This window comes from Miscanthus floridulus, chromosome 2 (genome assembly GCF_019320115.1).
Source record: "Miscanthus floridulus cultivar M001 chromosome 2, ASM1932011v1, whole genome shotgun sequence".
Classification (NCBI taxonomy): domain Eukaryota; kingdom Viridiplantae; phylum Streptophyta; class Magnoliopsida; order Poales; family Poaceae; genus Miscanthus; species Miscanthus floridulus.
The window spans coordinates 121,498,837-121,570,925 of NC_089581.1; the positions used below are offsets into that span (position 1 = coordinate 121,498,837).

The following is a 72,089-nucleotide window of genomic DNA, read 5'->3' on the forward strand; positions in this document are numbered from 1 at the left end:
CAAGCAAACAAACATAAATAACTAAGCACAGTACACCAATCATAATAGAAAGGGTTCTAAAGAGATGGCTCATTGCTACGATCACGGGAATGCAAGAAACGCTGAAAACGAAACTACCGTTAGAAAGAAACGTTTACCGGAATTTCATATATTATAAAAGAGAATCCTACATGCTTGATTCATTTTAATTGAGCAAAATCATATGGAGCATATAAATCACATTTATTTTAAAAGCCAAGTTAAACTAATCAGATTTTAATTATGAACATGCATATATTATTTAATCCATTTAAACTTTATAACAGTATAAAAGAGAAAACATGTGATCATCTTTGTATATGAAACAAGTTTAAACTAACCAAGTTATAATAATTAGAAACATACAAGTTATCATGAATCAAATTAGTGTTTATTTGCAAAAGATCAATGTTTACTGTGTTGCTTTTAATTATAAAACTAGCTGCATACATATTAACCAAATTAACATTTAATCACAAACGTATAAATATGTAGAAAGATAAATGTCGAAAAACTAACACGTAGATTATATTGACAAGAGCGTATCATACAAATTCTGAGCTAAAACGAACAAATGATGAAGGATTGTTTTTGACAGAATTAGCTTTAGATATCGGGTTATCAAGGAGAGTAGACGATTCGAAGAAAAGTATAACATACTATGCTTGGACATGTCAGTTGTTCCTTTGGCCGGTCACGTGCTTGCAGGGAAGTGCCATTTGCTTAGCTGATAGCCAGTTTGGCCTTTGATTGCTGCTGGTGATGGCAAACAGGACAGCTCGCAGAACAGGTAGGAGGCAGCTGCTTGCTTTGCATGAACATGGCTGAAGACGAACGAACAGGCACAGATGACAGCATGCTCGCCTCAGACGATGAGAAGAGCCAGCGGTGAGAGCCTCGCCTGGTCGTGCCCCTCCATCAGCGGTCCCACGGCAGCCGGTAGGGCCTGTAGACGTTCTGCACGTATTCACGATCTTCATGGCCCTGGTCTGCTGGCCACCAATGGGCAGCGTCAGGCACAACAGCTCCAGTTGATGAACTTGTAGGTGATGCCAGACAAACAATTGAGAGGATGAGTAGCTTCATACCATGGTTCGAGGCTCGTGGCAGTAGTCAGCTGCAGACGGCGTTGACAGATTCATCACCTCGATTCGAACCTCGGCAGCGGTGTAGCGAACGGCGATGAAGTAGCTGGTGGTGCCAGTGCCGGCGGCGGCGTGTCTTCATGGACAAAGAGCTCAAGCGATGAGTAGAAGAATACAGCTCGATGGGGCGGCAACGGGCAGCGCGGCGACGACGGCGACGGTGAGAGAAGGAGGAGAAAAATCAAATTTACTACACGAGGGATTTCCCAAACTAGGGGCTCTCCTTACGGTGGTTTAGGTGTGCTTTGCCCAAGGAGTTGGTATAGATTTATAGGAAGAAAAACTTCCCATATCTACATCAACTAGCAATATGGTACTAATTGATGTTGCACCCTCCACATTTACTAATGGGCCTAAATAATCATTAAAGCCTATTAGTAAATAAATACATGGGCCTTTAGGATTTATTAGGATTATTGCACATGGGCTTTGAGCGTTGGAAAAAATGAGAGATTTATTATTTTTGGAATTAATTAATTTCGTGGATAAAATAATTCCAGAAAAGTCTAGAATTATTATTTAAGCCACGAAAAGTACTCTGAAAGCTCTAAAAATTCGGGAAAATTTTCCAGAGACATTATGTAATATGAGGAACCCAAATAAAGTATTTGGAGATCATAAAAGGATTGTTGGGAACTTGGAACATAAAGATTAAGGTGAAGGAGGTAGGAATTAAATTCCAGAAAGAAGCTAGAAAATTCCTAGAGATAGATATTCGTCTCCTAAACATATAAAAAACACACATTTTGCACATAGAAACACGAGATGCGACCGGCATGAATGCAACAAACACGTTTCTACCTTATGATAAATTTTAAATTAATGAAAATTTTTATTTTCCTATGTTTTCATGAGCACATAAATTCTCAATTAATTCATTTTAGCTCTATTTCTAAAAATTCAAATTTTAGGGTGTTACAATTCTACCCCCTTAAGATGAATCTCGTCCTCGAGATTCGGACGACGTCGACTTGGAGAGAGGGATACTCCATCTTTAGACTATTCTTTACTTCCTCGTGTAGTTCCATCGTCTTGATAAGGATCCTACTTTACTTTGCATACCAGTTGACCTTACTCCAAGTATCTTTCTAAACTGATTTCAAGGTTCTGATAGATACTCCAAACAATACTCAGGTAACTCCTTTCACTATGCCACCTTTCCTTTAATACCAATTCTCTTTCCTAAAATATTTATCTTCCAACAAAGCCTAACGAATCTCTTAGTCAGAAGGAGAATCTACCACTAATTCTTTAAAACATTAATGATTTCGGTCAAGTTGCTCGAACTTGAAATATCATTCTTGATTCTTGGTGTCACCTGAACCTTCTTAGCACAACTCTCCGTTGCTAAGGGCATCGGCCATGACTTTACTTCTCCAAGTGATAGCACTTTTCCAAGTCATAATCAATTTCATTCGAACGAGGATATCATAAGCTCAAGACCAACTTAGTGAAGATGTCATGTAGATTCTTGTGATCCTCCTATATGTCACGTTTACTTCCAAAAGACAATACTTCCATGCTCCATAATGGATAACTCCAGATGCATGTTGGGTAGTTCAACTCACACTTCCTTAGTTGACTTAATGAACAAGGTACAACATTTTTGTTCTTGCATAAGGACACATCCCATACCTTGACAAGGTGCATCCTTGTAGATATGAAGCTCTCGTCTAGATCTAGCAAAGTTAATACTTAGGTTTTACTTTAACCTCTTCTTGGACTCCTTCAAACACTTAGCTGAAGTTTCTTTATCCACACAAACTTGAAAACTTCTCCAGTAGCTCTATCAAAATCTTGATGATCTTGGTTAAATCTCCCATGAACCTTTAATCAAACCTTATTGAGACTCTGAAATTCTTTCACATCATTGGGTACCACCACGCTTCCACTGCGCAAACTAGAACGTAGGGCACTTCATCTTGTAAATTCTTCAACTTGACTACCCCCTTAAGGAAAGATAAACTAGGGGACATAAGAAGGGTAGCTTGCTCCTTCTTCCACATGATCCAACTAGTATCATGAGGTCCTGACATCCCAATGAGACTCTTGAGTATGGGCAAGAACAAGAAACCTGAAATTCATCGCGAGATGAAAACAGCAGCGCAGTAAAATAGCTATAACTCTCATTCTATTAATCCAATGAAGTGGTTGCTTATATAGTTGGAAAGCTTATAAAATTCTCCACAACTTCCTTATAGAACACTTTCCCAAATTCTGCAGTTAACTTAGTCGAAAATAGTGCACAACAGAAACTACTCTAGATTCCAAACAGCACAGATGCATCGTCTTGTGATTTTCGTATCTCCATAACCAAAATAGCTATCCAGGTGATTCTTGCGCTCAGAGAAAGATATTGAAGTCTACTATTGTCCAGAATTTTCTTATGATTTTTTGTATTTCAAAAACAGAGATATAAGCCGAAGAGTACAGACTGCTCCAAAAAGATAGGATAGGGTGAACAGAAGAAAACCATAACCCAACTATTTATTTCATTAATCCTTATACCTTAGGCCTATAAACTAAATGAAATTATGGAAACACCCAACAAGATCATTGCAATCATTACAAATATTCAAACAATCATAAGCATAATGACAATTCATCAAGCAATAAAGATGCATAACTCAATCATTGACTCAACTTGCGATACTATCGTCCTCATTGTACTAGGGGTAATAATCCTAAGACTTATCTTTAGATTACGTAAGAAGGTGATGAGGAACAGTTCTAAAAGCATATCAAATTAAGGAGTGAAGGTAAGAACAAAGACTTTAAAATAAGCACCAAGGAGGAGATAAAATATCAAGGATAGATATATAGTAGAGAAGAAAATATAAAGGTTCATAGATCAAGGGTTTTATAGCAATTTCAAAACCTTAAGACGGCCAATTTCTAACTAGGCTTGAATCCTACAGTCAGCATTGCTCTGATATCACTTTGTAGCACCCGGTTTTAAGAACAAAACCAGATACACACCATATATGAGCCTAGAAAGTCAAATCTCACATATAGCCACAAATAAGGGTAATATCAATAAACAATGCTCAATATATAACATACTTAATATATAGAACATAACCTTAGATAGCAAACAGCGGAAAAGACAACTCCGATCTTCAGGCGAAGACTACAAATCCACAGGGACAACTAACTAGTTGATCACAAGCTTAATTCCTCCAAACTCTAGCAATCTGGTACCCATCCAGGATTTTCCAAAGATTTAAAAAGTAAAGCAAGCGTAAGTACATGTCGTACTCAACAAATATAACATGGGGTTCATGAGGCTCAAAAGGCTGACACTGGTTCAACCGTGATTAGCTTTTAATTGTCACAATTTAGCATTTGAGTAGCAACAAGTTTATCACAAGCGCATATAAACACATGATCAGGTAAACATGAATAATGAACAATATAAACAATTAACCATTAGTGAGCATCTTCATCATCCATATCATTAGTGTTCATCATCTATTCCGTAAGGGTTCCAAGGTCGCTCGTGACCGTGAGCATGGCTGATATACTAGTTTTACACTCTGCAGAGGTTGTACACTTTCACTATGAGTCATGATTTACCCTTTCGCCCGAGGTGATCAGCCTCTTGACCCACTACCAAGGAAGGTCGGTAGGGTTCACTATGAAACATTTCAAAGGTTCGTCTAACAAGTTAGGGCCATTAGATTTACTCGGCAAACAGATATAGGAACCCCCTTCCCGATGGCACAATGACACGTAGCCTATACACAAGGGGATAGAGGCTGTCTTATACCCGATTCGGCAAGTCATTCTTATGCCAATAAAGGTAACCTCTAACAAACTCGAAAAGATCCTCATACTGAGCTAAAGCTAGAGCCATATAGCCCTCATAGTTGTACTGTAAGTCCCGGATGATCACTTATAGATAAGTCCTTAGGGAGAGGAATCTAGAGCACCCTAAAATAGCCCAATGCTCTAGCCCCCTGGTTTCATGTTGCTAAAAAGCATCTTTTAATGTTTATTGCATATACCATTAGTCAAGTTACAAGATCATGGCTTTAGTTGAGCACTAGCATCATACTACCCAATGCAATAACCCATAGATATTAAGGAACAAGGTACAAGGTACTAGGAAATCCTTAGTAGTAAATGATTAAAGGTGAATAGGTAACAAGGATGATCACATGTTATACTTGCCTTGAACTTGCTTTACACCCAAAGCAACTTGCTTAGAGAAGCCTCAACTTTATCTTTCATTCCACAGCTTCTGGTTTCCAGCGCTTACGTACGGTTCTCTTCTACTCGTAGCAAACACCAAGCACACAGAAACATACAAGCAAACAAACATAAATAACTAAGCACAGTACACCAATCATAATAGAAAGGGTTCTAAAGAGATGGCTCATTGCTACGATCACGGGAACGCAAGAAACGCCGAAAACGAAACTACCATTAGAAAGAAACGTTTACCGGAATTCCATATATTATAAAAGAGAAGCCTACATGCTTGATTCATTTTAATTGAGCAAAATCATATGGAGCATATAAATCACATTTATTTTAAAAGCCAAGTTAAACTAATCATATATTAATTATGAACATGCATATATTATTTAATCCATTTAAACTTTATAACAGTATAAAAGAGAAAACATGTGATCATCTTTGTATATGAAACAAGTTTAAACTAACCAAGTTATAATAATTAGAAACATACAAGTTATCATGAATCAAATTAGTGTTTATTTGCAAAAGATCAATGTTTACTGTGTTGCTTTTAATTATAAAACTAGCTGCATACATATTAACCAAATGAACATTTAATCATAAACGTATAAATATGTAGAAAGATAAATGTCGAAAACTAACACGTAGATTATATTGACAAGAGCGTATCATACAAATTCTGAGCTAAAACGAACAAACGATGAAGGATTGTTTTTGACGGAATTAGCTTTAGATATCAGGTTATCAAGGAGAGTAGACGATTCGAAGAAAAGTATAACATACTATGCTTGGACATATCAGTTGTTCCTTTGGCTGGTCACGTGCTTGCAGAGAAGTGCCATTTGCTTAGCTGATAGCCTGTTTGGCCTTTGATTGCTGCTGGTGATGGCAAACAGGACAGCTCGCAGAACAGGCAGGAGGCAGCTGCTTGCTTTGCATGAACATGGCTGAAGACGAACGAACAGGCACAGATGACAGCATGCTCGCCTCAGACGATGGGAAGAGCCAGCGGTGAGAGCTTCGCCTGGTCGTGCCCCTCCATCAGCGGTCCCGCGGTAGCCGGTAGGGCCTGTTGACGTTCTGCACGTATTCACGATCTTCATGGCCCTGGTCCGCTGGCCACCAATGGGCAGCGTCGGGCACAACAGCTCTAGTTGATGAACTTGTAGATGACACCAGACAAACAATTGAGAGGATGAGTAGCTTCATACCATGGTTCGAGGCTCGCGGCAGTAGTCAGCTGCAGACGGCGTTGACAGATTCATCACCTCAATTCGAACCTCGGCAGCGGTGTAGCGAACGGCGATGAAGTTGCTGGTGGTGTCAACGGCGGCGATGGCGTGTCTTCATGGACAAAGAGCTCCAGGGATGAGTAGAAGAACGATGACGTATAGCTCGATGGGGCAGCAACGGGCAGCGCGGCGGCGACGGCGACGGCGAGAGAAGGAGAAAAATCAAATTTTCTACACGAGGGATTTTCCCAAACTAGGGGTCCCCTTATAGTAGTTTTGGTGTGCTTTGTCCAAGAGGTTGGTATAGATTTATAGGAAGAAAAACTCCCCACATCTACATCAACTAGCAATATAGTACTAATTGATGTTGCACCCTCCACATTTACTAATGGGCCTAAATAATCATTAAAGTCCATTAGTAAATAAATACATGGGCCTTTAGAATTTATTAGAATTGTTGCACATGGGCTTTTGAGCGTTAGAAAAAATAAGAGATTTATTATTTTCAAAATTAATTAATTTCGTGGATAAAATTATTCTAGAAAAGTCTAGAATTATTATTTAAGCTACGAAAAGTACTCCGGAAGCTCTAAAAATTCGGGGAAATTTTTCAGAGACATTATGGAATATGAGGAACCCAAATAAAGTATTTGGAGCTCATGAAAGGATTGTTGGGAACTTGGAACATAAAGATTAAGCTAAAGGAGGTAGGAATTAAATTCTAAAAAGAAGCTGGAAAATTCCTAGAGATAGATATTCGTCTCCTAAACGTATAAAAACACACATTTTGCACATAGAAACACGAGGTGCGACCGGCATGAATGCAACAAACACGTTTCTACCTTATGATAAATTTTAAATTAATGAAAATTTTTATTTTCCTATGTTTTCATGAGCACATAAATTCTCAATTAATTTATTTTAGCTCTATTTCCAAAAATTCAAATTTTAGGGTGTTACAATATTTTGTGTATAAGCATATGACAACAAATGGGTGTTTGGTAGGGCTCCTTCTAAGAGGCTTCTCCGGAGGAACCAGGGCCGTTTTGGAGGAGCCACAAAACCGGTTCCTCTGTTTTTCACTGGAAAACGGCTCCTCCAGTAAAACATTTGGTAGGGCTCCTCTGGAGCAATGGGAGCCAAAGCCACGGATGAGCCCTACCAAATAGGCTCTAAATCAATTAGAACTCTTAACTCAAATTCATCATGTATTACTACTTTCACTAAAATCAGAAAGGACTCTATGTGCTCACAGGGATGGAGCAACAAACGGCCCGGGAGAAAGTGTGCCAGATCAAAATCTGTAAGAATAAGTATATATACTCCCTCTACTTTTGCATGTCATATTAATTTTGTCCTAAGTTAAACATTTTTATCTTTGATATTAATTTTAAAAAACCTTGACCGTACCAAATTCCTAGAAGGTTCAGAATTTTTGGACCTCCCAGAACTAAAAATTCTAGTTAGGGTAACTTGAAATCACAAATGGATAAAGATTACATTTATATAATCAATTTTACTTGTTATCGAGGCTTGCTAGACATGTAGTGAATTGATTTCTCCCAAAACCTATAACAAAAGGCACAAGAATAAGTAGATCGAGGCGAATCCCGCAAAAGTAAATCTTGAACAAAAAATATAAGAACAAAAAAGAAGGCACTGATTTGTTTATCAAAGTCTAGATTCACCTCCGTGAATCTTATGTTTCCATTGAGGAGCTTCCAAGGGAGTGTGTCTCTTTCAACCACTTTTGTTGCTTCATTATCTAGATCTCTTTCCTTGCGGGAGCGAGATTGGGACCTTCACAAACTTCCCGTGGCTTACCACAAGCACATGATGCTCACCGGGCAACTCCTTGCCATCTGGAGGCTCACCTCCAAGAGTAATGAACACTTCATCAAATGCTTAACAAAGTCCACTAGTGCTCAAACCAACTCTCTAGATTTCTCACAAATTGCACAAGCCTGGCAAATAGAAAAAGGGGAGAGCTTCTTTAACATCTCAAAGGTGTTATTTTCATGGTGGAGAAGCAACTCAAGATTAAAGACAAAACATATCTCAAGCTCTTGAGCTTGCATGAATATTCATATGCCATTTCTATTAATATACTCCCTCTGTCCCAATATTATTGTCGTTCTAGGATTTGTAGCGGATACAAGAACAAAGTAAAATGACCCTGTATACCCCTACAAGCCCTGCAAGAAACATGCTGCTCAGATGTCCCATCGTTGATACAAAGAGGAACACCACCAGCGGATACAACAACTTTTCACCACGCCAATTGCTCAAATGTCTTGTCAATGGTATAGTGAAAGCATAGTACAATTGCTTTACTAGGATGCATGACCTATATGCTCCTCAAATGACATTCTTTTTGGGACTAATGTTGAAAGCTAAAACGACATCAATAATGGGACAAAGTGAGTATTTTAATATAGGTTGCGACCATCTTTGTGTCATTCTTCTTGAGCAAATCCACCTATAAGCATGTGACCTAAACCATTTCAAAACATGTGAGTTTAATTCATGGTTTCAAGTCACTTCCACTTATGATACAATAAAGACTTGATCCTCCACACAATATGACTCATCATAGCTCGATTGGTACATTGACTCAATGCAAGTACTCTCTTTTTCATCTTAGTCGTGGTCCATCGGCGCCCAAGTCATGGCTTGCCCTTCACCTTTGCTTATTCCATCAAAGCTCTTTCCTTGATATGTCCACCCTATCGAGACATCCTCAAGTCATATCATATATTGAAACAACATTAAGCATCCATTTGAAGTCCCATATCAACATTATCCTTATCCAAAGTCATTCCAAATATTGTACATCACAACCATATGACTTGGCTCATCTTCATTTGATTATATATCTTGACATATATAAATCCCCATCAATAAGGTCAAGCCAATTCATGATTTCTTATATCCTCTTCATTTTGTCTTGACACTCTTAACATTAATTTCAACATCTATCTTCACAATAGTATTACTCTTGATAATTTTCTTCTTCATTCTTACAACTTGATAAATACCAATGCAAGGTGTTTTTCAAGTCTTTATTCATACAAGCAAACCAATATTGAGGCCATCTTATATCCATTATATATTGTCCCATATGTCATTGACCTTTGCTTGATATTCTTCACCTATGCATTCTTGACTCATTCTTAAAAAATAGCCAATATCAATCTCTTCTTGTTCATGCGAAGCCACTATTGACACCAAGCCATATTCATTTCTCTTTGTCTCATTTTTCCTTATCAAATATGCTTGCTTCTTATTCTTTTGAGCAATATCTTAAGTTTGACATGGTCATTTCTAATGAAACTTATTCAAAGACTCATCAAACTTATTGGTTCTTTAATTATTTTATCATTCAACCACCAAAACCCACTAGGAGGCCTAGATGCACTTTTAAAGTCAATTCCCATGAATTTATACTTCTTTACATGGATTGGTGGTGTAGGGTCGAAATGGTGGACTAGAGGGGGGGTGAATAGTCCTTTCTAAAATTAATCGCGCCGGCTAACCGAAACAAATGCGGAATTAAGACTATTGGTCTAGCCAAAACTACACCCCTCTATCTAAGTTCACAAGCACCTTACAAAGATTCTAATTAGGCAACAAAGGTGCTAGGCTATCTAGAGCTCACCTATCCAATTCTAGCTTCCAAGGTCACACAAACCTATTCAACTAGTACTTCAAGCAAACCAGGGAGCACCTACACAGTCTAGTAAGCAAAAGCATAAAGTCACCTAAGCTCACTAGCAATGCTCAATAATAAGGCCACACAAGCCAAATTAGAGAGCACAAATTACTTAGCTACACAAATTAAACAATGTGACTAACAAGGTTACTAAAACCAAATTAGCCACACAAGGGAGCTACTTCTATGCTACACAAGCAAGAAGGCAACTAGCAAGCTACTAAACCTAAACTAGTCACAAGAGCAACTATATAAGCACAATGTATGAAAAGTAAATACAAGTTTGTGTTGCACTGAATGCAAACCACTGAGAAGATGATGAAGACAATGTTGACACGATGATTTTCTCCTGAGGTTCACTTGGTTGCCACCAAGCTACATCCCCATTGTGTCGACCGCTCACTTGGTGGTTCGGCGGCTAATTGGCATCACCCGTCAAGCCCGCACGTCGGGCACCACAAGAACCTACCCCAAAAGTGAGGATAGCTCAATGACACGCTCTACTAGAGTTGCTCTTCACAATTCCCGCGGGGTGAGCACAATCCCCCTCACAGATCTTCCTCTAGAGCACCGCACAATCTTCTCGTGTGCTTCAACAGAGTCACAAGCCACCAAGCCATCTAGGAGGTGGCAACATCCAAGAGTAACAAGCACCGTCAGCTTGCAACTCGATCACCTAGTGCCGCTCGATGCAACCTCATGATGCAATCGCACTAAAATCACGCACTCACTTAATCAGATGAACACTATCAAGCAAAAGTGAGTTACAGGGCTCCCAAGCACCATCACACAAGCCACCAAGGCTCTAGTGTGCTCAGCAACCGGCCCAAGGCCAGCCACCACTTCTATTTATAGCCTCAAGGGGTAAACTAGCCATTACCCCTTCATTGGGCATTTTTCGGGCTGACCGGACACCCCGGCCCAGCATCTGGTCATGCTACGCCATCCACGTGTCGCTTTGCATTCAACCGGAGCTACTCGATCTCAACGGTAACTTCACACGCCAATGATCAAACACAACTGGACGCGCCAAGCCCACGACCTGACACACCCGAGCCACATCAGATCGCTTCCACACGTGCGCACCTAACCGGACGTGCCTCTTCTCCATGACCTGATGCGCTACTGCCTAAGTTCGATCATTTCCAGAGAGCTCCCCGAGCCTCTATTTTCTGACCGAACGCATTAGGTGAGTCACGATCGGACGCAGCACCTAAGTCTCGTCCTTCACCGCCTGCCACATGTCAACGCTAAGCCCGCGCCACTGTGTCAGCGAACGTCAGATATGACCGGACGTGACCCCTGCATGTCAGGTCACTCTTCGCGCCAACATCCAGTCATAAGACCGAGATCACGCGCTCTCAGCTGCCACTTGATCGGACACGTAGGTCCTCCCAAGGCAAGCGTCCAATCACTCACAGTGACACTTTCTCGCCTCCGTTTCTTCACCGAGTTGATCCACAACAACTCCTAGCACTTCTCCTTTGTAAATGTGCTAACACCACCAAGTGATCACCACCTTGTGCACGTGTGTTAGCTTTTCACAAATATTTTTCTAAAGGATTAGCACTCTTTTCTCAATGCCACTCGATCCTAACACGTATGCAAAGTTAGATCGCTCAAGTGGCACTAGATGACCGATATGCAAAAAAGTTTGCTTCTCTTAATAGTATGGCCATCTATCCTAAATCCGGTCATCAACTTCTCTACACATCTATGGCCGGTGAAATGAAATACCCTAGGTTATACCTTTGCCTTGCGCATTCCATTTCATCTCCTTCGATATCGATGCAACACATGCACCAACCAATCACCAAATGATATAATCCACTCCACATTATCATGTGATCATATTGGTTCATCGATCTTGACTTCACTTGCTCTTCACCATTGCTTTGGTCCATCGGCGCCAAGTCATCACTCAACTTGCCCTCCACACTTGCAACCGGTCCATCGAGCCAAGCCTTGTCTTGATCTTCTCCACCTTGATCACATGACTCAATGTCATGTCTCATGTACAATGAGCTCCTTCATCACATGTGTGAGCTTTGCAACATCTTCGAGCCATTTTCACCTTTATGGCATATGTTGCCCACACACATATACCTGTGAACTAATCACCTGTGTATCTCACATTAAACACAATTAGTCCACCTAGGTTGTTACTCAATTACCAAAACCAAACAAGGACCTTTCAATCTCCCCCTTTTTGGTAATTGATGACAACTCTACAAAGATATGAAAATTAAGCTCTTTTGGATTCATGTTGCTTGTCCAAGCAATTTTACCATGTGTAAATGATCTTGGACAAGTGCCACAAACCCGAATTGGTAGTATTAGCTCCCCCTACATATGTGCTAGAGTATTTGGTTTAAAGCTCACACATATGCATAGATTGGAATTGTGGGAGAGTAATGACTACCAATGATGCTAAGGTGTATAGAATAAACCTTTGAAGCGTGATACCAATTGGAGTGCACATTTTAACACTATCCTCAGCACCATGAGTAGCTAGACATCAAAAATACTAGAAACCCCGTGAGATCAACAATATAAGCAAGGTTCTAGTACCACATGTAGAAATACAAGTCTAGCTACCATCCTATGCATGCTAGTTATCATATCATCAATCAAATTCTACAACTCGCATACACCACACAAGCATACATATTAAATTTAAAAATTTATGCAATGAAAGCAAGCACATGACTATGCATATATCAAATGCAAACAAACAAGTTCATGAGCTTGCTCCCCCTACTTATATGCTCTTCTTGTCCAAGAATTTTGATCCTTCTCAATTCTTCAATGTCACTCCCTCTTTGTCCATGTCCATATCCAAACTTTACTTCTTTGTCTCAATCTCTCCCAAAACTTTCATATCTTTGTACAATCTCTCCCCATTTGTCGTCAATTTTCATAAAAGGTGTGTTTCTTATTGATGCAAAGGCTTGCATTGGGGTAGATGGTTGAGGCTTGAATCTTATATTTTTTATGAACATCACTTGTATAGCTCTTTAGACACCATGTGTAGGATCTTTGACCTTGATACCAAATGTAGTGGGGCTCCTCCCCCTATGTCCAAGCATGGGTCATTCACTTGATAATCTTGAGCTTTTCTAGATGAGGAAAGCATTCTTCATTTTATGATCACTTAGAGTTGAGGATCACTTGTGGAACCACCTTCTTGTATGGTTGATACCATGTGTAGAGATGTGATATCACGTGTATAATTGATTTGTCATTAAAAACCATTTCATGAACAGTTGCTATCTTCATGAGTAGCACTTGTAGGATATCACTTGTAAGTTGATCTTGACACTAATGAATTCTTGATGAAATACTTAAGTCTAGATACCACTTGAAACAAACAAACTAGATGTCCATTTGTATTGTTGTCTTGTTCTTGTACTCTTATCACTATCATGAGCTTTTAGCCTAAGCTTCCAAGTCCGGTTTGAACCAATGACAAGCTTCTTCACATCTTTTATAAGGGTTATCTTGCTAATGTTGTACTTGTCACTTGTTAGAAATCTAAATTAAATCAAGTACTTGGGTTCACTAGCTCATGAACAAACTCATACACTACCACTAGATTCAACTAATCATTCAAGCAATAGTGGTAGGCTATGAATTTTAAAATTTCATTTGTTATGCATGACCCTAGTTGACATGTACTATATGCACTAACCGCATACTAGTAAGGGATAAAAATGATCATGCACATCACAATGATACATTTGCTATGTTGAAGTAGAGGATAGTCACATAAATTCCAATTCATTACTGCAATAACAATGTGAACTCCAATTTATAGCTTGGTGAAGACCAATCATCATAGATAGAGTCCATTCTTTACCCATATGATTTAAGAACCACTAATGATCAAGTACACTTTCTTATTGTGGTTGGCTTGCTTCTTCATTTTATCTTTGCTTGCATGAGAGCATCAATGTGAGAATACCACTTGAAATATCATGACTAGCTCTCTTTTGGGTGTTGCTTGCTTTTCTTGATCAACCCTTTTGATTGCTTCAGCTAAGCATCTTAAATGTTCCTCGGATCACCACTTCTATATTAGCATTCCAAGTACCACATTTGGTTTACCTACACAAAGGCGGTAAGCCCCTACACTTGGGAGAAGTGACATCTCTTTAAGAACCATTCTTGACACTCACTTGAAATGAATTTGTTCATTGATCTAAGTGATGGACTTAATTGGATGAGTAACCATGAATCATTTTTAAGTCCTTTTCTTTCTACTTATTTAAGTCATTTTCTTTCTACCAAATGATTTCCAATAGCTACTAGAACTTAAACTTAATCTTCATCTTGAGCTTGGTCTTAATCTTCAATTTGAGTACCAAATATGTGCCAAGTAACTCCACAATCAAATGGCCTTGTACTCTTTGCTTGTCATGCTTGTATCTCATTTCAAAATCAAACTTAGGTACTTCAATCACTTATAAATATGTTTCCAACTTGAGGACCTTTCAATCAAAGTGACTCTTGATCAATCCAATAATTGTTACTTTTTTGGCAGATTCTATACCCTTCAAAGAAAAATTCATATCTCCTAATGTATAGGTCCAAATGCCATGAATTTTGGTGGAGATGTGCTTCACTAAGTCATCTAGCAGCTGCAAAAATTTGGACTTCATATGACTTCTAGATTGCTATCAGATTTTAATTCTTCCACCACTGCTACATGCTGAAAACTGTTGCACTATAGCTGACAAGATCTACTCCAAAACCAAAGCATATCTTATCCAATTCTCATGAAATTTGTACAATATCTTATACCATAAGTCTAAAGCATGCATACCAAATTTCAAGCCAATCCAAATAGATTTGATCACTCAAACATGGCAAAGATCTCAGCTAGCTCAGATTCTCAATTATAGGACAATTTCAACCAATTGAACTAAACTTCTTCAAATTGAATCAAACTTGAAACTAACTTGTTTGAAAACTTTCATAAGACATATTGAGATCGCGTGTTAGGTCACCCTTCGCACCAGCGTTCGATCACAAGACCGAGACCGCGTGCTCTCAGCTACCACTTGATCGGACGTGCAGGTCCTCTCGAGGCCAGCGTCCGGTAACTCACAGTGACACTTTCTCGCCTCTGTTTCTTCGCCGAGTTGATCCACAACAACTCCTAGCACTTCTCCTTTGTAAATGTGCTAACACTACTAAGTGATCACCACCTTTGGCACGTGTGTTAGCTTTTCACAAATATTTTTCTAAAGGATTAGCACTCTTTTCTCAATACCACTCGATCCTAACACGTATGCAAAGTTAGATCGCTCAAGTGGCACTAGATGACCGATATGCAAACAAGTTTACTCCTCTTAATAGTATGGCCATCTATCCTAAACCTAGTCATCGACTTCTCTACATGTCTATGGCTGATGAAATGAAATACCCTAGGTTATACCTTTGCCTTGCGCATTCCATTTCATCTCCTTTGATGTCGATGCAACATATGCACCAACCAATCACCAAATCATATAATCCACTCCATATCATCACGTGATCATATTGGTTCATCGATCTTGACTTCACTTGCTCTTCACCATTGATTTGGTCCATCGGTGCCAAGTCATCACTCAACTTGCCCTCCACACTTGCAACCGGTCCGTCGAGCCAAGCCTTGTCTTGATCTTCTCCATCTTGATCACATGACTTAATGTCATGTCTCATGTGCAATGAGCTCCTTCATCACATGTGTGAGGTTTGCGACATCTCTGAGCCATTTTCACCTCTGTGGCACATGTTGCTCACACACATGTACCTGTTGACTTATCACCTGTGTATCTCACATTAAACACAATTAGTCCACCTAGGTTGTTACTCAATTACCAAAACCAAATAAGGACCTTTCAATCTCCCCCTTTTTGGTAATTGATGACAACTCTACAAAGATATGGAAAATAAGCTCTTTCAGATTCATGCTGCTTGTCCAAGCAATTTTACCATGTGTAAATGATCTTGGACAAGTGCCACAAACCCGAATTGGTAGTATTAGCTCCCCCTACATATGTGCTAGAGTGTTTGGTTTGAAGCTCACACATATGCATAGATTGGAATTGTGGGAGAGTAATGACTACCAATGATGCTAAGGTGTATAGAATAAACCTTTGAAGCGTGATACCAATCGGAGTGCACATTTTAACACTATCCTCATCACCACGAGTAGCTAGACATAAAAAATACTAGAAACTATGTGAGATCAACAATATAAGCAAGGTTCTAGTACCACATGTAGAAATACAAGTCTAGCTACCATCCTATGCATGCTAGTTATCATATCATCAATCAAATTCTACAGCTAGCATACACCACACAAGCATACATATTAAATTTAAAAACTTATGCAATTAAAGCAAGCATATGACTATGCATATATCAAATGCAAACAAACAAGTTCATGAGCTTGCTCCCCCTACTTGTATGTTCTTCTTGTCCAAGAATTTTGATCCTTCTCAATTCTTCAATGTCGCTCCCTCTTTGTCCATGTCCATATCCAAACTTTACTTCTTTGTCTCAATCTCTCCCAAAGCTTTCATATCTTTGTACAATCTCTCCTCCTTTGTCGTCAATTTTCATAAAAGGTGTGTTTCTTATTGATGCAAAGGCTTGCATTGGTGTAGATGGTTGAGACTTGAATCTTGCATTTTTTATGAACACCGCTTGTATAGCTCTTTAGACACCATGTGTAGGATCTTTGACCTTGATACCAAATGTAGTGGGGCTCCTCCCCCTATGTCTAAGCATGGGTCATTCACTTGATAATCTTGAGTTTTTCTAGATGTGGAAAGCATTCTTCATTTTATGATGTAACACCCCAAAATTTGCCTCTTTTGAAAATAGGTTTAAAATGATTTATTTATGAATTTTTGTGCTCGTAAAATATAGGAAAATAAAAATTTTCATTAAATTAAAATTTATCATTAGGTTTAGCAAATTGTTTGTGCATACATGCCCTTGCATTTGATGTATTTGATTGAGTTGTTTAAATTACTTTTGTAAAAGCGATTAAAATGGTTTTGAAGTAAAAGAAAAGAAAATTTGAAAATAAAATAATTTAAAAAGTTGTAAAAATAATTTTTTGGAAGACTTACTAAAATTCCTCATTTTTACTTGGGTTGAAAAAGTATATTTGAAACCTCATTTGAATTTAACTTTGGTCATGTTTGAATTTGGCTTTGAAATCAAAATAAGAGAAAGATTTGGAAAAAATGAAAAGAAAACTCTATCCTTCCTTTTCTCTCTTTTGGCCTAGCCCGGCTCTCTCCCTGTTTCCGTCTCCCTCTCATCTGCGTGGGCTAGTAGCCCAGCAACCGGCCACTCCTGCTCCCGCTTTCGAGGCCCATCCCTCCCCGCCTTGGCTTCAGCCCACGTCAGCGCATCTGGCCCAGAAGTCGCGCGGCCCGTTTCCCGCCTCCACTCGCGAAGGCCAGCAAGCCATGCCAGCGCCTAATTCCCCGCCTTGTTTTGCTGACAGCCTGGGTCTACCCGTCAGCTCCATCTCCCACCTCCACCCATGAGCAACCCGGACTCCGCCGTTGTCGTGTGTCCGTGTCCGCCCTGTCCTCCGTCATTGCCTTGCGCACCATGCCTTCGCCCGTCTTAAATAGCTGATGCCCGAGCTCTCCGCTTCTAATCCCTAGCTCAAGAGCCACAGCCATCGCATCTCTCAAGCGCCCACAGCCGCGTCGCAGGAGATCCGCCGCCGACTAGTTCACCGCTACGCCGTCTCGTCGACTCACCGAGCACCCTACCTGGCTTTGCGTAAAGGTGAGGAAGCAGTGAGTACCACCCGTGCCCTCTCCCTCCTCCTCTGTTGCCGGAGATAGCTCACCGTATGTTCCCCCATGAACTGAGCCGCCATGTCAAGCCCCGTATCCATCCTGTACCATAGTGGTCCCCTTCGATCCCTCCATCACATTTGCCTCCTTCTATTCTTGCTCCCCGAGATTTCCCTAAGACAAACGGTGGTCGAAACGCTGAGATTGAAGCACGCCGGTGACCTCCCTTGTTTTCTCCAGCGAGCACGCTGCTGGGGCTCGATGCCAGCCACGTTGTCCTCTCTCATCTAATCTGTGCCACTCAAACCTGATCCAACGGCTCAGATGAGCCCGTACCTCTTCGACTGCTGTTTTTGCATAAGAACCCCTGTGTTTTCTAATATCAAATCCACAGTACGTAGCACTTTTTTAGAATCCGTTTTCTTTGGAAAACATAGTTTCTTCGGTTTAGATCCAAAATACGTTTTCACTTATTTACAGATTTGCCACTGATTTTGTTTCAGCCATAACTTCTCCGTTTAACTCCGATTTGACCCGTTCAACTTGCATTAGGTTCGTAATTTTATAATCTACATGTTTATACTACTGTTAGATGTGTTTTCAACTTTTAAAATTCAGGGTTAGATTTAATCTATTATTTTATTAAAGGAAATCTTGTTTAATTCGTATCTTCTACGTTTTAACTTCGTTTTAGTTCATTCAAGTTGCGTTAGATTCATAGCGACGAGATCTACGCATTAGAAACAATGGTTACCATGTCACTACTTCTAGAATTTCATGATTTAAACTCTAATTTGAATAATAATTATGCAACTAGATTTTATAGATAAAATATGATTTGTTTACTTTAGTTTTAGAATTCGAATCTAAATCTGATTTAATTCAATTTATATAAGCTTTTATATAGTTAAAATAAATGAAGCCTATAGTTTTCTTTTCCGTGCATAAAGCAGATCTATCGGTAGATGTATCCTTTTCATCGAAGCTTCGATTAGCGTGTTTTTTGCGTCTGTGTGTTCATAGCGAGACGTAGATTCATTTTACAATATTTTCATCTTGATTTTATGTTTGGTGTACTATTCTAATTTAGATCTATTATTTGCTTCATGTATGATTGTATAGATGTTTGTGTGGTGCTTTATGATTACGTCCAGTTGGTTAGATATGTGTGGTGATCAAGAAAGAAGAAGTATGTTGAAGATTAAAGATTACCGAAGGATCGGTGTTTAAGGCAAGTATAGCATGTGATCTTCCTTGTTGTCCTATACACCTTTAATCATTTAATTCATACTGCATATATCTACCTTGCCTGCCACTAAGGATTTCTAGTACTTTGTTACCCTGTACCTTGATACCTTTGGGTTATTGCATTGGGTAGTATGATGCTAGTGCTCAACTACAACCATGATCCTGTAACTTGACTAATGTAATATGCAATAAACATTAAAAGATGCTTTTTAGCAACATGGGATAAGGGGGCTAGAGCATTGGATTGTTTTATGGTGCTCTAGATTTCTCTCCCTAAGGACTTATCTATAAGTGATCATTCGAGACTTACAGTACAGCTGTGAGGGCTATATGACTCTAGCTTTAGCTCAGTATGAGGACCTTTTCTAGCTTGTTAGTGGTTACCTTTATTGGCATAAGAATGGCTTGTCGAATCGGGTATAGTGCGGCCTCTGTCCCCTTGTGTATAGGCTGCGTGTCATTGTGCCATCAGGAAGGGGGGCTCTATATCTATTTGCTGAGTGAATCTAATGGCCCTAACTTGTTAGGCGAACCTTTGAAAGGCTTCATAGTGAACTCTGCTGACCTTCCTTAGAAGTGGGTCAAGAGATTAGCTACGTCGGGCGAAAGGGTAAATCACGACTCACAGTGAAAGTGTACAACCTCTACAGAGTGTAAAACTAGTATATAAGCCATGCTCATGGTCACGAGCGGCCTTGGAACTTTTACGGAATAGATGATCACTAATGGTTAATGATGATGAACACGGATGATACTGATGATGAATATGCTCACTAATGATCACTATTTATGCTATCCATTATTCATGTTTACCTGATCATGTGTTTATGGGCTTGTGATAAACTTGTTAATACTCCTATGCTAAAATTGTGACAATTAAAAGCTAATCGCAGTTGAGCTAGTGTTAGCCTTTTGAGCCACATGAACCCCATGTTATATTTATTGAGTACGACATGTACTTACGCTTGCTTTACTTTTTAAATCTTTGGAAAAATCACAGATGGGTACTAGATTGCTAGAGTTTAGAGGAATTAGGCTTGTGATCAACCAGTCAGTTGTCCCTGTGGATTTAGAGTCTTCACCCGAAGATTGGAGTTGTCTTTCCGCTATTTGCTATCTAAGGTTATAATTTTTATACTAATACGCTATGTATTTAAGCATTGTCTTTTGATATTATCCTTATTTGTAGCTATATGTGAGATTTGACTTTCTGGGCTCACATATGGTGTGTATCTGGTTTTGTTCTTAAAACCGGGTGCTACATATGATCACTTAGAGTTGAGGATCACTTGTGGAACCACCTTCTTGTATGGTTGATACCATATGTAGAGATGTGATATCACATGTATGATTGATTTGTCATTAAAAACCATTTCATGAATATTTGCTATCTTCATGAGTAGCACTTGTAGGATATCACTTGTAAGTTGATCTAGACACTACTTATGAATTCTTGATGAAATACTTGAGTCTAGATACCACTTGAAACAAACAAACTAGATGTCCATTTGCATTGTTGTCTTGTTCTTGTACTCTTATCACTATCATGAGCTTCTAGCCTAAGCTTCCAAGTCTGGTTTGAACCAATGAAAAGCTTCTTCACACCTCTTATAAGGGTTATCTTGCCAATGTTGTACTTGTCACTTATTAGAAATCCAAATTAAATCAAGTACAAGACAGAGAGTTGAGTCTAGAGGTTGCGCAATGTTGTACTTGTCACTTATTATCTTGCCAATGTTGTACTTGTCACTTATTAGAAATCCAAATATTTGGCCGCTAACGTGAGTCTAGAGGTTGCGCAAATATTTATCGCCAAGACAGAGAGCGGCCAAAACGCTCTGAACCCTATGGCGCTTGGTCTAGAGGTTGAGTCCGGACTGGGTCCGAAGTGAAAAAACCCTCTCTAGATGCTTACTAGATAGCTCTGGACTAGGGTCAGCATTGGTCTGGCTGGGCACTGTGCGAGTCTAGTCCAGAGGTTTGCAGGGAGTCGTTAGCAAGCCAACGGTCGAGTGGACACATGGCGCAACGAGATTCAAAGCTACTGAGTGTCGGACCCACGGAGCATGGTCCGGAGGCCCTAATTTCTGGGTCCGAAGCTTAGTCCGACGGCCCTTCGTGGGTATAACGGCTAGTGGAGCCTTGGGGGCCCTATAAATAGATGTTGGCCGGCTTGGGCTCGCTCTCTTAGACATTTTGATCATTAATACACCGTTGTGAGCTGAAGCAAACTTCTCCCACTCATCTCCTTACTTGATTGTGCATCCAAAGTAAGATTGAGTGATTCCAAATGCATTTGCTTGAGTGATTGCATCTAGTGGCACTTGGAAATCGTTGTTGCTGCGATTTTCTTATTACTCTTGGCGGTTGCCGCCACCTAGACGGCTTGGAGCAGCGGAGGAGTCTTGGCACGAGTTGGTGATTGTTTGTGGCCACTCTCGGTGTGATTGCGAGGGGTTCTTGGGCTTATTCCCCGGTGGAGCGCCAAAAACCACCCTAGTAAATGGCTCGCAACGTTGAGCGTCCTCATTTGTGTTGGTTGTTACGGCGCCCAAGTGTTGGGCTAGGCGTGGGTGCCTATTAGCGCATGAACTACCAACTGAATCGGCTGTCACAGCGGGGACTAGCTTGCCGGCAAGCAAGTGAACCTCGGGATAAATCATTGTGTCAATTGGTATTCATTTGATTGATGCTTGCCCGACTCGGTATATCGATTTCTATCTCAAGTACATTACTTTCATTGATATACTTGTGTTGTAGTTGTTAATCTTCTTGTGTAGCTAGTGGACTAGAGAAGTTATTAGTTGAGTAACTAGTTTTTAGTTGTAATAAACTTGCTAGCTAGCTCACTAGATAGTTTAGTAGTGACATAGCTCATTGATTGCCATAGAGATCATAGCACACTAGTATATTTGTAGGTGGCTTGCATTTTTAGTAGAGCTAGAGCAAAATGCAATTATCACTATTTAATTGTCTAACCATTTGTTCTAGTGCCTTGTAGAATTTTTAATTAACCTATTCACCCCCTATAGTCATTTAGGACCTTTCACCCATGGATCCTGGATGCCATCCTCACATCCCTTAGATGTAACTGATGTTGAACCAATGCATTAGATTGCTTAAAATTGTGTGTCTTCGCCATTATAGAATCAATCAGGCGACTAGAGAGGGCGAATGTGAGCCGATAAAATTTTATTGCAAAAACTTAGCATATATCCTAATTCCTATCCAACACTCATCTCTTCTAATCATCAAGGCTACACGAGCCAACTTGTGATAGGTTGACCTAGGAACGGTTAGGTCTTTCTTAAAAATTCATGGAAGAAAACAATCAAGATCCAAGTCTATAAAAGCTAACCACAAATACTATAAACAACAGTAAAATAAAATGAAATAAGGCTACAAAATAACTGAAGTGGACTATAAACAAGCTACAGAAAAGAAACCGGACACACTACTACTAGCTAAAGTACTGGTACTATAGAGCAATTACTCGACATTCAGACAAGCAAACTACTGCAACAAAGATAAAACAAAGCTAAGAAAAATACTAAATAGAGGAGCAATATAGAAGAAAAGAATAACTAAGGAAAAGAGACAGCTTAATGAGTAAACTAATCCCCTGCAACTGGAAGCAATGATCAGAACGCTATTGCAAAGAAGAGAAGACTTGTCACAAAGTCACTCCTGCACCACTAGCTGCATTAAGACATTATTTCTCTGCACATCCTATTTAATGTGAGATGCAATCTTTTTTATCATAAATGAATCTTACATATGAATCCTATTTTACTCTTAGTATGAATGCAAATTTCTCCTTCTTGTCATTGATGTTGAGTAGAATTTCTCCAACTCCCACATCTATGTGAGCATTCGTGGTAACAAATAACAATAGTCTTTCAAGTATGAGAAGGGTCTTTATGTCGACCTCCATGACGAGCGCTAGGAAGTCTACCGGACGAAGAAGTTTAGGGCCGATTTGGATGGCACTATTTTCAAAGACTATACTACCATAAAATTATGATTTTACAAATAAAAAATACACAAAACTGTGAAAAGAGGTCAAGAGTCTAAATTACTACCATCAAGTATCGCTTATGTCTAGATAACCTCTAAACTAATGTTTGGTTCCGTTTAATCCCTTTAACTATTTCAGTCAGTTCAATTTACTCATTAACAAGATTTGTCTTTTTCATTTCTCTACATACAAGTTGAATTTTACTTAAAAATGTGTGAGGCGACTGTGGACAACATATAGTATTTTAAAAATATATTATGAATTTTATATCATCATGTTTAATACTTTTTTGTTTTTCTAGCGTTAATTTATTATTATAAATCCTAACCTACCAAAATAATGATATAAATTATGACATATTTTTTAAACACAAATTATGGTGCTAGATATCCCCTCAAAGTTTAAAATCAAAATTCAGCTTGAACATGGAGAAACAAAATAGACAAATTTTGTCTAGGTGTAAATTGAATCCACTGAAATAATTGAGGAGAGTAAACCAAACCAAGCCAAACAATAGTACAAGGATTATCTGTAGATAGGCTATACTTGAGGGTTGTCTTTTGGAGTTTTCCTAAATCAAACTCTATGTTTTTAGCAAAACCAAGGTTTTAGACACTACAACATTTGTTACTCCCTCCGTCCCAAACTGCATGTCTCGCACTTGAAGGAGTTGAACAATCTTAAATTTGACTAGATTCACATAAAATGGTTGTATCTCTAATCAGGATTAGTATGAAGACATATGTTCCTATTAATCTAATTATAATTATTTGATATTATAAATCTCAGTATTTTTTATATAAATTTAGTCAAACTTAAGATTTTTTGACTCCTCAAATTGTGAAATGTGCACTTATTTTGGAACGAGGGAGTATATGCCAACAACAGTAGCTTTTGAAGTAGTTTGCATTCAAACCGGCCCTTACTAATTTCGACTAACTGCAAAGGCCCTGCTCGTTTGTCTTAAAATTCGGCTGGTTCAATTTTTTTTAGTTGGAACTCTCACAACAATTCAGTCGGAACAATGTTTTGGCTTGTTTTTTTAGCTAAATTCAGTCAAGCGAACGGGGCCAAAATTTTATGGGCTGTTGGCTGCTTGACTTTATTAAACCAAAAAAAAATTGAAAGTAGCACCCACGTCAGAGGCTGTGACGGATAGGTCCCACCTCGAAGCAGACCTGTGGACCGCATCCACATGGCGGCCGCCCAACCCTCCAAACCCAGCCCCCTTCCATTTTCCACTGGCCGGCCATCCGCACCCCCGCCACCGCAGATCCCCAATTCGTTTCCTCCCACCGAGCCAAGCGGCGACGACGGCGGTCGCGGCGCCCCTTCCCTCCCTCCGTACCGCCGCTGCCGGTGAGTTCCGACGCTGATACCTCTCCCTTTCCTGTGATTCGAGCGCTTCCCCTTACAGACGTCGCGCCCCTGCTCCGCTTTGCTTCAGACGAGCAGATTGGGCCGAGCACCTCTCCGGCCAGCAGCGACACCGTCGCCGGTGCCAGGTCCGGGGCCGCCGCGCCGTGGGGCTCGCTGAAACGGGTACACGTTCTGCCTCCGTTCACCCGTTTCTCGCTCCTTGTTGCTTGAGCCGGTAACAAAATTAACGGTTCAGTTTAGGCGCGGTGGATGTGCGAGCTTGCTAACCTGGAAGCAAACGTTATGAATTATATGATCGCCCTTGTGTACTTCCCTTCTTAATTGACTTCCATGCGTGCATGCCTCGTCTAATTCTAGTGTGCCAAATGTGATTCGTCTGTTCCATCTGGTGACTTGCTGAACGGAATCTGATTGTGGACCGCTGGATATATTTTTTTCCCCAATTGAACTGTATCAAGATTGATCTGTTGATAAGAAGACCTAGAAAAATTTAGGTGCACATGCTGCAACCATCAGGTGTTGTTAGCTACCTGCGCATTAGACGGAGGTTACAGAGCTAGAATGTGATTTACACATGAGCATGGATGGCATCCAGCAAGCCTTTTTTGCATAAGATGTCCTTTGGTGCTAATTTTTCATATGTACTCCCTCCATTCCAAATTATAAGACGTTTTGGCTTTTCTAGAACATAGCTTTTGCTATGCACTAAGTCTAGATACACCGTAAAAGCAATGTATCTAGAAAAGTCAAAGCGTCTTATAATTTGGAATAGGCGAAGTAGTGATTAATAAAATTAGCTAACACATAGTGGAAAAGGGGGTCAAATTGCTATTGCTAATCTAGTACAGAAACCGGGAAAAACTATGCCCAGCATACATTATTACCCTGTTCAACCTCAACCGCTCTTCTAAGTAGTGTCCATAAGCTGTGTTTCTTTTTTTCTGAGAGGAGTGGTTGAATGCCCACATGTATTATGACCTACTTCATGTTGAGTTCTCCTAGAATGTTTATGACCTATGATTGTCAGCATGGAGTTCAATAGTTCTCCTAGAATGTTTATGACCTATGATTGTCAGCATGGAGTTCAAAAGGTTGTTTGGTTAATCAGATATATGCACTGATTTCTTTTCTAGCTGTGATTAGGCTACAACAACTTTTCAGTTTCAAATTAGAGTTTGTATTATTTTCACTGAACATCATATGTTTCCCCATGCCCGTGCAATAATCAGTTATACTGTACCAAGGAACATCTGAATGTAACCAAGTGTCTGAAAACCGTAACAGTTTAGCCAAGTAACTAAGCCTTGTCTGGCTAACACGACTGCCAAAACTTTTCACAATGCAGCCTTTCTCAGCTCAATATCTGGGTGTGGTTTCACATTATCCAAGCCTGGATATAAAAATTGGTTCTGTATCCTACTTATGTGTCTTTCTATTTCTTATTTATCAGTAATCAAAGAAGTTGGTTTCCGGTGTGAGCTTGATTGTTTTTCGCTATTACTAGGTTGCTTCAGAGAAAGAAATTCTAGGGTAGGTGGTTGTTGTTGTTGTTGTCATTTTCCTTATTGTGTGCACACTATGTTTGGTATTACCCCAATCTGCTTTGCATGCAGCAATGATCTTATTTTGTAGACAGGCTGAATATCTGCACGGACACAGTCCAAAAGCCTATATCTCCTGTATAAATCGTTTCAGGAAGCATTTTAGAGAACTGCAAACCATTGACACTTTTATCTGCTTATCAGATGAAAAGCATCCACTCTCTAATTTATTTCTCTGAAGCATTTTTACTTTCAAGTGTGTCGCTGCATACTTCAGTTTGTAATTTGAGTTGTGTTTTTTTTGGAGAAAAACATGAAACACCACATTACCACACTCCAGACTTTAAAAAAAGCTCAATTTTGTATATAGCTTCATAAGTTGTTTGTATTTGTTATGAGATCAACCACTTAAAAGCACTTGCTAATAGTTCAATCAATGCATATGCTATAGCAATAGTGGATTGTTGAATGATGTATGATAGGCTTGTTAGAAGAATTTCCTAAAGTATATCTTGTTATTTAAGAACGCTTAGTTGGATAGAAATCTTTTCGTTCACAAAATGGATGTACCTTTGTTATACAGGTCAAATTTTGTTGACCTGTTGGAAATGTTGTTTTGTAATTATAGTACTCAATTTAAAACCAACAGAAATGAAGGTTTAAAACAAAGTTCAGTATTATACCTGATAAAGGTGTATGTCATTGGCATGCACAGTTTCCCTAGAGAACTTCTTGGGTCTCTGTTCGTTTTGGGCTGCCTTTGAATGATTTTGGTGTAGCTATACAGTCTGGCCATATGTGAATTATGCACTAGTTAGGTGAGTTTAAGTCAACTGCACAATCTTTGTTTTACTCCTAAAAGTCGAAGCTAACCAAGAGGCTAAGACTTCATTAACTATTTTCTTCTTGTATGTGGTTTGAATGCTTTCCACTTGCTTATGTTCAGTTTTCTTTAAATGACATGAGAAAAAATGTGGCCCCATATCTTAGCCTGTTGTCTTATTCTTATATAGTTTGAGTATTACCATTACATTGTTCATTAAGTTAATATGTCTGCAAAGAGCACAATGTTTCTTTTGTACTATGTTTGGTTCAGTATCCTGCAATGTTTTTGAGGCGCCGCGGCGAGGCGCGGCACCCGACCCGCTTCACAACGCCTAGGCGTTTGTGGCGGACGCCCCGGCGACGCCATACACACATTGTAAGGCGTTGTAAGCTAGAATTTTATATACTAGTGCAGCACATACATACCTCGTTTGTTGCCAATTCTTGAGCCCATGTTCCTTTCTTTCCTTTCCAAAAGCTCTTCTCCCATGTAGCATCCATCCCTCTTGAAGGAAATTGCATGACAATTACAGAATTCAGCAATCAAATTGGTTATCAATTGCTGAGAATTAAATAGGAAACAATACACAAGAGGCAAGATAACAAATTAGCAAGCATTAGTGGAATTAAATAGGAGATGCAGAGCGGACGACAGAGCGGAGATACACAAGAGTAGCGGAGATGCAATACACAAGAGTATACAATATTCAGACTACCTGGGCCAAGCGGAGATGCAGAGCGGACGGCAGAGCAGAGCACGAGTAGGCAGAGCGGATGGCCAAGCAGAGCGGATGGCAGATGCAGAGCAGAGCACGAGGAGGCAGAGCGGAGATGTAGGCCGGCTCCGCGGCAGGGGCGGCCGGCCGGTGGACACGAGTAGAGTAGCAGCCCAGCGGAGGTCGAGGTCCGTCCGCCGCCTTCTCTCTTCCTCTCCCCTCGCTTGCAGCAGCGATGTGCGATGATGCTGGAGCGGCTCCACGGCAGGGGCGAACGGCCAAGCGGAGATGTAGGCCGGCTCCGCGGCAGGGGCGGCCGGCCGGTGGACACGAGCAGAGTAGCAGCCCAGCGGAGGTCGATGTCCGTCTGCCGCCTTCTCTCTTCCTCTCCCCTCGCCCGTACTCGCGGTGAATGACTCGCGCGGTCGATTTCCCACGCGAAGAGGCTACCTGGGCGCACGCGCGGTCGATTTCCCGCGCCTCTTACTTTTCCCGCGGGCGCGCGGTCGATTTCCTGCGGGGCCGCGCTCCTTTTGGCGCCCTTCCCCTACGACCGGCATCTGGCGTCCGCGGCGCGGTTGTAGGCGTCCGCCCGACGCCATTCGCGCCTAGGCGACGCCTAATCCTATGAGGCGGACGCCATACACGCTGAGGTCGTGGCGACCCCGACGCCCAGGCCCTCGACCACGCCTTGTCGCCTAGGCGACGACTAGGCGACGCCTCAAAAACATTGGTATCCTGTGCAGTCATGCTTCAATTTTTGTAAAACTTAGTGTTGAGCAGCAAAACTTGGCTATCTTTAGTTCCTTCGCTTGCTCCAGCAGTTGCTTATCTAGCCTAGCCAAGCGATGTGTTGGTTAGATCTGAAGAGATTTGCTTTGAGTAATTGTTTCAGTTATCTATTCTATGATTTCAAAACAAAAGACGCAAACAACTAGTGCCCCTAACATGTTTGCATCAGCCTCTCCTCATGTGGGCTAGTTGTTCCCTGCCTAGCAACACAAAGTGTGCAGTAGATTCACATGACCCTTATGATTGTCACTCTATGCTGATCTGTGACTAGTTAGATGTTTGGTATTGATATCTCCTAAAAAATATGTTTCTGTTATGTGTTTTTGCTTTCCTATGCCTGTATATTTGTGATCTCTGAATAGTTATTTCTTTCTCTTGGCCTTTTTGAATGAGGGTGGTTTAGAGTAAAAGCGCTAGTTAGCTGTGTGCATTCTTGTATTTGTATGACACTTTGTCGTTTGCCTACTTCTTTTTCTGAAGAATGCTAATATTTCAAATGATCCCATTGCTACACACTCCCTTTGGTAATAGTATACACTTACACAGTGATCTTATTTGATCTTCCACCAACTTACATGCATCTTTCTAAGTTCTTATAGCTTTCTGTCTCCCCTCTTTCTAAAATGCCAACATCAGCTATACATTGTATTTTTTCTTATTATTGCCGTTGTTCTCTGTGGAAGCTCTGATACATGGTTCACTTGTTGTTTCAGGTCTACCCCCAAGTGAAATATTTACACAAGTGAAATCAGGGTCTTCAAGATAGCTTACTGAGATGTGGGGTTTTGCATCAAACGCTTGGTCATCTGGGCTGGGGAAGAGGAGTCCCCCAAATTGCACTTCTTCGAGTGCTGCTTGTTCTGATGACGAAGCATCCTCTTGCACAAGCAGGGAAGAAGGCCTGGAATGCCCAATATGTTGGGAGTCTTTCAACATAGTGGAGAATGTGCCTTATGTGCTATGGTGCGGCCACACCATGTGCAAGAACTGCATCCTAGGACTTCAATGGGCTGTCATCAAAGTTCCAACTGTGCCGATCCAGCTACCATTCTTCATTTGCTGTCCCTGGTGCAACCTCCTGTCACTTCGCATACTTTACAAAGGGAACCTCACATTCCCACGAAAGAACTATTTCCTCCTTTGGATGGTTGAGGGGATGAATGGCGAGCGGGCCAGGTCACGCCCAGCTATTCATAGTGAGCAACAGACTCCATGGCTCTCAAGCAGCAGTAGAGCAAATGGAAATGCAGGCTATTCAAATCCCACTAGACGCCACCTTCCGCCACCGGTTGACACGTCGCCCACCAATGCCAATCATGCCAACCATGGGGTCCCTCTGCTGAACGCAGAGAGGGTACAAGCTTCGCTGCGCAAGTCCTTGTTGTTCCTGGTTCACTTGACTGCCAAGTTTCCCCTGGTGTTCATCTTCCTCCTCATAGTGCTCTATGCTATCCCTGCCAGCGCAGCAGTCTTGTTATTGTATGCCCTTATCACTGTGTTGTTTGCACTTCCCTCGTTCCTGATACTGTATTTTGCGTACCCGAGCCTGGACTGGCTTGTTAGAGAAATCTTTGCCTGAGATTTCCTTGTCTGAGAAAATCTCAATGCTGTTGTTGGATCCGTGTAACTGAATTCTCCCTAGATTTTGTTGTAACTTGTAAGTGTGAATGTTATTGCAAAGTTTTGGTTTTGAACCCGCCCCCCACCCCATGAGATGTGTTTACCTCAAGTCTCCATGGAAGGGTCCTCTGTTGCATTGCAAAACATCAGTGTGCTCTGTGCCGCTGGGCTGCTGGCATATGTTTTGTTGCACAGGTGAGGTGCTCTGATCTGAGACTGAAGTTCAACAGTATATGTTGGGTATCAGTAGATTAACTCTCGCTGGAGTGCTTGAAATGGCAAGGAGTGTGGAGTATCTGAAAATATTTCCCTGGATTTAGCATGGTTTCTCCAAATATATTTGTGCCAAGCAGCCCAATCAGTTTGTTGTCCTTAAAAGCGGGTAGTGACAGCAACTTCTGAATAACATTACATTATAAAAACCGCTAAAAATGTGAACTTCATCCCTGCAAGTGCAAGGCTGCAACTGTAGACATGAACATCGCAATCACAGGACATGAGGACCGCAACGAGCAGAGTGGCTGTGCCCGTGAAAGAAAACTAGCAGCGCACACTTGCTCGCTCTGTGGCATTATTAGATGCATGGGAGCAAGCAACTTGGCAAGCCGGGGAGCCAAGTGTAGTTGATCGCTTGGCCGCCGAGGCGTGACGAATGATAGCAGCAACCAGCAAGTGAGCTACCCAACTTGGCCGGCATGAGTATCTCAGCAAATATACTCTTGTCATCTGCATCCCAGTCCACACGCGTGCCATCGGCTTGGCATCTTGCTGGTCATCCTCGGCTTGCAACTTGGTGACCTCGACGCCCATGAACAAGGACGCAAGGCTGAAATCAAAAGGCAAATGTGGATCGTGACCTCCGTCTTGGACCGTCGGATCAAGAGCCAACGTCTAGGATTTCAGTTCGAAGCAACAGAACTGGCATTAGATGAAGATCGTGGGCGTTGTTTTCTGATCCAACACCTCCCAATGGATCCAATGTGTGCTAGGAGGGCCATCCCAACACGTTGTAGTGTTGTACACTCGCTACCAGTCCCTAACGGTTCCACAATCTATAAAAGCAACAACTTGATACATGCTTGTCTCAAGGGCGAGCTTTGTTTATTTTCCAAGTGTTACTTGGACCGTCTACTCTCCAAAGATGTTGAAATTTGTTCTCCCTTTACAAGGTAGAGCACACTTCAGTCTTAGCTGGACATTTGCATATTGGTCAGCTGGTCCATAGCAAGTGGTATCCGCTCACATCTAATCGCCAAGTTGCGAGCCTTTAAATCTTTAGAGTTTTTTCTCTCTCTTTTGCTTATATTCAGAACTTTATTGAAAACAATTTTGCTATAATGTGGCCGAGCAAAAATCAGTTTCCTCCCCTACACCGATTTTTTTATCCTTTACGATTTTATCCCTTCCCCTACTCCAACATCTTCCCCAATTCCGAGAAGCTAAGAGCAACTTCAAAAGCCTCTTTTTATCATTTTGTATTGATGTAAATATAGATTTTGGTGAAAAAAGAACTCCAGCAGATTCTTTAATTAGATCTCCAAATGTTGTCGTCGTCTATTCTGGATTTATCTCTAGCCAAAGGTAGAGATCGGGAATGATTCTCTAGAGTGTGCATAAGATATAGAGAAGCTGTTTGTCGGTATATGGGCCCGGGGTACCCTCATGACCATATATTTGGCCCGTCATTAGTCTGGCGGATGGAGGACGTCGAAGGATGAAACCCACGAACACTAGACGAATCCATTAGCTTGGAGATCACGGCGCATCGAGGATATCCGGTGCCGTCGTATCGATGGTAGGATAGAATTGATCTGTTACGCCTTCCATGTAACAAACTAGCAACCCCATCGGTTAGCCGATCGCTCTCATCATTGTAACCCTACCCCCTCAGCCTATATAAAGGAGGGTAGGGACCTCGTGATCAGGATCATTTTCATTCCCTTTCATCCCATCTACTATGTAGCTAAGAGCAACAACCCCTATAACCGAGCATATGAATACAAGAAGAGCAGCACCCCCAACTAGACTAGGGTTTTATGTTACACAATGGCCTGAACCAGTATAAATCTTGTGTCTCGTGTGCTACCATCTAATTCCTCTTACGTGAAGTAGTTGCTAGGCATTGTCGGAGCTAAATCATTCGACTGTTGGCGCGTCAAGTAGGGGCATTTTGCGTACAGACTAATATTGTGTTTCAGATGGGAATCAAATTCAACTTCGGTGACCTAGAATTCATCGCCGACTAGTTCCGGGACTTGCAGCTGCAAGAACCCAAGCCACCCGTGGAGGAGGAGCGGCCTCCCTGGGTCTGTGCATTCTTTGTCAGACTAGAGGAAGGTGTAGGCGTGGGGCCATGCACTCTCGCCCGACACCTAAACCACTACGGCCACGATGTCTTCACCAAGATCGGTTGAGAACATGACCTCGACACTTCGCTTCGAATCTGGGAGAATCCAAACTGGGTCCCTAGATCAGATCTACCACCGCTACCCGGCCACATTCTTCCCAATTTCTCGACCGAACTAAGGGATGCAGCGGCAACATACTCTTGCTGGCTTTAACAAGACTTGGTGGAACCCATCGAACCTCGTACCGAGGAGAACCACGCCTACGATCTAGATTCTCTTGGACATCTGCGTGATCTCGCCACCTAGTTCGTCGGGATGATCACCCACGGTGACGAGGAGATGATCGAAGCACCAGAAGAATGGGTTGACGTCAACCCAAATGGCGAGCAACCCATCGTCGATCTCGATGACTTTGACTATGATCAGTTCCTCCTCAATTACTAGGGGTCGAATGAAGAAAAGGGAAAGGATGAGGACGTCGAGCCCTCGAAGCAACGTGAGTGCTACATGAGCATGCAAGATCCCGAGCCACCTCAGGAGGAACTCGAGAAACTTGCACTCGATTGTCCTACTCCCCTAGCGGACGATGCACCCACCCCCGATGCTTCTTATGAGACTAGCCACGAGGCCCACCTCCGACTGCTCTGTCAGAAAGATATGCTTGAGGCAAAGAACAACTGCCTTTGCCGAAAACTCGAGCAGCCTTCTGGCACACTGCGGCCTCAGGCAAGAAGCACTCACCTGATGAAAAGCCAAGACTTGGCTAATCACTCTCGGGGAACACCTAGGATACTCCAACATCCACCGAAGTTGGACGGGAAACAATCACGATGGCTCGGGCACTAACCCTAGATCATGAGACTCCTGAGGTGAGCCACGCAACAGTCACACACAATCGGTGGCATCATCCCTTGGGGGCTAAGGGTCGGTCCATGGGAAGTTCGGGCATCCACCGACCCGAACACCACCTGAGCGTGATCCATGGTCGGCTGGGAGGTGATCGGGACACACATTTGGTCATCGACACGCGACAAAGGGAGTGTTCCCCATGCGGCTCCTCCCTCTCTCCCCTCAGGGCGGCGGCGGCGGGTTCCAATAGTGGCTTCTTCCCAACACGCCTGGCACGCATGCACTCCTCCCCACGTGGCTCCTCCCTCTGTCCCCTTTGGTAGCGGCGACGAGTTCTGGTGGCGGCAGCGATGGCGAGGTAGGTGGTTCCTCCTCCTGTATATTTGAGTTAGGGTTCCAAAAAGCTTCTCCTCTCACTCTCTCCCAACTTTGGCGAGCTTCTCCTCTCTTTCTCTCTCTCCCAACTTCAACGACCTTAGAAAAAGGAGGGGCCTCGAGGTGGTAGGTTGGCTAGGCGATGGGGACAGCGGCTAGGAGGTTCGGGGCCCTGGCGATGGTGGAGGCAGCGGGTCTAGGTCGGGGTAGGGGAGTCACGACCGTTCACCGGAGTTGGAGAAGAAAGAGGCATCGGGAGGGGGAGGTAAAGAGGGTCGCTGCCTCAGTAGGGTGGTGGGTGGCGGTGGAGGCAAGAGCTGGTCAGTGGACGCCATGGCGAGAAGTGGAAGATGAACAGTGCATCACCAGAAAAGAAACAAAATTTTCAAGCACCTAGAATATAGCATCTGCCCTATTTTAGTAGTTGTTTATATTCACATGTGGGGTGGGCAATGGTGTTTTTTCTATGTTGGTTGTATGTTTTTTGTGTGTTGGTTTGATCAGTTCACTTTTCTATGGTGAGATCTGTACCAACAAGATGTGCCCCTTCTCCCTCTGAGCTAACAAGACAAAGAGGGATTCAGCCAACATGTGGTGTAGGTGTTGTGCCCTAGATGCATGGGACGCACTTGAAAATTATCTTGTCTACACAACCAAATCTCTACCTGAGCAACTAGGCTACATAGAGTAACCAAATCTCCACTTGAGCAACTAGGCTACATAGAGTCTGGTGGTTGTGATGCATTTAGGGGTGGTTGTGGATGGAACCCTAAGCCAGACAACTTTCACCAGGTAAGAAATCTGACCTCAAGCAACCAAAATCTATTGCCCGAGAATACTATGTCTAGCAGGAAAGTTTGCGCGATGTCAAACTAAACAAGTCCTTACACCAGAAACGACATTTGTATCTATTGAATGTTCACATTGGATGCGTGTGAGGCACCACATATAACGCAAAACACGAGAAATTAATAGCTTTTACATATAGCCAATTTTTTATGTTCGACGGTTTGCAGCTTATTTACGCAAGTGATGCTTGCATCCGCCAAATGCCTACGTTGAATACATGTCAAGTGAGTGCGTGTAGCACAAAACACGAGAAATAAATATGTTTCTCGCTTCCCCACAACGTGGTTCAAACACTTAAATAGGCAAGGAGCTGCTCCATTTTTATTTTACTCAATTCATCCCAATAAAAGTGATTCTTTTGATGGGTTTCTAGTGTTTTAATGATTATTTTAGCACATTTCCCATAGACCAGACGCCCAAGATTTGGGTGACACTCAAGCGATGCTCTCGCTCCCTCGCGCCCTACTCTCCACACGCATGCAGCTCCTTCCCCACGCGGCTCCTCCCTCTCTCTCCCCTCCGGTGGCGTATGCGAGTTCCAGTGTCGGCTTTTCCCCAACATGATCGACATGCACACGCTCCTTCCCATGCGGCTCCTTCCTCTGTCCCCTTTGATGGTGGCGTCAGGTTTCGGCAGTAGTGGCGGTAGCGGCGATGAGGTAGGCGGTTCCTCCTCCTCCTGGGTCTACGAGTTAGGGTTCCAATGAGCTTCTCCTCTCTCTCCCAACTCCAGCCAGCTTCTCCTCTCTCTCTCTCTCTCTCTCAACTCTGGCGACCTTAGAAAAAGGAGGGGCCCCGGGAAGGTAGGTAGGACAGGCGGTGGGGATGGTGGCTGGGTGGTTTGGGTCCCTAGTGATGATGGAGGTGGCAGGGCCAGGTCTGGCCAGGGGTGTCATGACCGTTCGCCAGAGTTGGAGAAGAAAGCGGCGGTGGTAGGGGGAGGGAAAGACGGAGGTTGTCTTGGTGGAGCGGTGGGCGGCGGCAGAGGCGAGAGTAGACCAGTGCGGATGCCATGGAAAGAGGTGTAACATGTACAGTGCGTCGACAGAAAGAAATGAATTTTTTAGGCGCCTGGAATATAGCATCTACCCTATTTTAGTAGTTCTTCCTATTCACATTTGGGGTGGGCAATGGTGTTTTTTCTATGTTGGTTGTATGTTTTTTGTGTGTTGGTTTGATCAGTTCACTTTCCTATGGTGAGATTTGTACCAACAAGATGTGTCCCTTCTCCCTCTGAGCCAACTAGACGAAGAGGGATTCAGCCAACATGTGTAGTAGGTGTTGTGCCCTAGATGCATGGGACGCACTTGAAAATTATCTTGTCTACCTAACCAAATCTCTACTTGAGCAACTAGGCTACATAGAGTCTGGTGGTTGTGATGCATTTAGGAGTTGTTGTGAATGGAAGCCTGAGCCAGACAGCTTTCACCAGGCAACAAATCCGATCTCAGGCAGCCAAAATCTATTGCCCAAGAATACTATGTCTAGTAGGAAAGTTTGCACGATGTGAAACCAAACAAGTCTTTACACCAGAAGCGATGTTTGTGCCTGTTGAACGTTCACATTGGATGCGTGTGAGGCACCGTGTATAACGCAAAACACGAGAAATTAATAGCTTTTATATATAGCCAAATCTTTATGTTCAACGGTTGTAGCTTATTTACGTAAGCGATGGTTGCAACCGCCGAATGCATGCGTTGAATATGTGTCAAGTGAGTGCGTGTCGCCCAAAACATGAGAAATAAATGTGTTTCTCACTTCCCCACAATGTGGCCCAAATACTTAAATAGGCAATGAGTTGGTCCATTTTTCTTTTACTTGATTAATCCCTAAACAATTGATTCTTTTGATGGATTTCTAGCATTTTCATGATTATTTTAGCACATTTCCTATAGAGGAGACGCCTATGATTCGGGTGACACTTAGGCGGCGCTCTTGCTCCCTCTTCCCATGCATGCCGATGTGGACGCGCTCCTCCCCACACAGCTCCTCCCTCTATCCCCTTTGGTGGTGGAGGCGGGTTTCGACGCCAGCTATGGCAGCGAGGTGGGCGGTTCCTCCTCCTCCTCCTAGATCTATGAGTTAGGGGTCTGATGAGCTTCTCCTCTCTCTCTCTCCTAACTCTACCGAGCTTCTCCTCTCTCTCCTAACTCTAGTGACCTTAGATAAAGGAGGGGCCCTGGGGAGGTAGGTAACTAGGCGGTTCAAGGTGCTAGCGGCGGTGGAGGCCACGGGGTCAAGTTAGGATGGCGGAGTCACGGTCATTCGCTAGAGTTGGAGAAGAAAGCGGCGGTGGGAGGGGGAATAGAAAGACGGAGGCCACCTCGACGAGGCGACAGGTGGCAGTAGGGGCTTATCTTCTTCCCACTACACGCTCTCTCTCCTCCCCTAGTAAGATCCTTCCCTCAGCCATGCCCCACTGCCTCCCTATGCCCTCACCTACGCCGGCTTGGGGTTTAGGTGGTTCTACCTCAGGTGGTGGCTAAAAGACCTAGTTTGGTTTTGGATAATTGATGAAATCTAGGGACTAATCCTTGTATTAAGTATGTAGACATGAAAGGATGGTCCCATGCCAAGTGGTGGAGCAAGAGGATGATCATGATGGATGGTGATGACCAAAAGATGATCAAGTGCTCAACTTGGATAAGAAGAAAGAGAAAAACAAAACCCTATAAAGATCAAGGCAAAGGTATTAGTTAGGGTTTTGGTTTTTGTGATCAAGACACTATAGAGAGTGTGCTCACATTTAGGATCGATAGCCGTACTATAAAGAGGGGAAATCTTTGGCTAAATGGTTTATCGAGTGCCACTAGGTGACATGATTCTTGCATATGCATTTAGGAACCTAGTGTGCTAACTTTGACCCTTGAAAAATGCTTTGAAAAATGCTAACACATGAGCACATGAGTTGTACACACTGTGGTTAGTAACTTGAAAGCAAGGGCGAAGTGGTTGTAGACTTAGATAAAGAAAAGGAGGAGTTGGTGTAGGACCGGACACAGCTATCAGGGTGGACCTATGCATCTAGTCAACTAAGGCAAAAGTGGTGGTGTTGGCCAAGAGAGCCGAGGAGGGACTGAACGCTACGAGCTAACTCTAGGGCAGAGTCTAGTTAGTGGTTCTGGTGAGGGCAGTGCTCGGCTTTGTAATCGAACGCAGGCGGCAGCGTGTGACCGGACACGTAGGGCTTTGTGTCAGGCCTGCACTGACGTACGCTGATGTTGGCTCGGTGAGTGAGGCTGTGAGGACCGAACACCATGGCACGTCAGGTCACCTTCAATCGGGCATGTTTGGTCTTGTTTTTTGTGCTCTGGATCATCTTTGGAAATGATCAGACCTGGAGTGGTGCTGTGTCAGGTGAGTTGGAGCAGCGCATCCAGTCGTTGTTTGACTTGAGCGCTGATCGTTTTTCGACCGTTGGTGATCGACAAATGAAATTTAAGAGGGCGACACCTAGAGGCCATCCCGTGACTAGACACTGAGGCTGACACATCTGGTCATCCTAGGCAGCATGTTCGATCAGTATGCAGAGCCTTCTCCTATGACCCTAACGGCTCTATTCGTTTGAGGAGCTCTATAAATAGTGTTTAGCTGGCTTGGGGCTCACTCTCTTGGCACTTTGACATACTTGACATCCTTGTGAGCCTAAGCAAACACCTCCGACTCATCTCCATCATTGATTCATCTTCATAGTGATATTGAGAGTGATTCCAAGTGTATTTGCTTGAGTGATTGCATCTAGTGGCACTTGGAGATCATTGTGGCTGCGGATTTCTTGTTTCTTTTGGTGGTTGCCACCACCTAGATGGCTTGGAGCAGTGGAGGATCTTCAGCACATGTTGGTGATTGTTCATGGCCGGTTTCAGTGATTGTGAGGGGTCTTGTACCTTCCTTGGCGGAGAGCCAAAAGGTAACTCTAGTGGATTGCTCGTGTCATTGAGTTACCTCACTTGTAAGTAGGTTCTTTCAGTGTCCATTTGTTGGATGAGGTTCGTGCAACACCTCTTAACCGCCGAACCACCAAGTGTTGGTCAACACAACAGGGACTAGCGTGCCGGCAAGCACGTGAACCTCAAGAGAAAATTCTTGTGTCTCTTGTGTGATTGGAATTCTCCCGGTGATTGGATTGACTTCATGTTGATTGGTTCATTCCTCGACACGGTGGTATAATCACCCTACTCACTCCATTACTTTCTTGCAAACTAGTTGTAGCAAGTTCTTTAGTGTAGCTAGATTTGAGAGCTTGCTTGGTAGCTTAGTTTCATCTAGTGGAGCTCTTTGGTGTAGCCTTGTTGAGAGCTCTTAGTGAGTAGTGACATAACCTCTTGTGTGACTAGAGATCATAGCAACTAGAATTGTTGGGTAGGTGGCTTGCAACCCTTGTAGAGCTAGAGTAAGTTTGCATTTTGCCATTTAGTTTACTAACAAATTGATCTAGTGGAATTGTAGAGTTTTAAATAGGCTATTCACCCCCTCTAGCCATATTAGGACCTTTCAAGTGGTATTGGAGCCATGGTCACCGTTTGATTGAAGGCTTAACAACCTCAGTGTCAAAAGATGGCTTAAATTATGTTCAACCATGGGGGGGCAAACCTCCGTTCTTTGATGGCACATGCTATGATTATTGGAATAGAAAGATGAAGATGTATCTTGGTTCAACCAATGACCAAGTGTGGGATGTGATTGAGAGTGACAATGTGATTCTTGATCTGGACAATCTCACCAACAATGACAAGGCCAACAAGCAATGCAATACAATGGTTCTCAACACCATCTAGAATGCTATTGATTCTAAGGTGTTTGAGTAAATCAAGGATTGTGAGTGAGCTAGTGAGGTGTGGAAGAGATTGAAGGAGACCTATGAGGGCACACCAGCGGTGAAGAGTGTCAAGTTGTACATCCTCAAGGACAAGTTGACAAGCTTCAAGATGAAGGATGATGAGAGCATTCCAGAGATGTTCCATCGATTGCAGGTGTTTGTCAATGACTTGAAGGCTTTGGGTGAGAAGATCAATGATGATGATGTCTCTCATGGGTTCTTGATGTGCTTACCTGCAAGATTTGAGATGTTGAGATTGCTCATCATAAGAGAAGGATTGAAGGAGCTTACCCCTAACCAAGTACTAGGTGATATCATGACACAAGAGACATACCATGTGGAAAAGGAGAGGGTTGACAAGGATGAGAAGAAGGAAGATGAAGACAAGAAGAAGAGTGTAGCATTCAAGGCTAGCTCATCATCTAAGAACAAGGACAAGTCCAAGAAAGAATCAAGTGATGATGAAGATGCTATTGACATTGATGATGAAACTATGGCTCTCCTTGTGTGCAAGATTGGCAAATTCATGAAGAAGGGCTATGGTGCAAAAAAGAAGAGATCACAACAAGGAGTATATGAGGAGATGCTACAAGTGCAAGAGTCTGGATCATGTTGTAGCGGATTGTCCCTACAATAGTGACAATGATGAGGATGAAAAGAAGAAGCATAAGAAGGAGAAGAAGGAGAAGAAAATGACTTTCACAAAGAAGAAGGGAAGTGGCTATGTTGTCACTTGGGATAGTGATGGCACCTCTGATGATGATGATGGTTCTAGTGATGATGACAAGAAATCCATCAAGAAGGCACTAACAAGCATCGCCATCAACAACAAGCCTTCCATCTTTGACACTCCATCGACATGCCTCATGGCAAAGCCTACCAAGGTTAAATATGATATGAATGATGATGATGAATGTGAAAGTGATTATAATGATGATGAGTACATAAAGGAGGAGCTCTTGGACATGTATGAGCAAGTTCATACTTGCTTTGAGATGAAAAGAAAGAAGTGCAAAGAATTACATAAGAAGGTCAAATCTCTTGAGCAATCCTTTGATGAGCTCAGTGCCACTCATGAGAGGCTAATGGAAGTCCATGAGAAGCTTGGCAAAGCTCACTCTAAGCTTGAAAAGGCTTACTCCTATCTCCTCAATCAAGTCAAGAAGGAGGAAGCCAAGAAAGAGCAAGTGATTGTGTCATGTGTGTGGGACTAACATGTGATATTCTTGATGAATCATTTTATAAGGTCATTGTTGTTGCTCCTGCTAACTATTCTTGTAGAACTTCCACTTCTACTTCACCTTTGAGTGATGGTTTCACTTGTGATGCCTCACTAATGGTGAAAAATGAGACCCTCAAGGAGGTCAATGAGCTCACTCATGCCTAAGGCAAAGCCTATGGTGGTGAGGACCACTTGCTTATGTGTTTGGATAGCCAAAGAAGTTCTCTCTACAAAGAGAGATTGGGCTATACCCCCAATAAAGACAAGGCGGCCTTTGCTCCTCACAAGACTAGTTTTGTGAAGAACAATGGTCGATTTTGCACTAGTTGCAAGCAAGTTGGTCACAAAGAGCATGATTGCAAGAATAAGAAATCACATGCTAAAGTAGCCTCAATTAGATTTGATTCTTGTTACATGCTTGTTAAGGGTGTCAATGGTGTGAAAGCTAAGTTCATTAGTGCACCTCGTGAGAGCTCAAAGAAGAAAGCTATTTGGGTGCCCAAGACCTTAGTAACTAACCTTTAAGGACCCATACAAGTTTTGGTACCTAAAAAGAATTGATCTTCTTTTGTAGGTCAATTATAAAGCCAGAGGAAGGCATTGGGTGCTTAATAGTGGGTGCACACAACACATGACCGGTGATTAAAGAATATTCAATTAAATCAACACAAATGAGAGCAATGGGGTTGATAGTATCACATTTGGTGACAATGGCAAAGGCAAGTTCAAGGGGCTTGGTAAGATTGCAATATCCAATGACTTGAGCATTTCCAATGTGCTACTTGTAGAGAGCTTGAACTTTAACCTATTGTCAGTAGCTCAATTGTGTGATCTTGGTTTTAAGTGCATATTTGGTGTGGATGATGTAGAGATCATAAGTGTAGATGGTTCTAACTTGATATTCAAAGGATTTAGATATGAGAATCTATACTTGGTTGACTTTAATGCTAGTGAAGCTCAATTGTCAACATGTTTGCTCACTAAGTCTAGCAAGGGTTGGTTATGGCATAGAAGGCTTGGTCATGTTGGAATGAAGCAATTGTACAAGTTGATTAAGCATGACTTAGTTAGAGGCTTGAAAGATGTCACATTTGAGAATGATAAGCTTTGTAGTGCATGTGAAGCCGAAAAACAAGTTGTAACACCTCGGGTGTTTAAATACTAAAACCTGACAAGTCATCATATGCACTGCAAAGCATTTGGCATTTGGTGAAAACTTTGAGATGCATACACTAAAACAAGTTTATATTTATGTGGTATGTGTTGAATTGTATTGTTTGACTCAAGTTCACAGTTTGCTTGGATTTTTAAATTTTCGAGAAAACCCTGATTTTTAGCATTTAAATCCTACCCTGAAAACTCATTTCAAAATCTAAGCATATTTTGGGGTTGAGCCCAAAAGCAAAAGTGTAGAGCTTGCCAAGTTATACAAAGTTGGTTTTTGGAGTTTTCAAAGTTGTTATGAAAAATTTGGAGTAATTCGAAAAGGCGTAATTCGTTAAATTTTCCCTATTCGAATTCAAAAGTTCATTTCAAAATCTAGACCGAATTTGGGGGTGGTTATAAAAGCAAAGTTGTAGAACTTTTGATTTTGAACAACTTTTATTTTTGGAGATTTTTGAGTTGCTACAAAAATTTGGGAGTAATTTGAGTTTCAAACTGGATGGCAATTTTGTAAATTCGATGAACAGTGTTCACCGCTCTTGCTACATGGCCGGCGACCGTCTTCGGCGTTCCAGGCGCGCGCGTGGTGGCCTTGGCTTCACGCTGGCGCGGGAAAGACTCCGCCGTGGCTTCTCCTAGCTTCCTTGGCCGTCCTATAAAGCTCTGGAGCAGTCGCCGTTCTTCTTTTTCACTTGCTCTGTTTTCCAGTCACCGACGCCATAGCTCCGGCGAGCTCGCATCGTCTCCCCAGCGTCGTTGCCGTCTCGGTAAAGGCCGTTCTAGTTCCATCTTTTTCTTGCGCATCCACCCAGCCAACTATGGTTGACTGATTTCGCCAGGAACTCGCTGACCATGCTCTTCTTCCTCGCGGCCGGCAACATCTCCGTCGTGGCAGCGCTGTCGTGGCCAGCGCTCTACGGTGAGCCTCTGACCTTGTGAAGCCTTGTTTCAACTTCTTCATGATGCCGTGGTGCTTCGTGCCCAGTTGATTGACCATTTTGTCCACCGCAGTAGCCGGGACATCACCGTCGTCGTGGCTTGCTCCGCTGTGGTTGCTATACACGTCGACTCATCTCTCCGTTGGTCCTCCGGCTCGATCTTCGACTCTAGCGTGATCGAGGTGAGCCCCTAAGTCTTTCTAGGCCATTTGTTTAGTCGCTACCGGCCTTGTTTCACCAGCGCAGCCCAGCCGTGCCACCGTGTCTGCCATGGCCATCGGCAAGCTCGTGCACCGTTGTAAGTAGTCTCGATAGTACACTCAATCGATGCGGGGTGATGAGGGGAGTGTGTTGGTACTCTCGCTGTCGCCATTGGTCTCACCGGCGGCGAGAAATCACCGGTCAGCGCCGTCGTTGCCGTAGTTAGCGCAGGAGGAAGGGGATGACAGGTGGGGTCAAGGTGTCAGTGACTCAGTGATTTCAAAATGGATTTTTCTATTTTAAGATTTGAATGAATAGTATCTATTTTTGTTATTTTTGTATAGATTTATTTAGAGCTCCAAAAATTATGATAACTTCTCTGTGATGTATAATATTTAAGAAAAAATATGAAATGTTGTTTTTCAGTACTTTTTGAATGTGATAAAAATTGCTCAATTTATTAATAAATGGATTTCCATGATTTTTCTAGACTTATTTAATTGTCCAAAAATTATGAAATTTGTTTTATCACTTACTTATCATGTAATGAACATTTACAAAAATTTTGAGGTCAATTGGAACAAGTTGATTTATTTCATAATTCTTAATTAATTAATTAATTCATAAAAGCAAATAGTAACCTTTAGTGATTTAGGTTTTGTTTGCATTTTTGATTGAGTGATGTCCTTGGGTCATTAGTTGGTAATGATCTTTGGCAATTGATGTAAGTAGTACGAAAAAGATTTGGTTAGTTTGACTTGTAACTGTACCGCGAAGGAAAGTTGTATTCAAATTGCTAATTTTTGCACCCATTATCGAGCATCATGTTTCGTATTCAGCATCATGTTAAACATGGCATTGTTACTACGTGTAGTGAATGAAGGTGAACACATAGTAGTTAATCAAGTTGCGGAGGAGGTTAATCCATCTATTGAGGTCAGATCGAATACTTGTGAAACGTCGCAGGAATCAGACTTTTCCGTCAACGAAGGCAAGCTCCGGATGCATACAACCCTACCTTGTATTTTACAAATTGATTTCGCTTTTGCTTCTTTTTACAACATTAAGTGATTAGGAGTCAAGTACAAGCCAAATTGGTACATTACCAACCTTGTTATTTCATATTTACCATATTACTAGTTTTAAATTCGTATATGCCTAGTTTTGCTTAGCTATGCTTAGAACGATGAAAGTCGGGTGATTATCTGCCACCTACAAGTTTTAAATGGAACCTTGGTTACTTATGTTATCATGTGATATGGGAATGTGGAGTAATAAATCTAGACCGGGCGGACTCGGTGTGTGAGAGCCACAAGACATGGAGGTCTTATGAGCGGGTCCTTTCCGTCTATGTCGATTAAGGTCCGTACCGTTGTTGAATTGCATGAGGTGAGACTTTGTAGTACTAACCACATACTCCGGTAAGCCTTTACTCGGCTATTCTATTATGAGAATGGCTACTCGCGCACTAGGAGTGGAGAGATGGCAAGAGTAGCGTGTACCCACGTGGCCATGGGCTGGAATGGTGGAGTACTGTATTCTCGGGTGGCGCGAACCCGTTCTTGTTTTAGAGGATCTGAGTGCAGGTTGGTATATGTAAGTCGGGGACCTGCATATGTTGTGTGGTCTGGAATCCCTAGCTGGGTCTTAATCGGTTCGAATCGTCGTTGCTCCTCGGTTATGGAGACTCAACTCACTGTTCATCATCGTAGTATTAATAACTAGAACTTGAGGCTGGTTGAGAAAGTGTTGGATATGAAGTTTCATGATCTCCATACGGATCATGTCAGCTTTGTATATGATTTTATGAAGTTATAAATGTCAAATTAAAGAATTTTTATTAAAGAGCTTTTACGCAAAATAACTTTGATTATTGCTAAAGCCATACCTTGAATCCCTGAGACTGCATTCCTGAGTTTATCAATTTTTATTTCGGTTAAGTCTTATTGAGTACTTTTGTACTCAGGGTTTGTTGACCCTTGTTGCAGGTGAGGCTCATAAGCAGATCTGTTTTGGATCGTGCTGCATGATGGTTGTTCCTTGTGATGACGATGAGAAGTAAATGTGTGGCCCTTGGGTAGGACAGTTTCTTTGTGTGTTTTGTGTTATATTATAATGCCACTCCACTATTTCATTTTGTAATAATCATCGAACTTAGTTTGTAAGGTTTGAAACAACTGGTTTGTAAACTAAGTTATCGTAAGACTTCTGCTATTTTACTCTAGTGTATATATTTGAATAAATGATGTAATACTGCAATGACTCTGTAACATGATCCTGCTTAGAAATCATGGATGATTCGGGGTTCCCCGAGGACACCCGACAGACTTCTTATGTTACCAGGAACATATGCATAGTTGTCAAAGGTCGATGGACAATGACAAGTGCATGTGGGTCCTATAATTTAGGAGGTTCTACCATAGAATGGTATCAGAGCGATCATTGCAAGGTTTTTGTTGTATTATTTTACAAAAACTTCAAAATGATTTGGATGACTACATTTAACTTGATAATTTGGTCCAAATTGCTTCTGACTTATCTTATTTCTTCCTCACCATTCCTTATTTGATTAAAAAGGTTTTGTGTGGTGGAGTAGTAATCTTACTATGCCCTATATAAAAATAAATGTTGTTTATGTGCATTATAAACTTTGATGTTTTTATTCGTAAGAACGATTCATGCATCATGATTAATTTACTAGTTACTTCCTTCACCTCTGAGTCTGGAGTTGAGTAGTGAGTCTGGTTTGAGTAATGTAATCCCTCATAGTTGTTGTTTAGACTTTGATCAAATGATCTTATTTGGATTAAATTGGCTTCCTACAGTATGGCTCATACCAAGATGATGCCCCATAAGTCCACTGGACCCAAAGGAGTTCCTCGTCACCTACTTGCCCCTAGGAATGACGGTGCTAGCAGTAGCAGCTCTAGGCCTAATCCCCAGGTAGAGATACAGAGGATTTCTACAGAGTTAGCACAAGCTACTAGAGATAGGGCTTTGGATGCTATATAGGTAGGAGAATTACAGGATCAATTGAGGCGTCTCACCACCGCGCATAGGAACTACGAAAGCATGTTAGTTCGTATGGTGGAGGGAAGGAATGAAGCATGGCATAGGGAAAATGTAGCTAGAGCTAGAACTCATGAGCTAGAATTCTATGTACAAGATTTAGAAGAACATAATACTTATCTGCATGAGGAAGTTCATAGGCTTAGCAATCTACTAAATCCAAATCATGAGCCCCAAGCTGATGCCATGGACCCCGGTGTCATCCTTGCCGATGATAACGAATCAGAAGAAGAAGAAGATTCTGAAGAATTAGTAATGATCAATGAAAGTGATGATGAAGGCGGTAATAATTCTGGAATGGATACTGAGCCTGAAGTTTGAAGTAATCACGGAAAGGAGTAGAGTTGTATAATAGTTAGTTATAGTTAAGTTATGTAGTTTTGTTTTGGTACTTATAGGTTCTGGTGTTTATATTAGTAAACCCTATGTAATGTGTCTGGAGTAAGCTTTTGTGCAATTCAATAAAGGCTTGTAAATAAAGTTTGGTTTGTTATGAGCAGATGCATCGTACGCGGGGTTCGTATATTCCTGGAACTTCACAAGATGAGGATGGTATTCCAGATCTGCCACCAGTTCCAACAAATCTGGCGGATGCTATAACCGCACTTGTCAATGTGACGACCAAAAATTCTCGTTTGCTTCATGAGATAGCTCAGAGTAATCAGAATCAGATGCACGGAAACCGTGGTCACCACCATAACAGACATGAGGCTACATATGTTGATTTTACAGACACAAGACCACCAATGTTCACCAAGAAAGATGAACCATTGGAGGCTGATGACTGGCTTCGAACCATGGAGCAGAAATTTGATCTTATTCCATGCACGGAGTATCAGAAACCTATGTTTGCCGCTCAGCAACTTAGAGGAGCAGCAAGTGCTTGGTGGGCAAACTTAGTGGCTATGCAACCAGCTGGCATTCCAATAACTTGGGATGAGTTCCGTACTGCATTCAGAGCCCATTATATCCCTGAAGGAGTTATGGCTATGAAGCTAGATGAATTCCTTGCTTTGAAGCAAGGAGATCAAACAGTGATGCAGTATGTGGGAAGATTCAATCACCTATCTCAATATGCATCTAAACATGTCAATACTGATGCTAAGAAGAAGAGGTGGTTTATGAGAGGCCTGAATACCAAGCTGCAAACAATGATGACAACTTGTACCAATGTCACTTACCATGAGGCAGTAAATATTATAATTGCTTCAGAGGCAAAGTATCGACAGCATAAGGAGCTCAAGAAGAAAAAGAGTATGCCATCTGGATCCTTTGGGGAAAGTCAGAAAAGGCAGAGGGTGATTTATCATCTAGTACATCATAATCATCCTCCTTATCGTCCACCGCAGTCCCAAGCCGGGCAACAGTCAAATGTCCGTCCTGCTATAACCTACCCGAGTTCATAGTCGACCAATGCTCCTGGTGGCAATGCTTCAACGTCCCAGGGTCACAACTATCCATATTACAATTGTGGAAGGACTGGTCATTTCTCCAGGGAATGTCCGTATCCCAGGCAGGCTAATCAAAATTATCAGAAGGCCCCTGCCAATCAACAACAGGGTCAAACATAGAACAAGAACCACAATCAGAATGCTCAAAAGGGCAAGGATGAAAGGAAGACATGACGAGTGTTCTATATTCAAGCTGGAGAAATTCCGAAAGGAGAACCAGTGATGATGGGTATGTTTCCTGTTGCCAATCACCCTGTAGTTATACTTTTTTATTCTGGCGCATCGCATTCATTCATCAATAGAACATTTGTCGTGAAGCATGAAATTTCAATTGGGGCAACAAAGGAAAGTTTCTTTATATAGTCACCCGGGGGACGTCTGTGTACTAAGGAAATGGTATACCAGGTACCCATAAACCTGGGTGGGCATATTTTTCCCACTACCATGATTATCCTTAAGGATCAGGATATAGATGTAATCTTGGGAATGAATTGGATGTATCAGCATAAGGCTATTATAGATGCTCTGAATAGAACTTTAAGGGTAAGTTTGCCTGATAGTACTTCTCAACTTCTCATCCAACTTCCAACCTTAGGAAGGTCAGTGGGCAAGATATGTGCAACTGCTGTCAAAGAAATTAGAGATATCCCGGTAGTGTGTGAATTTCCGGATGTGTTTCCTGAAGATTTACCTGGTCTACCACCTGATAGGGATGTACAGTTTAACATAGAGTTGCAACCTGGAACAGCTCCGATTTCTTGGAGAGCTTATAGGATGCCACCTAAGGAATTGGCCGAGTTGAAGACTCAGTTACAAGAATTGATTGAGAAGGGGTTTATCCAACCTAGTTCATCACCTTGGGGATGTCCGATAATTTTTGTGAAAAAGAAAGATGAGACCCTGAGGTTATGTGTCGACTATCGTCCATTGAATGAAGTGACCATCAAGAATAAGTATCCATTACCTCGGATAGATTTGCTTTTTGATCAATTGGCCGGAGCCAAAGTTTTCTCCAAGATAGATTTGAGGTCAGGATATCACCAAATCAAGATAAAGCCTGAAGATATTCCCAAAACAGCATTTACCACAAGATATGGATTATATGAATACTTGGTAATGTCTTTTGGTTTGATAAATGCTCCAGCTCATTTTATGTATCTGATGAATTCAGTATTCATGCCTGAGCTAGACAAGTTTGTAGTGGTGTTTATTGATGACATTCTAGTATATTCTAAGAATAAGAAAGAACATGCAGAACATCTCAGAATTGTTCTGACCCGCTTGAGAGAACATCAACTATATGCCAAGTTCAGCAAGTGTGATTTTTGGCTTAAGGAAGTGCAATTTCTTGGACATGTCTTGTCAGCTGAAGGCGTTGCAGTTGATCCAAGCAAAGTGAAGGATGTGCTTGATTGGAAACCGCCAACCATAGTTCATCAAGTTCGGAGTTTTCTAGGATTGGTGGGGTACTACCATCGGTTTATTCTAGATTTCTCTAAAGTATCAAAGTCCATAACGGAATTGTTGAACAACCAAGTCAAGTTTGTCTGGTCATCTGATTGTGAAGAGGCTTTCTAGACCTTGAAGAGATTGTTGACTACTGCACCAGTATTAGCCCAACCTGATATCGACATGCCGTTTGATGTTTATTGTGATGCTTCAGGTATTGGTATTGGATGTGTGTTGATGCAAGAAGGCTGAGTCATTGCTTATGCATCCAGGCAACTTAAGCAACACGAAGAACACTATCCAACTCATGATCTGGAGTTAGCAGCTGTGGTTCTTGCTCTGAAGATTTGGCGACATTACCTGCTTGGTAATACATGCCATATGTATACAGACCACAAGAGCTTAAAGTATATCTTTACTCAGTCAGAGTTGAACATGCGACAAAGAAGATAGTTAGAACTGATTAAGGATTATGACTTGGAAGTACATTATCACCCTGGTAAAGCAAATGTGGTTGCAGATGCTCTCAGTCACAAAAGTTATTTCCATTGTCTGGCAGTGAGAACAATGGGTTTGACTTTATGCCAAGAAATGGAGAAATTGAATGTAGAAGTAATTCAACAAGGTAGTTTGACCAACATAACTGTTGAAGCCACTATTTGAGACCAGATTATCGCTGCTCAGAAGGAAAATAAGGGTATAGCCCATATCAAAGAAAGGGTCAGGAATGGAAAAGCAGAATGCTTTAGCATAGATGATGCGGGTGTGTTATGGTTCAAGGATCGCCTAGTGGTACCAAAAGTTCCTGAGTTGCGGCAGTCAATTCTAGAAGAGCCACATGCTACTAGGTTATCTATCTATCCGAGAAGCAACAAGATGTACCATGACTTGAAGCAAAGATTCTGGTGGACTAAAATGAAAATAGAGATTGCTAGATATATAGCAAAGTGTGATACTTGTCAAAAGGTGAAAGCTATACATTTGAGGTCTGCTGGTGAATTACAATCATTACCTATTCCATCTTGGAAGTGGGAGGACATAAGCATGGACTTTATTGTTGGTCTACCCAAGACATCAAAGGGATTTGACTCAGTATGGGTTATTGTAGATCGACTCACTAAGTCAGCACATTTTCTTCTTGTCAAGACTATATATCCTATGATCCAATATGCCAAGATGTATTTGGCAAGAATCATGAGCTTACATGGAGTACCAAAGACCATAGTGTTAGATAGGGGTACACAGTTTGTCTCTAGCTTTTGGAAACACTTACATGCTTTGTTAGGTACCAAACTTCTGTATAGTACATCTTATCATCCCCAGACTGATGGTCAGACTGAAAGAGTCAATCAAGTACTTGAAGATATGTTAAGATGTTGTGTTCTTAACTATTCCAAAAAGTGGGATGAATGTCTGCCTTTGGCCGAGTTCTCATACAACAATAGTTATCAGGAAAGCATTAGAATGGCTCCATTTGAAGCACTCTATGGTCGTAGGTGCAGAACATCGCTGAGTTGGTCGGAGCCTGGAGAAAGAAGATTCTTTGGAGTTGACCTTGTGAAAGAAACAGAAGACAAGGTTAAGCAAATACAGAGTAATTTGAAGATAGCTCAGTCCCACCAAAAGAGTTATGCGGATAGACGACAGAGACCATTGGTGTTTAGCAAAGGAGATTTTGTATATCTGAAAGTATCACCAATGAAGGGAGTTACCCATTTTGGTGTTAAAGGCAAGTTGGCACCTCGATATATTGGACCATATCAAATTTTGGAGAGGTATGGAAAAGTGGCATATCGCTTGAAATTACCTGAACATCTCACAGCTATGCATGATGTATTCCATGTTTCTCAATTGAAGAAGTGTCTTCGAGTGCCTGAGCAGAATGTTGAGGTTGAAGGAGTGGAACTTGAACCAGATTTGACTTATTCCGAATATCATATCTGAGTTTTGGATCAGAAAGATCATGTTACTCGAAGACGGACAATTAAGTTCTACAAAATACAATGGAATCAACATTCAGAAGAAGAAGCTACTTGGGAATCAGAAGATTACTTATTAGAAAATTTTCCAGAGTTTCTAGCGTCAATATAGAATAGAGTAATGATTAGTTGAGCTCGGTTGTTACCAATCGTGTTTGTAAGGGACCTCAGCTATTTTATGTACAAGTTTTGGATGTTTTTGGACTGACACATTTCCTTTTCCATTACTTACTCTATGGCTTTGAATCTCGGGGTGAGATTTCTTTTAGGGGGAAGGATTGTAACACCTTGGGTGTTTAAATACTAAAACCTAACATGTCATCATATGCACTGCAAAGCATTTGGCATTTGGTGAAAACTTTGAGATGCATACACTAAAACAAGTTTATATTTATGTGGTATGTGTTGAATTGTATTGTTTGACTCAAGTTCAAAGTTTGCTTGGATTTTTAAATTTTCGAGAAAACCCTGATTTTCAGCATTTAAATCCTACCCTGAAAACTCATTTCAAAATCTAAGCATATTTTGGGGTTGAGCCCAAAAGCAAAAGTGTAGAGCTTGCCAAGTTATACAAAGTTTGTTTTTGGAGTTTTCAAAGTTGTTATGAAAAATTTGGAGTAATTCGAAAAGGCGTAATTCGTTAAATTTTCCCTATTCGAATTCAAAAGTTCATTTCAAAATCTAGACTGAATTTGGGGGTGGTTATAAAAGCAAAGTTGTAGAACTTTTGATTTTGAACAACTTTTATTTTTGGAGATTTTTGAGTTGCTACAAAAATTTGGGAGTAATTTGAGTTTCAAACTAGATGGCAATTTTGTAAATTCGATGAACAGTGTTCACCGCTCTTGCTACATGGCCAGCGACCGTCTTCGGCGTTCCAGGCACGCGCGTGGAGGCCTTGGCTTCGCGTTGGTGCAGGAAAGACTCCGCCGTGGCTTCTCCTTGCTTCCTTAGCCATCCTATAAAGCTCTGGAGCAGTCGACGTTCTTCTTTTCCCCTTGCTCTGTTTTCCAGTCACCGACGCCATAGCTCCGGCGAGCTCGCATCGTCTCCCCAGTGCTGTTGCCGTCTCAGTAAAGGCCATTCCAGCTCTGTCTTTTTCTTGCGCATCCACCCAACCAACTATGGTCGACTGATTTCGCCGGGAACTCGCTGACCACGCTCTTCTTCCTCGCGGCCGGCAACATCTCCGTCGTGGCAGCGCCATCGTGGCTAGCGCTCTATGGTGAGCCCCTGACCTTGTGATGCCTTGTTTCAGCTTCTTCGTGATGCCATGGTGCTTCGTGCCCGGTTGATTGACCGTTTTGTCCACCGTAGTAGCCGGAACATCACCGTTGTCGTGGCTTGCTCCGCCGTGGTTGCTGTACACGTCGACCCATCTCTCCGTTGGTCCTCTGGCTCGGTCTTCGACTCCAGCGTGATCAGGGTGAGCCCCTGAGTCTTTCTAGGCCATTTGTTTAGTCGCTACTGGCCTTGTTTCACCAGCGTAGCGTAGCCGTGCCACCGTGTCCGCCATAGCCGTCGGCAAGCTCGTGCACCGCTGTAAGTAGTCTCGATAATACACTCAATCGATGTGGGGTGATGAGGGGAGTGTGTTGGTACTCTCGCTGTCGCCGTTGGTCTCACCGGCAGCGAGAAATCGCCGGTCAGCACGGTCATTACCGTAGTCAGCGCGGGAGGAAGGGGATGATAGGTGGGGTCAAGGTGACAATGACTCAGTGATTTCAAAATGGATTTTTCTATTTTCAGATTTGAATGAATAGTGTCTATTTTTGTTATTTTTGTATATATTTATTTAGAGCTCCAAAAATTATGAAAATTTTTGTGTAACTTCTGTGTGATGTATAATATTTAATAAAAATATGAAATGTTGTTTTTCAGTACTTTTTGAATGTGATAAAAATTGCTCAATTTATTAATAAATGGATTTCCATGATTTTTCTAGACTTATTTAATTGTCCAAAATTATGAAATTTATTTTGTCACTTACTTATTATGTAATGAACATTTACAAAAATTTTGAGGTCAATTGGAACAAGTTGATTTATTTCATAATTCTTAATTAATTAATTAATTCATAAAAGCGAATAGTAACCTTTAGTGATTTAGGTTTTGTTTGCATTTTTGATTGAGTGATGTCCTTGGGTCATTAGTTGGTAATGATCTTTGGCAATTGATGTAAGTAGTACGAAAAAGATTTGGTTAGTGTGACTTGTAACTGTACCACGAAGGAAAGTTGTATTCAAATTGCTAATTTTTGCACCCATCATCGAGCATCATGTTTCGTATTCAGCATCATGTTAAACATGGCATTGTTACTACGTGTAGTGAATGAAGGTGAACACATAGTAGTTAATCAAGTTGCGGAGGATGTTAATCCATCTATTGAGGTCGGATCGAATACTTGTGAAACGTCGTAGGAACCGAACTTTTCCGTCAACGAAGGCAAGCCCCGGATGTATACAACCCTACCTTGTATTTTACAATTTGATTTCGCTTTTGCTTCTTTTTACTGCATTAAGTGATTAGTAGTCAAGTACAAGCCAAATTGGTACATTACCAACCTTGTTATTCCATATTTACCATATTACCAGTTTTAAATTCGTATATGCCTAGTTTTGCTTAGCTATGCTTAGAACGATGAAAGTCGGGTGATTTCCTGCCACCTGCAAGTTTTAAATGGAACCTTGGTTACTTATGTTATCATGTGATATGGGAATGTGGAGTAATAAATCTAGACCGGGCGGACTCGGTGTGTGAGAGCCATAAGACATGGAGGTCTTGTGAGTGGGTCCTTTCCGTCTATGTCGATTAAGGTCCGTACCGTTGTTGAATTGCATGAGGTGAGACTTTGTAGTACTAACCACATACTCCGGTAAGCCTTTACTCGGCTATTCTATTATGAGAATGGCTACTCGCGCACTGGGAGTGGAGAGATGGCGAGAGTAGCGTGTACCCACGTGGCCATGGGCTGGAATGGTGGAGTACTGTATTCTCGGGTGGCACGAACCCATTCTTGTTTTAGAGGATCTGAGTGCAGGTTGGTATATGTAAGTCAGGGACCTGCATATGTCGTGTGGTCTGGAATCCCCAGCTGGGTCTTAATCGGTTCGAATCGTTATTGCTCCTCGGTTATGGAGACTCAACTCACTGTTCATCATTGTAGTATTAATAACTAGAACTTGAGGCTGGTTGAGAAAGTGTTGGATATGAAGTTTCATGATCTCCATATGGATTGTGTCAGCTTTGTATATGATTTTATGAAGTTATAAATGTCAAATTAAAGAATTTTTATTAAAGAGCTTTTACGCAAAATAACTTTGATTATTGCTAAAGCCATACCTTGAATCCCTGAGCCTGCATTCCTGAGTTTATCAATTCTTATTTCGGTTAAGTCTTGTTGAGTACTTTTGTACTCAGGGTTCATTGACCCTTGTTGCGGGTGAGGCTCATGAGCAGATCTATTTTGGATCATGCTTCATGACGGTTGTTCCTTGTGATGACGATGAGAAGTAAATGTGTGGCCCTTGGGCAGGGTAGTTTCTTTGTGTGTTTTGTGTTATATTATAATGCCACTCCACTATTTTGTTTTGTAATAATCATCGAACTTAGTTTGTAAGGTTTGAAACAACTGGTTTGTAAACTAAGTTATCGTAAGACTTCCGCTATCTTACTCTGGTGTATATATTTGAATAAATGATGTAATACTGCAATGACTCTGTAACGTGATCCTGCTCAAAAATCGTGGATGATTCGGTGTTCCCCGAGGACACCCGACAGACTTCTTAAGTTACCAGGAACATATGCATAGTTGTCAAAGGTCGATGGACAGTGACAAGTGAATGTGGGTCCTATAATTTAGGAGGTTCTGCCACACAAGTTGGTAACACACATCCTAAGAAGAGCATGATGAGTACATCTAAGGCATTTCAGTTGTTACACATGGACTTATTTGGACCAACCACATACACTAGCATTGGTGAAAACAAATATGGATTTATGATAGTAGATGATCTTTCTTGATACACTTGGGTATTCTTTCTTATTGATAAAAGTGATGTGTTTGCAACCTTCAAGACATTCATCAAGAGAATCCATAATGAGTTTGAAACAACCATCAAGAAAGTGAGAAATGGCAATAGAAGTGAGTTCAAGAACACAAGAGTTGATGAGCTTTGTGATGAGTTTAGGATTAGGCATCAATTCTTGGCCAAGTACACTCCACAATCAAATGGTCTAGTTGAAAGGAAGAATAGAACCTTGATTGACATGGCAAGATCAATGTTGAGTGAGTACAATGTGAGTCATTTATTTTGGGCCAAAGCAATCAACATGGCTTGCTACTATATCAACTGTCTCTATTGTCACCCCATGATGGCGAAGACACCATATAAGCTATTAAATGGTAGAAAGCCCAACATTGCATACTTTTGGGTTTTTGGTTGCAAATGCTATATCTTGAAGAAAGACACTAGAATGAGCAAGTTTGAGAAGAAATGTGATGAATGTTTCTTGCTTGGTTACTCCAGTACTAATAAGGCTTATAGAGTTTAAAATTTGGCTAGTGGTACTCTTGAATAGGTTCATGATGTGGAATTTGATGAAACCAATGGTTCCCAAAAGAAAGATGAGAATCTAAATGATGTGAGAGGCACTCAATTGGTCAATGCAATGAAGAACATGGACATTGGTGATATAAGGCCTAGAGAAGTGATTAAAGTTGAAGATGACAAGAATCAAGTGCTCTCTAACTCAAATGTGCAATCTAGTGGTTCTCATGATCAAAATCTAGCTAGTACAAGTGATGACAAAGTGCAAGATCAACAACAAGTGGCTAGTTTAGCATCTCAACCAAATGAACAATTAAGTGCAAGCAATCAAGTTCAAGTGCTCCAACCGACCAATGTTGCAAGAGATCATCTCTTGGACTCTATAATTGGTGATATATCAAGAGGTGTGCAAACAAGATCAAGATTGGCATCATTTTGTGAACGCTTCTCATTTGTGTCATCCATTGAACCGAAGAAGATAGATGGAGCTTTGTTGGATTTTGATTAGGTGAATGCTATGCATGAAGAGCTAAACAACTTCATAAGAAATCAAGTATGGGATTTAGTTGATAGGCCTAAGGATTATAATGTGATTGGAACCAAATGGGTCTTTAGGAACAAGCAAGATCAAGATGGGATAGTTGTAAGGAACAAAGCAAGATTAGTGGCTCAAGGTTACACTCAAGTTGAAGGTCTTGACTTTGGAGAAACTTATGTCTCAGTTGCAAGATTAGAAGCAATTAGAATCTTGTTAGCCTATGCTTCTGCCCACGATATCAAGTTGTACCAAATGGATATGAAGAGTGCATTTCTCAATGGGTACATCAATGAGCTTGTGTATGTTGAGCAACCTCCTAGTTTTGAAGATGAGAAAAACCCAACCATGTTTATAAGTTGAGGAAGGCTTTGTATGGATTGAAACAAGCACCAAGAGCATGGTATGAGAGGTTGAGGGATTTTCTACTCTCTAAGAGATTCATTATGGACAAGGTTGATGCCACTCGCTTCACCAAGAAGATTGACAAGGACTTGTTTGTATTGCAAATCTATGTTGATGATCTTATCTTTGGATCAACCAATCAAGATTATTGTGAGGAGTTTGGAAAGATGATGGCAAGTGTGTTTGAGATGTCCATGATTAGAGAGCTTAGTTACTTCCTTGGTCTTCAAATCAAGCAAATAAAGAATGGCACATTTATGAGTCAAGGCAAGTACATCAAAGACATGCTCAAGAAGTTTGGCATGGATGAGAGCAAAGCAATTAGTACACCCATGGGAACTATTGAAAGCTTGGATAGTGATGCTAGTGGTAATATGGTGGATCAAAAGATGTATCGGTCTATGATTGGAAGCCTACTCTATGTCACCACATCAAGGTCAGATGTGATGTTTATTGTATGTATGTGTGCAAGGTTTCAAGCCTCACCAAGAGAGAGTCATTTGAAAGCAACTAAGAGAATATTGAGGTACTTGAAGCATACACAAAATGTTGGATTGTGGTATCCCAAAGGAGCTAGATTTGAGTTGATTGGATATTCGGACTCTAATTATGCGGGATAAAAGTTGAGAGAAAGAGCACATCGGACACATGTCAACTATTGGGAAGATCACTTGTGTCTTGGTCATCAAAGAAGCAAAATAGTGTAGAACTTTCAACCGCCGAAGCGAAGTATATTTCGGCCGGTAGTTGTTGTACTCAATTACTTGGGATGAAGGCTACTTTGAGTGACTTTGGAATCAAATTCAAACAAGTGCCATTGCTATATAACAATGAGAGTGCCGTGAAGCTCACCAACAACCTGGTTCAACATTCAAAAACAAAGCACATAGATGTCCGCCATCACTTCATAAGAGATCACCAATAAAATGGGGACATTTGCATTGAGAGTGTGGGCACCGAAGATCAACTTGCCGATATATTCACCAAGCCAGTTGATGAGAAGAGATTTTGCAAGCTAAGAAATGAATTAAACATACTTGACTTCTCAAATATGTGTTGATGCACCCCCATTATATGACATGCCTCTCCTTCGAGCAAAGCAAGGTAAAGTTAATTGACATGTCATTCATCCTTTGCTAAGGACTTGCTTAGTGCATCTAGTCATTCCTCACATGTCTTAGGCTCATTCATGAAAATCAAATGAATTTGATGCTTGTATGGTACTACTATTGCTTCTATGCTTGATATGATCTAGTGCTAGCATATGACATGTTTGTGGGCTTATCAACCTAGTGTTTAATCTAGAAAATAATCTATAAGTGTTTAACTCAACATGGTACAAGATAAACCTTATTTGGAGGTGTGAAGAAGCTTGTCCTTGGATCAAACCGAGTTAAATATCTTTTGCAAGTGATGTAGATTGTACCAAATTGGGAAAATGATCCTCACTTTACATGGTTTCACCCCAACCTATCTAAAATTTGAGCTCACCTTTTGTGGTACTTGATGTCAAAGGGGGAGAAGTAATTCACAAAGATAGTAAGGTAGGGAGGAGCAAACAAATGAAATGAGAAGGTAGGGGGATCAATTAAAATTAAAATTTGAAGCACACAAGTAGGGGGAGCAACCTCATAAAATTATATGTTGCATTTGAATGTGCATTACATATGTTTGCTTGCATGGCACAAGTTTTTTAAATTCCATATCCATGCTTGTGTGGTGTATGCTAGAATGTAGAAAATGATTGATGCAATGAAAACTAGCATGCTTAGGATAGCTAGATATACCTTGAATTTGATTTTACAAGTGGTACTAGAGCCTTGTTTCTAATGTTGATTTCACGAGGTATCTAGTGTCTTTTGTTTTCAAGTGGTATCTAGCAAATCATGGTGCTAAGGATGGTGTTCAAATGGTAACTCCGATTGGTATCACACTTCAAAGGTTTATTCTTTACACCTTAGCATCATTTGGTAGACATTACTTCCCCACACTTTCTAATCCATGCATATGTGCAAGCTTTCAAATCCAAACTCTTAACACATATGTAGGGGGAGCGAATGCTACCAATTCGGATTTATAAAACTTGTCCATATCTTTTACACATGGTAATATGCTTGGGCAAGCAACATGAATCCAAAAAGATTCTATTGAATATCTTTGTGAAAAGGTTGTCATCAATTACCAAAAAAGGGGAGATTGAAAGCCCTAGTTTGGTTTTGGATAATTGATGAAACCTAGGGATTAATCCTTGTACTAAGTATGTAAACATGAAAGGATGGTCCCATGCCAAGTGGTGGAGCAAGAGGATGATCATGATGGATGGTGATGACCAAAAGATGATCAAGTGCTCAACTTGGATAAGAAGAAAGAGAAAAACAAAACCCTATGGAGATCAAGACAAAGGTATTGGTTAGGGTTTTGGTTTTTGTGATCAAGACACTATAGAGAGTGTAATCACATTTAGGATCGATAGCCGTACTAAAAAGAGGGGAAATCTTTGGCTAAATGGTTTATCGAGTGCCACTAGGTGACATGATTCTTGCATATGCATTTAGGAACCTAGTGTGCTAACTTTGACCCTTGAAAAATGCTTTGAAAAATACTAACACACAAGCACATGAGTTGTAGACACTGTGGTTAGTAACTTGGAAGCAAGGGCGCAGTGGTTGTGGACTTAGAAAAAGAAAAGGAGGAGTTGGTGCAGGCCTGGACGTAGCTATCGGGGTAGACCTGTGAGCCCAGTCAATTATAGCCGAAGTGGCGGTGTTGGCCGAGAGAGTCGAGGAGGGACCAGTCATTGTGACCTAACTCTAGGGCAGAGTTCGGTCAGTGGTTCCAGTGAGGGCTACGATCGGCTTCATGATCGGACGTAGGTGGCAGCGTGTGACCGGACGCGCAGGGCTTGCGTCAGGTCCGCGCTGACGTGCGCTGACGTTGGCTCGGTGAGTGAGGCTATGAGGACCGAACTCCATGGTGCGTCAGGTCACCTTCGACCAGGTGTGTTCGGTCATGTTTTTCGAGCTCTAGATCGTCTCAGAAAATGATCAGACCCAGAGTGGCGCTGCGTCTGGTGAGTTGAAGCAGCGCATCCGGTCGTTTTTTGACTTGAACGCTGACCATTTTTTGACCGTTGGCGATTGACGAATGAAATTTAAGAGGGCGACAGGTGGAGGCCATCTCGCGACTAGACACTTTGGCCGGCGTGTCCGGTCATCCCGACCGGCCGTCCGGTCAGTATGCAGTGCCTTCTCCTCTGACCCTAATGGCTCTATTAGTTTGAGGGGCTCTATAAATAGTATTTGGTTGGCTTGGGGCTCACTCTCTTGGCACTTTGACATACTTGACATCATTGTGAGCCTATGTAAACACCTCCCACTCATCTCCATCATTGATTCATCTTCATAGTTAGATTAGCAGTGATTCCAAGTGCATTTGCTTGAGTGATTGCATCTAGTGGTGTCACAGAACCGACCAATTTATAAGAGCACAAGTACAAAAACAATCGCCGAAATGATCAAATTCTCACACTTGAGCCCATATAAACCCAGTAGTCAACTGAAACCATGAAGGATTTCAAACCAACTTGCATACAACCAAGATCACAGTAATTCAACATAACATATCATACGTTACAACATTTCACAGACGGTTTGCAAATAGATTACATCACCTTAGAGTCATCGTTATTACAAAACAAGTGTGGTAAAGTATGCGGAAGCAAATAGTTTAACTTACACACCCGAGTTCAAATACAAATACCAGTTTGCTGATCACAACCCGCAAAAGCATTCGGATAAGAGAAACAGAGATCATGTCCATAATCTAGTCTATGTCACCCGCCGGGTGGAGACAATACTTACAGAAGCCCTAATATAGAAGGTCATCTGCAACAAGAGGGAATAAACCCTAAGTACAAGAATGTACTCAGCTAGACTTACCCGTCAGAAACCAAAACAAATGACACCAAGGATCATGCATAGCTTAATTTAGTGGATCTGGCTGACACTTTCTTTTTGCGGAAAAGCATAAGTAATAATGATCAACTCTTAACCTGAGCTAGCAGTGACTTTTAGCCATTAACCTATCATCTATATTAGCACCTGTTGAAAGGTCCTTGTTTGGTTTTGGTAATTGAGTGACAACTTAGGTGGACTAATTGTGTTTATGTGAGATACACATGTGATTAGTCCACAGGTACATGTGTGTGAGCAACATATGCCACGAAGGTGAAAATGGCTTGGAGATGTTGCAAAGCTCACACATGTGATGATGAAGGAGCTTAAATGCACATGAGACATGACATTGAGTCATGTGATCAAGGTGGAGAAGATCAAGACAATACTTGGCTTGATGGACCGGTTGCAAGCATGAAGGGCAAGTCGAAGGCTTTGGAGTGATGGACCGCGTGGCGGTGAAGCTTGAGCAAGACTTGGCGCCGATGGACGATGGCAATGGTGAAGAGCAAGTGAAGTCAAGATCAATGAACCAATATGATCACATGATGATATGAAGTGGATCATATCATTGTTGATCGTATTGGTGCATGTGTTGCATCGACATTGAAGGAGATGGAATGAAATGCGTAAGGCAAAGGTATAACCTAGGGCATTTCATTTCACCGGTCATAGGTGTGTAGAGAAGTTTATGACCAGGTTTAGGATAGATGGCCATACTATCAAGAGGAGCAAACTTGTTTGCATATCGGTCATCTATGTGCCACTCGAGTGATCTAACTTTGCATCGTTGCTAGGATTGAGTGGCGTGACAAGTTGAGTGGCTAACATCCTTTGGGAAATGATTGTGAAAAGCTAACACACATACACATGGTGGTGTACACTTGGTGGTGTTGGCACATTTACAAAGGAGATGAAGTTGGAGTTGATGTGGATCAACTCAGTGAAGAAACGGAGATGAGAAAGGTCCCACAGAGTGGACCAGACTCTGGTCACGCAGTGACCGGACGCTGAGGCTCAGCGTCTGGTTAGTAGTGGCAGTCAGCGTGCAGTGTCGGTCTGTCGACTGGACGCTAGCTCTGAAAGTGACCGGACGCTGGAGGTAGTGTTCGGTCCTATTGTCAGACGAAGCAGTGTCGCTGGAGAGTGACCGGACACTAGGGCTGCGTCCGATCAAGACCGACCGGACACATCCGGTCGGGGTCGGTACCTTACTGTAAATGACTGAACGCTGAGGGTCCAGTGTCCGGTCAGTTGAACCTGCTACGTCCGGTTAGAAGATGACTATTAAGATCAGAAGTATGTCGTTGAACGTAGGTGACATGTGGCGTGCATCGCATGACCGGACGCTGTGGTCCAGCATCCGATCGATCCGACCGGAGCGTCCGGTCGACCCGATAGTTGCCTAGTGAAGGGGTAATGGCTAGTTTAGCCCTTGGGGCTATAAATAGAAGTGGCCTTTGGCCATGGCTGGTGCTGAGCACCTTAGGGGACTTTGTGTCCATGCTTGAGAGTGCTTGGGAGTCCTCCATCTCACACATACTTGATAGTGATCATCCGATTGTGTGAGAGAGATTCTAGTGCAATTGCATCGAGTGGCACTAGGTGATCGAGTTGCAAGCCGGTGGTGCTTGTTACTCTTGGAGGTTGCCACCTCCTAGATGGCTTGGTGGTGGTCTCTGTGGAAGCCCGCAAGAAGCTTGTGCGGCGCTCCGGAGAAGTGCTTTGTGAGGGGCATTGTGCTCGCCCTACGGGAGCCGTGAAGAGCAACTTTAGTAAAGCGTGTCATTGAGCTACCCTCACCTCCAGGGTAGGTTCTTGCGGCGCCTGACGTGTGGGCTTAGCGGGTGATGCTAATTAGCCGTCGAACCACCAAGTGAGCGGTCGACACAACGGGGACTAGCGTGTTGGCAAACACGTGAACCTTGGGAGAAAAATCATCGTGTCAACCTTGTTCTTCCCGTTGGTTTGCATCCCCATTACACAAGCTTGCAATTACTTTTATACATATTAAGCTTGTGTAGTTGCTCTTGTAATTAGTTAGCTTGTGTAGCTTACTAGTTACCTTCTTGCTTGTGTAGCATAGAAGTAGCTCCCTTGCATGGCTAATTTGGTTTGCGTAACCTTGTTAGTCACATTGCTTAGTTTGTGTAGCTAAGTAATTGCGCTCTCTAATTTGGCATTGGTTGCCTTGTTATTGAGCATTGCTAGTGAGCTTAGTTGGCTTTGTGCTTTTGCTTACTAGCATGTGTAGGAGCTCCCTTGTTGCTTAAAGTACTAGTGGCATAGGTTTGTGTGATCTTGCTTCTAGAATTGGTTAGGAGAGCTCTAGCTAGCCCGACACCTTTGTTGCTAATTAGTATCTTTGAAAGGTGCTAGTGAATATAGATAGAGGGGTGTAGTCTTGGCTAGACCGATAGTTATAATTCTGCACTTGTTTCGGTTAGCCGATGAGATTAAGTTTTAGAAAAGACTATTCACCCCCCCCCTCTAGTCACCATCTTGACCCTTTCACCTGTGCTAAACAATCATTTGATTTAGATGCAAACATTAATAACCATAGCAGGTATAAATCGTGGCAACATTATCATCAACATCCAATTAACCATATCGTTAAATTAATTGAATCTATGTTGCCGCTGCTTAGTCAAGTTCCCACTATCTGGGAGAGACGGCAATTCGAATCGATTCCTATCCAGCTGGAGGGGTATTCCTAAACACAAATCCTGCTTCCCCCATCAGGGTTGCAAACAAGTCACCTTTGGCACAATTCAGGAGTCGCGAGTCCGAACATAATGGAGATGGGGGTCCCAATCTTCCGTCAGGTTCAAGATAAACACCGATTTGTTCGGAGAGCGACACACCGATCCGGCTTCAGATCACAAAGACCCAAACCCTGCAACCTTAGCACCACGTCTCCTCTGGTTATCAACCATGTCACAATCCGGTTGACCTCACCAAGAAGGCTAATCCCTGCTGCGAATCGAAGAACACAAGCAAGAACAAGATAAAAAGCAACTCAATTAAAGTGACAATTGCAGATGAATGATTAAGCACTCGAAGTTAGGGTCTTGCAAACCGATAACGGCGACTGTTCAATGACAGATTGATCTAAAACAAAACCCAAACCCTAAAGTAGGTGGTGGCTACTAATTATATAGCCTAAGGGACGTCCAAGGATCCCTCTTCACGTCCTAAAGGTGTCCCAACACGTTACAAGGCCCAACGGCCCAAAAGAAGGTGTCGCAGCACCCTGATAGATTCTGGACACTGACTTGTTTCAACGATTCCCGTTGATTCTGAAGAGCTTTTGATGTGAAACCACTTAGATTGGCTTCCTTATCAAATTATCTTTCCATCCATATGTGGATCATCGAAAACGGAGTTCGGATGCATCCGGGGCGTCCGTTTTATTGCAGACTGGTCCTGATGGCCAAGGCAGACTCGAACTCAGATTGGACTGGGCCTCTGGCTTGGCTTGGACGTCCTTGCTGGCCTCCTAAGGTGGTGACCAAGGAGGAGGACGTCCAGGGCCATCTCTTAGGTGTTCTCCATCTTCTTGGGGCGTTCTCCAACTTGGGTCTAGGTCCCAAGGATGTAGCTCCCGCCAGAAATAGCGACAGAATATATTGGTAATTTGGAGGCCTTGCCGACGTGATATTGAGATGGGACCAGATCTATTTGAAAGCTTATCAAACAAGCTTTCCATCAAGTGCTCATTGACCTCGATCGCACTCCGGATGGATGAGTTATGGCCTTCCCAATGAGGCACTGTCGGGCTGCCGACGAACCAAAAGTTCAACTTTGATGAACTTCCATTATGAAACACATTTGAACCTACAATCAAATAGTGACATGTACATGTGGAACCCAGTGAATTATAACCAAAGCCACTATGCAAATGTAGGAATGAGCACACCTTGTAATCATTGTTTGTATCCGAAGGTGCCATGTCCTCATCATCCTCTCCTTGACAACAAACCGTCCTCGGTTTTGGATTAGATGAAGAAAACATTGTTGGTAGTAGCCAACATTGCTCCCCTTCTTGAAATTTAATATGTTTCTTTATAACAAAACTAGGGGAACTCGACATGACAAGATTATAGCAATTGCAATCCTTTGGTTGATCATACTTTTGCACAATATAAGGAGATTTCAGATTTGAACAAATATAGACACGATGCACCATATACTCTCCTTTACAATTATATTTTCCAATAAAATGATATGTATGTCTAGAGAACCATGGCAAATAAGCATATGCATAAAGTTTCTCCTCTAAAGAACTAAGATTACACGGAACATCAAATTCAATGTAACCCAAAGTATTTAAAGAAGATAATAATTTCAGCTCATCAACTTCACTAGCATTATGAATAACAAGTCTATTTTCAGCACAAGTGCTCATTTTCAGCACACATATAGCGTGATCATTCTTCAATGATTGCATGGGTATAACATAAATATCATCATGCAAGTCATCTTCATCATAAGAAACATCAAGCAAATCATCTTGTGACAAAGGTAAATCAAGCGAATGCTCCACTAAAATTTGCTCTATCATAGCATGATTGGTGGAAAAATTCAGCACATCAAGAGAACTCTCACCTTCTGTGAGTTTAGCATCAAGGGCATTACCTTTGCTCTCATGTTCAGCAGGGGTAATAGTTGATGGTTCTGAATTTTCACATGAGGCTGTGAGCTTCTCATTTTCTGTCACGTCATCCTTGCTCTTTTCTACATTGTCCTGCAAAAGGTTAGGCATAGTAGGAGGAATAACAACAGACTCTTCCTCTAAATGGTGCACCTCATCATATGAAGTCAAAATAGGAGGTGGATTAACAAAGGTTTCTCGCATAAGAAGTTTCATATCATTCCAAGTTTGAGGCTTATCAGAAGGATCTAAAGACTCCCACCAAGATAAAGCAGAATGTAGCAAAACACTAGCTGCATTTTTTACCTTTCTCCTTGGACACATAAAGCGAGTAGCAAATATGTTATCGATGTCAATTTCCCACTCCATGTACTCATCAGCACCTATACCATCATAAGTCGGTGGATACGAACAACCTGTCATTGTAAACATAAAAACAAGGAACAAACGGTGAAAGTTATCCCTACCAAATGACTACGTGGTTGCAGTGGTGTCACTTTTCACAACAAGTGGAAGCGTCTTACCAAGCTCTTACAAAGTTCTTACCAACGCAAGCAGTGGCGGTACAACCGGCGGCTGGTTCGTGATACCTGTGAGGCAGTGGTACCGAGATTGCAAGGGTCTTTTTCTATATTGATCTGAAGTATATGTGGAGCTTGGGAGGCATGAAAAAGAACAAATATATATATGTGGCACACAAGTCAGTGACAGACAGCAATATTGAATAAATGTCTAGAGCACTTGTCCTAGTTGCTGGCCTATACGTGTTCCTATCACCAGTTGTGATAAACAAGAGAGGAAACAAGGATGAAAGGAAACAAGTATTAAAGGTAGCAACGGATATGAACAAGGCAAAAGGTACCACAAACAATAGAGCTATTGAGTGTTCCTTATGTGCTCCTTTTCTATATCTTCTAGTCTCTTTTACTATTTTTTTTCTTTTATTTTTTTTTGTCCAATCTTTTCTTTCTTGCTTTTCCTATTTTGATATTTTTTTCTCAGCAAGGATCACACAAGAATAAACCACAAAAAATTTGAGCTCAATTGAATAAAAGATGTGGCCTATAGAAAATTAGGACTGTGCTCTAAAAAGCATACCAAAACTTATGGGCCTAGAAACTCAATTTTCCTAATCGAATTTCGCAAATATAATTTTTGCGAACCCAGTCATGCTAGGATGAAATAGATCTAAAATTTTCTGGCGTTCTCCATAGATATAAAATTTTCCCCGTTTCGAGTTCGGATGCAAAAGTTATGACTGTTTTAAGGAAGCTGCTCGAATAAGGGTTTTAGTGGACACAAGATGCAAACCGATGGTGATACGGAATAGCGGCGGGTGGAGGGATCAACACAAACTAGAAAAGAACACAATCTAAACCAGCAACAAGACTTTGACCTAGGACACAAACTCAACAACGGAATCTGAAACTAAAATATGCAAAGGCTATGGCGCGGAAGGTTCTAGGATAGGAAATAAAAGTATGGCACTGGACTATAGGACGAATGCGAAACTCTCAAACTAGGGAATAAAAGTGAACCTGAAGGTATACCTTAGCTCTGATACCACTTAATGGAGATGGGGGTCCCGATCTTCCATCAGGTTCAAGATAAACAACGATTTGTTCGGAGAGCGACACACCGATCCGGCTTCAGATCACAAAGACCCAAACCCTGCAACCTTAGCACCACGTCTCCTCTGGTTATCAACCGTGTCACAATCTGGTTGACCTCACCAAGAAGGCTAATCCCTGCTGCGAATCAAAGAACACAAGCAAGAACAAGATAAAAAGCAACTCAATTAAAGTGATAATTGCAGATGAATGATTAAGCACTCGAAGTTGGGGTCTTGCAAACCGATAACGGCGACTGTTCAATGATAGATTGATCTAAAACAAAACTCAAACCCTAAAGTAGGTGGTGGCTACTAATTATATAGCCTAAGGGACATCCAAGGATCCCTCTTCATGTCCTAAAGGTGTCCCAACACGTTACAAGGCCCAACGGCCCAAAAGAAGGTGTCGCAGCACCCTGATAGATTCTGGACACTGACTTGTTTCAATGATTCTCATTGATTCCGAAGAGCTTTTGATGTGAAGCCACATAGATTGGCTTCCTTATCAAATTATCTTTCCATCCATATGTGGATCATCGAAAACGGAGTTCGGATGCATCCGGGGCGTCCGTTTTATTGCAGACTGGTCCTGATGGCCGAGGCAGACTCGAACTCGGATTGGACTGGGCCTCTGACTTGGCTTGGACGTCCTTGCTGGCCTCCTAAGGTGGTGACCAAGGAGGAGGACGTCCAAGGCCATCTCTTAGGTGTTCTCCATCTTCTTGGGGCGTGCTCCAACTTGGGCCTGGGTCCCAAGGATGTCTAACAAGCCCATGACGACAGTGTAGTTCCCGCCAGAAATAGTGACAGAATATATTGGTAATTTGGAGGCCTTGCCGATGTGATATTGAGATGGGACCAGATCTATTTGAAAGCTTATCAAACAAGCTTTCCATCAAGTGCTCATTGACCTCGATCGCACTCCGGATGGATGAGTTATGGCCTTCCCAATGAGGCACTGTCGGGCTACCGATGAACCAAAAGTTCAACTTTGATGAACTTCCATTATGAAACACATTTGAACCTACAATCAAATAGTGACATGTACATGTGGAACCAAGTGAATTATAACCAAAGCCACTATGCAAATGTAGGAATGAGCACACCTTATAATCATTGTTCGTATCCGATGGTGCCATGTCCTCATCATCATCCCTAATAATCCTACTACGCAGGTGGAGTGGTGCTGCCTCTCAAGATCACAGCAAAAGGAAACACGGGGTCCCGATCTTCCGTTAGGTTTAAGATAAACAACGATTTGTTCGGAGAGCGACACACCGATCCGGCTTCAGATCACAAAGACCCAAACCCTGCAACCTTAGCACCATGTCTCCTCTGGTTATCAACCGTGTCACAATCCGGTTGACCTCGCCAAGAAGGCTAATCCCTATTTTGAATCGAAGAACACAAGCAAGAACAAGATAAAAAGCAACTCAATTAAAGTGACAATTGCAGATGAATGATTAAGCACTCAAAGTTGGGGTCTTGCAAACCGATAACGGCAACTGTTCAATGACAGATTGATCTAAAACAAAACCCAAACCCAAAAGTAGGTGGTGGCTACTGATTATATAGCCTAAGGGACATCCAAGGATCCCTCTTCACGTCCTAAAGGTGTCCCAACACGTTACAAGGCCCAACGGCCCAAAAGAAGGTGTCGCAGCACCCTGATAGATTCTGGACACTGACTTGTTTCGATGATTCCTGTTGATTCCGAAGAGCTTTTGATGTGAAACCACTTGGATTGGCTTCCTTATCAAATTATCTTTCCGTCCATATGTGGATCATCGAAACGGAGTTTAGATGCATCCGAAGCGTCCGTTTTATTGCAGACTGGTCCTAATGGCCGAGGCAGACTCGAACTCGGATTGGACTGGGCCTCTGCCTTGTCTTGGACGTCCTTGCTGGCCTCCTAAGGTGGTGACTAAGGAGGAGGACGTCCAAGGCCATCTCTTAGGTGTTCTCCATCTTCTTGAGGCGTGCTCCAACTTGGGCATGGGTCCCAAGGATGTCTAACAAGCCCATGACGATAGTGTAGCTCCCGCCAGAAATAGTGACAGAATATATTGGTAATTTGGAGGCCTTGCCGACGTGATATTGAGATGGGACCAGATCTATTTGAAAGCTTATCAAACAAGCTTTCCATCAAGTGCTCATTGACCTCGATCGCACTCCGGATGGATGAGTTATGGCCTTCCCAATGAGGCACTGTCGGGCTGCCGACGAACCAAAAGTTCAACTTTGATGAACTTCCATTATGAAACATTTGAACCTACAATCAAATAGTGACATGTACATGTGGAACCAAGTGAATTATAACCAAAGCCACTATGCAAATGTAGGAATGAGCACACCTTATAATCATTGTTCGTATTCGAAGGTGCCATGTCCTCATCATCATCCCTAATAATCCTACTACGCAGGTGGAGTGGTGCTGCCTCTCAAGATCGCAGCAAAAGGAAACACGGGGTCCCGATCTTCCGTTAGGTTCAAGATAAACAACGATTTGTTCGGAGAGCGACACACCGATCCGGCTTCAGATCACAAAGACCCAAACCCTGCAACCTTAGCACCACGTCTCCTCTGGTTATCAACCGTGTCACAATCCGGTTGACCTTGCCAAGAAGGCTAATCCCTGCTACGAATCGAAGAACACAAGCAAAAACAAGATAAAAAGCAACTCAATTAAAGTGACAATTGCAGATGAATGATTAAGCACTCGAAGTTGGGGTCTTGCAAACCGATAACGGCGACTGTTCAATGATAGATTGATCTAAAACAAAACCCAAACCCTAAAGTAGGTGGTGGCTACTAATTATATAGCCTAAGGGACGTCCAAGGATCCCTCTTCACGTCCTAAAGGTGTCCCAACACGTTACAAGGCCCAACGGCCCAAAAGAAGGTGTCGCAGCACCCTGATAGATTCTGGACACTGACTTGTTTCAATGATTCCTATTGATTCCGAAGAGATTTTAATGTGAAACCACTTAGATTGGCTTCCTTATCAAATTATCTTTCCATCTATATGTGGATCATCGAAAACGGAGTTCGGATGCATCCGGGGCGTCAGTTTTATTGTAGACTGGTCCTGATGACCGAGGCAGACTCGAACTCGGATTGGACTGGGCCTCTGGCTTGGCTTGGACGTCCTTGCTGGCCTCCTAAGGTGGTGACCAAGGAGGAGGACGTCCAAGGCCATCTCTTAGGTGTTCTCCATCTTCTTGGGGCGTGCTCCAACTTGGGCCTGGGTCACAAGGATGTCTAACAAGCCCATGACGACAGTGTAGCTCCCGCCAGAAATAGCGACAGAATATATTGGTAATTTGGAGGCCTTGCCGACGTGATATTGAGATGGGACCAGATCTATTTGAAATCTTATCAAACAAGCTTTCCATCAAGTGCTCATTGACCTCGATCGCACTCTGGATGGATGAGTTATGGCCTTCCCGATGAGGCACTGTCGGGCTACCGATGAATCAAAAGTTTGAACTTCCATTATGAAACACATTTGAACCTACAATCAAGTAGTGACATGTACATGTGGAACCAAGTGAATTATAACCAAAGCCACTATGCAAATGTAGGAATGAGCACACCTTATAATCATTGTTCGTATCCGAAGTTGCCATGTCCTCATCAGAACATATCGGCATTCTCAGAGAACCACTCTGCCAAGGTTGCTCTGGACTCTAACCCGCCTTGGACTTATGCTAATGGCTCTACGCACATCCTTACTACCTCCAGAATGCACGCCACTGCTCGCATTCCCAACCTGAGTTGAGCTACTAGGCTTCGCGGTCAGAATGAGTTATCAGTCCTTAAACGACATAGACGGAGTCAATATGTCCAACCCTACACAAAACTCCGCCCGATCTTAATTCATTATTAACATGGTTCTTTTCCACGATAGCAAATATAGACAACCATGATCCACCTCATCCTAAAGCTCGCAGGTGACAGGAAATCACCTGACTTCTACTGCACTAAGCATGGCTAAGCATTTAACCCGTTCCTAAACTTAAATAGGATTCAAGTGTGATATCTAGACAAGGATGGGTATATAATGCAACAATTGGTTCCAACCAATTCCTATACTTAATGCATCATCAATGAATAAAAGATACTCAAGATATTTGTAAAAACATGGGAGACTTAATATGCTTCGGGGCTTGCCTTTCAGGAAAGAGGACGGTTGGTGGTCAGGGCACTCAGGCAACTCCTCCTCCGCAGCTGCTTCATCGATTGCCTGCACCTTGGGCTGCTCCTCCTGGCTCGCTCCCTCGAACTCCAGAAGCGTCACTCCCTCCGACACACCTATTGCATGTATGTGCAAGATAAATATCATGGATGCACATGAACAAAGTTAGAAATGCTCGGGGAATGCACATGCTTACTGCAGTCCGCATTTTCTGGCTTAAACTCTATTCAAATCACTTTAACTTACCAAGTTTATACAATCTAATGTATAATTGCTCATCTTCAGTTAAGGACCTAGCACCTGCACCTAAGCATGTTCTGAAGTTAGGCTAGCACCTAAACAATCAACACAAACATCGCAACTGAGCACACACAATCATTTGTATTTCAGCAAAATAGAAACTTATATAGCGGTACAGTAAACTGACCAAAACTAGAGATCTACAAATCAAAATGACAGGAAACAAGACAATTTGGAAAGCTTATGAAATTGCCTACAATTCATTTTCAGACCTCAAGGCATGATTCCAAACTTTACCAGGTCGAATTTATAGAACCACATAATCAGGTCCAACAATGACTGTAGCTCCTAAACTACTGGGCCAAATGACCCCAAATTTTGACAGGAGCTAGATACATAAGTTATCTACAACTTTTGTATTCACCACATTCCCAGCAAACCAAAATATTATAGGGAACTTTGTAAAGTCCCGAGAACTATCTAGAAAGACATAATGCAAGGAAATATTTATTAACTTATGTTGCAAACAATTAATTGGACAAAACCAACTTTACTCACTTATCACACATATCACAAGAACACCAGAAAGCAAAGTGTTCACCACCAATTCATTTCTTTTAATGCCTTTCTTAATTTATTTAATAAATTATGAGAAATGGTAAACATATATGAAAACTACACCATTTAATCTACAAATATTACAGTAGGTACTACATGCTCCAAGTAGACTACTATAAAAATTTCATATCATTTGAGCAAGTATAACATCCTACACAAAAATGACAAGACATAAAGGCTTAAAATGACATAATTAGGAAACCCTAGTCAAAAGTGTCAAGCAAAAGATTTTATATTTTTCCTAGCATCCTTAAGGTACTAGGACATCCCCCACAAAATTTAATGGTCATTGGATTCATAGATAAATTACAAAAATTCACACAAGGATCATTTAATGATAAAAGGAA

General features: G+C 42.0%; 1 protein-coding gene across 2 annotated transcripts; it reads left to right on the forward strand.

Annotated features, from left to right (window-relative positions):
- Nucleotides 1-24,608: 24,608 nt before the first annotated feature.
- LOC136528813 (uncharacterized) lies at nt 24,609-30,341 on the forward strand. Of its 2 annotated transcripts, XM_066521800.1 has the most exons (3): nt 24,609-24,749; nt 24,838-24,932; nt 29,358-30,341. In XM_066521800.1, exon 3 carries the CDS (start codon nt 29,420-29,422, stop codon nt 30,221-30,223), a length of 804 nt encoding a protein of 267 aa, XP_066377897.1. In that variant the 5' UTR covers nt 24,609-24,749; nt 24,838-24,932; nt 29,358-29,419; the 3' UTR covers nt 30,224-30,341. The 2 variants fall into 2 exon arrangements, with proteins under 2 accessions (XP_066377897.1, XP_066377903.1); XM_066521806.1 differs by lacking the exon at nt 24,838-24,932.
- The last annotated feature ends 41,748 nt before the right edge of the window (nt 30,342-72,089 follow it).

Bases quoted from the DNA above. Each gene is read 5' to 3' on its own strand.
- LOC136528813 (XM_066521800.1), top strand. From the start codon at position 29,420: ATGTGGGGTTTTGCATCAAACGCTTGGTCATCTGGGCTGGGGAAGAGG.